General features: G+C 42.3%; 1 pseudogene; it reads right to left on the reverse strand.

Annotated features, from left to right (window-relative positions):
• Positions 1 to 29,218: 29,218 nt before the first annotated feature.
• On the reverse strand, positions 29,219 to 42,630 carry LOC133026422 (histone H3-like; annotated as a pseudogene).
• Between the last annotated feature and the right edge of the window lie 29,459 nt (positions 42,631 to 72,089).

A 72,089-nucleotide genomic window follows, 5' to 3' on the forward strand; every position in this document is an offset into this window, starting at 1 on the left:
TTAATTCCAATTTCGCAATAATTGGGATTTTTGGGCAGAATCACCATATCACCATGAGCATACTTTGAAGAGACAATGAATACGTTTAAATACGGACACCAATATTCCAATATTAATCAGATGAAGTCAAAAGACAGAATTTTTTATTACCTTAGTCGGAATAGGCAATAATTAAATCTGACATGTGACTTATTCTGACTTTATAGTAACATTAGGGAGAAATTATTCATCTTAATCTCATTAAAACATAATGTTGGAGTTTTCGCAGCATTTTGCAACATTCACGTATGGTTGTTACCACTGCTTGACGACACATGACCTTGTAAAGAAGATGGAAAAATGGTGAAGGACATGAGTCATAATCAGACTCTGCTCTATCACATGTATACAGCAATATTAATAGATTCTATTAGCAACCATGTACACACCATAATCAAAATAATGTCTTTAATCTGAATATGCAAGAATATAGCTGTCCATATCAACGTGGCCGCTGCTGTGAATTTCGGCCTTTTCAGAAGAAAATCATTTTGGATGAGGTGATAGATTGTGTGCACCTCGAGCTACAACACAATGACATATGCAAGGACACTGCATCAAATACAGTAGACCATGGTGCCCATGATGTTACGAGGTTGATCCAACCTTTCAATGGTTGTGACTCAGTCTTTCTCCAAAAATTGTTTCTTTCCTTTTACAGTGTTCTCAGTTACACGTGGTATCTATTGCACGTCGGTCCGTCCTGGGAGAGGGATCCCTCTCATGTGTCTCTCTCTGAGGTTTCTACCTTTTTTCCTCTGTGAAAAAGTATTTCCTTACTCTTGTTGAGGGTTAAATTTATGACTCAAAATAAAATCCTACCTGCCTCCTCTATTTTTAACCTACAATGGTCCAAATACTTTATCGTGAAAGCTTATTTAAAAAATGAGTTTCAAGCCCAGGAAGCTGCGTCAGTTTGTGTGTGAGCATTAAGTAAACTAAACATGAAGGCTCAGTCACACCTGCTTTTAAAATGAAGACAATTTCCCTTTCAGTTTTTATTTCAGTGGATTAGTTCACCAGCTAACTTGTAAATCTGCTCATTTCAAACCTCATTACACACATTAAGAATAAGAACCCTCATTTCCTAAGGTGCTGTGGCACAGGCATACAATGAATGTAAACACAACTGAAAGGAAACGGCCATAAAGGAAGAATACTGTACATGGCTAATGAGGTGACAATAACAATTTAAGTAACTGAAAGTGCTGGAAATGACAATAAGACAATCAAAGTAAATAAATGAGACAACACAAACACTACAAATAAACTAGGGCTTCCAATACACTGGTGAGCCGACCAGGGTGTACCCCGACCCTCAAAGGACAAGCGGCAGAGATAATACATGGAAAGATAAAGACAAGTAAAAGAGGCGGCGCTGACAATCAATTTAAGATTCAAGATTTGTCAAAGCACATTCCATTTATTTTGAAGGGGAAATAATGTTTTTTTGTTGAATATAAGTCAAATACCACCATCAGTTATATGTTACCCCATCCGTTAGAGTATACCTGTTGTAGAAGAAGGAAAGAGGAATGGTAACGCTGTAAAGAGAAAACAGAAACAAACAGAGATCTCTAAAAGCTATTGATTATTGCTAGTGTTGGCTGGCTAGAGTATCAGCCCACAAGGAGAGTTGGGTTAAACCAAATGGCCGTGACAGTTGTCCCCATGTGACCAAGCTTCACGGATGAATTTGGCTCTGATGTGAAAAGCCCTTCAGAGAATAAATCAAAGATCAGGGTGGCTGTTTAAAAAACTTGGAGCTAGATTTTTAAAAGGATCAGATTTTATTTAACAAACTTGGCTGGACAAACCATTAACTGTCACAATTAGTTTGATAATAACTCATTTTCTGGCTCGTGTCTGATTTATTTCTGTTGATTATTAGAGTAAGATCACTTCTTTTTGGACTGTGGCTGACAATCATAAAAACGTAAAGTAACTCGGATCAGTGGATACTCACTGTTGGTATACGATTCATTTGTTTAACTGTCTGACCCCATCGCAAACTATTAGAGGTAAAGATGCTGGAAACGGCTCCCTCAGAGACAGGGATTTCAGTGCAATCTTTGTTTTCTAGCCGTTAAATATTCAACACAGACTCGCAGCTTCTCGTCATTTTTCCTCTGTTCACCACTCTCTATTCTCTCTCCTGGCTCATTAGCCCATTTAGCGTCGCTGAAGGGTACCATCCCTTCAGGGAAACTTTTGTGGGTGGTTTCTTTGGTTTCGAGTTCACATTCGGTGGCTGTGAAATATTTCCGCCGGCTTCAGTTTTTCCCGAGTTGTGAAGCTCCTCGCTGCACGAGATTATGAGCAGTGGGGCTCGACGCAGGCAGACGAGCTCCCAGCTGAATCACTCGACATCAAACCCTACAATCACTCACCATTTACTGGGCTAAGCACAGATGAGAGGGCTCCCCGCTGCTCCGCACACACACTTGTGTACACAGAAACCTGCTGCACGGATGCTCATGCACAGGAGAGCTGAAAATTTGGGGTGCAGAACTACACAAAGGCGTGCACGGGCGTGAATGTGCACGTGCGCACACAATTAGATCAAATGCACTTCACACAGAAGCTTGCACACACACACAAACGGCACGCCTTTTAAATATGCATCACAAAAAAAAGAGTCTAATGCAAAAGAGAAATATTTATTAGGTTGATATCAGTGTTTCTGTGTGAAAGTACAGCCGGCATTAGTGAGAGTGTGTGTACGAGTGTGTGTCCCAGTGGTGTCACCATAGGGATGAGGTGATTAGTGATATCTATCCGGCAAATCAGGCGCAAGCACATCATTACCATACCTCCCTCTCTCCCTTCCTCTCCCTCCTCTCCTCTCATCTTCGTCTCTCTCTGGGGCTCCTTCGCTCCCAGCGCTCCTTAAGTGTTTTAACGTGTTAATAATCATTAGTCGCTGTGCAGTCAAGTGGGAGAGGAACGGATGGCGGAGGTGGAGGTGGATTGGGGAGGTGTAATGATCGGACGACCTGTGACCTGTGACCCTCCTCCCAACCCACCCTCTCCCTCTGTGTGGAGGGGCTGGCCTCTCATCTCGGGGGTCCATCAGGGACCTATTAAGGGCTGTCTCACACTCCGCCACCTCACTTAACTCTGCCTTGTCAATATGCTGCAGCATGTGTGTGAGGGACAGTGAGACACAGAGTTTGTGTTTATATTCACCTCCCTGTCTAGGCAGCCAGTTACCCACCGCCCCCCACCCCCCCCTCACTACCCACCACCCCCCCTTTTTTTCCCCCTGTCGATCACACTTTTTTTTTTTTGCGTTCGTTTTTGCCTCTCTCTCTCTCCCTCCGTTTCTCTGTGGCTCTCCCTCTCTTTTTCCATCCCTCCCTCCGTCCCTCTTGCTGCGTCTGTCTTTGGAGATGCTAATTCCTGGTCCGGGGAGACTAGATGAAACAGAGCTGAGTCTCTCTCATTAGCTGACACAGATGCCGAGGCGTGTAGACCTGAATAACAACACTCTGGCAGGCTGCTGCCTCCTCTTCCCTTCCACATGCTGTGTTGACGAACTCACATTCCAGCCATATTCCACACAAAGCTCAGAGTGTGTTTGTGTGTGTTTGTGTGTGTGTGTGCATGTGCGTGTGCGTGTTTGTGCGTGTTTGTGCGTGTTTGTGCTTATCTGTTGCAAGTTTTCCTGAAAAGTTGCGTCTGCTGTAGTGTCATTTTTAAAGGATTCGTGAGACTCCTTTTGGAAGTCGAACAAGTTTTTAAAGCACCTTGTGTCGAAATTCTTGCATCAACAAGTTTTTTTTCCTCTTTTAGTTTTGACACATCAGTATCGTTAAAGTAGATTGACAGTGATTCCGCACAGCTTGCGCCAGGTCAGGTCATATTTGGGAGAATATCTTTTTATTTACATAGGATTAAGCCCAGGTCCTATATTAAAGTTGCTCAAAATATCCATATTCTTCATATACATTATATCACTGTTTTCTGTACCAAATATTGACATTCTTTTCCTCCATAGTGTAATCTAGGTTTACCTTGAAGAGGTATCCTGGCTCTGTTGTTCTGTTGAACAGATGTTTATTAACATTTATGTTGCCTGATTTTCTTTAAAGGTGATATATAAAGACATTTCCAGGCATGAGCTCCGGAAAATGTCCTGAAACTTGGGTACAAACATTCTCCAAACTTTCATATGAGAAGAAGCAGGACATTTAGAGTGTGCAGGAGGCAGGACGTGACATATAAACCCTGTTTTTCTTTATGTTACATCACCAATGTTGTGGACCCTTAACGCTAAAAGCTCTCGGATCTCGTTGTCTTTCCAATCTTCTCCTCTTTTTTATCCTTAGATATTTGTATTCTTACAGTTTTGTGTCCTTCTCGCGTTAGAAACGTCGTCAACCTGCCACTCGCTCGCTGTGAATTCTGCCTACGTTTTCCTGCTGTATTCTCACATCGGCTCACTCAAACATCTACCGGACATTTTACCAGGAAACTGGCAGGAGGCAACTGACTTGGACATTCTCTCATAAGCAGCTTAAGTTTTTTTCTGTCACCAAACATGATGCTCATTGCCAAGAGTTTCAGCCACAAGACAAAAGGTTTTAATGAACCTTTTGAGCAGTATTAGTTCTTAAGTAAGTGTGTTTTTCTTTTAGATGTTAAAGGTCCAGATGACATGAACAGCTATCTTTATATGAATGAAGGTAAATTAAAAAGCAGATGCATTTCGATAAATGTGTTTCTCTTTTTTACCTCTACACCTCCTTCGATTGGTCACTTTGAACACTGACCATGACCTTTCATTGGCTGTGTGGTTTAATCACCTCTGTATTTTCCCTACATTTTTCTGTTGCAATTGTAAACTTCGTGGACAATATCTATCACTGCTGTCGGCCCAAAAACCCTTTGTCACACGTGGTTTATGAACTATTTACTTGTGTTATGTACATTCTGGAAGCGGCTGGCTCTATATTCTTTGTTTGATGATTCTGCCGCAAAGAAGCAGGTTAGAAGATCAAAGCCACCAATCAAAGGTCATGGGTGTGGTTTTCTGTTTGTGAACTTTCAGGCTAGATAAATACCGTATAAGCGCTTTCCAACCTCAAGTCCTCAGTCCAGCATTAAGTCTCCGATGAGATAACTGCTCTTCCAGATTTTTTTTGAAGAGTGAAAAGGCTTGAGTCAAACAAAGAGAGATTAGAATCAAATGTAAAAATGAGACTGATAAAAGTCTGAAATTGGACAACAGCACAAATTCCTGAGAGGGGGATTCAATTTGATTGATATCAGTGTTGGCCTTCCAAAGTTCCTAACCCCAACCCTAATGAAGAACAGAAATATTATTCAAGCTGCAGACGCACAACCAAACAATAAAACACTGAGCGCACAGACGACAGAACAAAGACGACGGAGAAACACAAACAGTGTGTGTAAGAGCTGCGACAGGCAGTAATCCAGCGTTAAACCAGATCCACATGTGAGCCAGATGATGCTTCCTGGTGTCGTTGGGCTTTCCTGAGAGTCAGACATGACCTCACCGGCAGATCCATGTCATCATCGCAGTCGTGTCCTACCTGATCTCCACCTCTGATAGTCACCTCTCCGTGAAGGTGTCCCCTCTCACGCACTCGCCGCTTTACATAATTCAACACTCATTTATCGAGGCCCAGCTCCTACCTCCCTGCATAATGGATCAAAGAGTAATCTGGCTTTAGCTGCGAATTTAACTCTATTTTTCTATTTGCACACGCCACAGACACACACACACACACACAGAGTCACACAGACACACACATTCACTCTTTAACTGAGAGATTGGTCTGAAGTGACAGTAATGTAATATTAATAGCCAGGGGGGATGACAGTCTGTCCCCATTGTGTTGATACCCGCAGGCTTGACAGAGCTTTGGTCACACATCCCACTGCTGTACATCTGCTAACACTGGTACAATAAGTCCTCTCTGTCTCTTTCAATCTCCCTCTCTCTCCTTCTCTCTCTCTTTCTGTCCCTCCTCTCTTTGCTGGCCCTCAGATTTAAAGACTCAGGGCCTTCCCTGCCCGTGAAATAATTTCCTGTACACAAAATGAAAAAAAATGAAAAAAACATTTAAAATGATGTCGATATGGTAAAAATATGTCAAATACAACACCAATATTAACCACTGGTGCACAGTTGGTCATCATTATTTTCATGTACCTACAATTAGCAGGTATACGCAGATAGATTGAGTGTACCTCTCTGTTTTGTTTCCCCAGTGAGTCACGTTCGATCACGAATAGGCCGTAAACTGAGAAGCTCTCTCACCTCGCTGTCTTGCCAGTGTTGCATCTTTCACAATGCGAAAGAAAGAAAACAAAGCCCGGAAGTTACAGTGTTGTGCACAAAAAGTGTAGCGTCAGCATCTAGACTGCTAAAATGAAGAAGAAGAAGAAGAAAAACACCCGGTCATCCCAGGGTGTTATATTTTTACCACAGCCAATCGGAGCTGGAGCCACTTAAACTTGAGTCTGCTGCAGGGTCATTTGATCCGGGAGTGAATGTTGATTGTGTCCATTCCCATTTCAGACAAAAGCCACATGTTAGCAGGTGTTAGTGGGATTTCTTGACCAATGGAAGAGGGGCAATAGATTGACATCGCTGCTTATTTGTCATTGTCAACAAATCTCATGGAAAAGTGTCAGTGAGCCACACTGTTTCACTCAGTGCCAAGTTCTATCATTTCAAGGAATATGGGTAAAGGAACTTATTTTGAGTCAACACCTCTCCACTGTCATTGGTGCATTAATCTACAACTGAAAATAATGCCCAGCAAATACATTGTTTACCACTGACTGAGAAATGGTTGCTGGAAACTACAAGGCCCACAGTTGCTTTTCTTTTTCAAATATCAACGTTTGTATTCGTGACCTGTTTTTAAAGATTTACTATTTCAATAAGGAACAGAGAGTTGAAGGCTCACTGCCGCAGACGCTGAGAGAGAAGCTGAAATGTGTCTGAAGACTAGAACACATTGTTGGTTTTGGTCTTTTCTCTGGATTTGTTGACAATAACATAAATACACAATCACCAGCCTTTAATAAGTGGATTAGGCCACTCAAGCTCGAAATCTCCTGATTAGCGTGGCTTTCCATGAATGACCTGAATGTTGTTTTAATCCTGGTAAGAATACAGTTCTGTAGACAATCCAATGAACGTGGTCCAACACAAAGAAATGGACGTCACTGAATTGCATTTCTGTCTTCAAACTTTTACCACCCTGCCTGAAATTCTTTCAGCTCGGCATCTCGTTTGACACACAGCGCTGATGGAGGACTTACAGTAGCTTATTGGCATCAGCTGGTTCACTGTTTACTGCCACAGCTCATAACCTCATGTGCTCAGTTTATGATATTCTTGATTTATATCTAATAATCACATATGTGTTTGTTCATTTGGGGATTACTTCTTCAGCTGAATCTTCAGCACGGATCTGATTCTCTGAAAGCTCCTGGAAAGAGCTGAGTCTTTCCTGTGTAATCAAACTGTGCAGAGTCCACTTTGCGAGTCCACTCCTGCTCAAAAGCTCCGTATTGAACTTGACCTGCAATGCACAATTATCACCGAGTCAAATCTGGCGACCCGACCTATCACCTGTGATTAAACACACATGCTACACACACAGTTAGAAACATCACATGGGTTATGGCCTCCGTGTCCTCTCGTTGTGCTGGTGGAGTTGGGTTCTTGGGAAAGTATGGAGCAGCACCTGCGCTCCGACAGCCGTCAATGTGTTTCCTCAGCGTCAACATGCTCAGCTCCTGGCTGTCGAAAACATTGATGCTGTTTTTACAAGCAGCAGAGACACTGAGAGCGTATTCACCACTGGCTTCTTTTGTCTTAGTGTGATCGATTTTGATGCTCAATTATATGAGTGGTCGAAGGTGGTGTCATAATAAATCCTGCAAATCACTTCCTACTTCTGATTAACCTCTACCCTGTGCGGTTTATTTACTTTTTACCCATACTTGTGAATTTGTTATTATGTTTCAACTGTTTTGCAGGTTACGCGTTGGGTACCCGCCAGGGCCTGGTGCAAAACCCGGTGCAGGACACTTGTCTTGAGTCAAATAAATACGTTTCTTCATGAAAATGTAAAAAAACAAACTAATGGAGTGAAAGCAAGTTTTTCTGAGGGATGAAAAGATGTGTCCGGTTTTCTTGGCCATCAGCTATTCCCCACACAGCCCACATGTATGCAGCTGCAGCGTCCTGGCCTGAGGGAGGAAGGGTCTTCTCCTTCACAGGAGTGGAGGACTGAGAGAGAGAGAGACAGAGAGAGAAAAACTGAAAGAGAGAGAGGGGGGCAAAGAAGACAGCCGCGCTTTGACTAAGCAGTTCTGTGCCCGGGACCGAGGAGACGCAGAAGTGAGAGAGGGAGAGATGGAGTCTGTTCGGCTTCAATCAGTCGAGTACAAGTCAAAATCCCCATCTGAGTCACAGATGCAGATGAGTGGAGATGGAGCGAGACAAGGGGGCGGGAAAAGAGGGAGGGTGGTGGGGGGGTGAAGAGAGGACGAGGAGAGGAGAAGAGAGGGAGAGCAGCAGGGGAAGTCATTATCACCTCCCAACCTCACTCGCCGTCTAATGTATTCAAGGGGAAACAGTTAGATTTGGTCCCATTGGCAGCCGACCGTAAACAAATTGATTTGAACGGGGGAGATATAAAGAACTGTTTATTGTGTGTGTGTGCCAGTGTGTGTGTGTGTGTGTGTGTGTGTGTGTGTGTGTGTGTGTGTGTGTGTGTGTGCATTGTGAATATGCATCTGTGAGACACAGTATGGAAATGCTATTATGCACGCTCACTGTTCAGCTTTAGCTTCTGCTGCAGCTTTGAACTGATACGTATATTTCAGGAAGAATAACTGATGCAGCACACACGTTCCTGCCTGTGTGTGTGTGTGTGTGTACGTGTGTGTGTGTGTGTGTGTGTGTGTGTGTGTGTTTGTGCAGACTCCCGCATGGCCCCATGTGTTTTTTCTCCTTCTATGTGTTTTTTTTCCTTCTTCAGCGCCAGTGGTGGTCTGCTGCGGGCTCTTGTTTGAGCTGCAGTGAGCCATCGTCTGGTTTAATCGAAAGTTCGAAGAGTCCCTCCTCTGCTCCCAGATCCTGACTGAGGGGGATTATTGTAATGACTTAAAGAGGGCGTCTGGGTGTGTGTGTGTGTGTGTGGGCAGGGGTGGGGTCTCGTCCCTTGTTGAGTGAAAGTTCAACAGCCTCGGACCCGCTCAGGTAGAAGGGGCTTTACCAGCCAAACATCCGCACAGGGCGCCACTTGTCCCGATTTGATTTCGTACATATTTGGGGATCCGTCAGAAAATTGATGAAAGGATAATATAGAGCTAATCCTTGTTTAAATTGAGGCTCTTGCAGAACACACACACCCACAGGCATGCAGGCCTACACACACACATATACATATACAGACACACACCCTGTAGGACATGTGTAACCTAAGTCTGTTGTGATTCCTTTTCTGGTGAGGCCTCGTGGAGTCTAGGAGAGGTTAAAGAAACACTGTGCTGTGTGAAAACACACTCGTGAGGTGTGCGGCCTGAAATCGGACACGCTCATGCACACACACACACACACAAGGCTTTGATTAATTGGGTCTGTCTGTGTTTGCCAGTGAAACAGTATTCATTCAGGTTAGGAAACCTCTTTTAATAAAACGTCAGTGGATAAACAGCTCGGCGAGGGAGCCATTTTGGGGGATTAATCCTCGGGTTGGCCTCAGTTACCTCCGAGACGCGGCAGTTCAGAGGTGAGGGTCGTGAACTGTTGCGAGAGAAAGACAAAATGGCGGCACACACTCACGGACCGACGAACAGGAACGCTTGTGGATTCAATTAGTTCTCTTTAGTTTACAGACGTTTTTTCAAACTGGGATTCAGGGATGAGGAGAGTTGACTGAGGGGAACTCAGGAAGAAGAGGGATAGTTTTACTTTTCACTGGTTGAATTTAAAGCAATCCCAAGAAGAAAGAAATAATTTCTGAATGACTGAACAAAGTTCATGACACAGTAGAGGATCATGTTTTTATTTCCATCAACATATTACAAAGATCACAAATAACAACAAATTGAGTCAGTTCAAATTATTTTATTCCTCTGTGATGAAGAACTCTTTGTCGTGCAGGAACTATTAGACTACACACTGTTAAAAAAAACACATGAATGCGTCCACAATACCCCCCCCTGCTGCTCTCTATACATCCACTTCTACTTAGAGCTATTTCACACATTTACTTTAAAACTCAAACTATATCTTTGTGACTTGTTTTTATTGATTTACATTTTCAATAGGAACTAAAGAGCTGCGGAAGGGAAGACATAAAGTATCGAGACACATCGTTGGCTTATGTCTTTTGAATGGAATAATTAACAACAAGAGCAAATTTGGAATAAATATTATTTTGACAAATGTTTGGTTGGATTTTATGAACCCATCCGGTTTGATTTAATTTGATATAATATCAGTATCTTATTGTCGCTCATTTCCACTTTTTTGGAGTCATGTGTCATTTTTAGTATTGAATGTTCTGTGAATATAAAATTGTAAGTGATACGAGAACCTCATTGCCAGTAATGGCTCTTCAGCTGCAGTCACTCCAGCAGGTGTTTGTATAGAAGTGTCTCTCTCTCTCTGAGGCACACACACACACACTCTCACCACAGGACGGCTGAGGCAAATGTTACTCCTCAATTATTCAGCTGCTTTAAATGGCAATCTGCACGAAGGCAGAGCTGCAGGAGGAAAAAGCCAAAGCCGCTAGAACAGCAGATAAATTCACGTATTGATATCCTGCAAACTGTATTTTTAGTATTTGTAGACACTGACTCTCTCCTGGGTTCAGGAAATCAAACAAACAACATGCAGCAGCACATATTTGAACAGGGACAATAACCCGTGATGTGCGGTGTCATCCGAGTGTCACCCTGTGATTTAAGGGAGCATATTGAACCGATTTCACGAAGACACGGGCATCAGCAGATTTCCTGTGTGGACAGCAGCCATCGCCGGGCGTCTCGACTCTCACATGTTACTGATTCAGAGCAGCAACACCAGAGCATTTCATATGCCTGCCGTATGCATTCTTTTGTTCCACGCCACATGTTTATTTAGCATGATAAACAATCAAACCCAGCGACACCGAGGCATCAACAGATGAATAGTGATGAGGTCAGGGTAAATATTAGTCATGTGCTGATGGCTGAGATGATAAATGGGGAGAGTGCACACACACACACACACTCACACACGCTGACACACACACTTTCGCTCGGCGCTCTGTGGATCACTTTGTGGCTCTGCTTCAGGCCAGCACAGCTTGGAGAGGGTGGTGACAGTGTCAGCAGCGTTGAGGGAGCACAGAGATAATAACAACAGTATAAATGTTTGGCCTCTGAACGTCACCTCGTTCATTTTCTCGTGAACAATTTCACTCTTATTTAAAATGTAATAAAAACAGGTCCCAATCTTTCACATTTCGCAAAGAGTGTTGGCTGCGGCTGGGATGAAAAAACAAAAACATCAATAAAAGCTGCTGACTTCATTAAAATCGAATAAAATGCATCTGTGATTATTTCCGTCTGAACGCGTCACATCAAAGTGTAACCCCCACTATGATTTACTGTGAGTGAGTTTTTGCCAAAAGCTCCTAACTAACGGCAGTTTTTTAAAATATATTTGTATTTAAAGCGGCAAATCTCAGACGTAAAGGCTCATGTACCAATTTCTAATAAAACCTGCTTCATAAATGATTTGATACAAATTTAGATTGTTGCTGAAATAATAGTTAATAAATCACATATTATTTTTATGGCTTGGTAATAAGGAAGAGCAAAGTGGCTTTTAACCTGAAAGCTGTTCACTAAATCACTTATTATCATTGGTTTATTAAAAATTAGAGCTACAATTTTATTCAAGCAATAAAAGATGAATGGCAATATTTAATAGTTTTTTGATCGTCAAAAAATATCACAAAAAAATGCAGCAACAAATTTGACTTTAATCTGTTTCTCATTGCTTTTTGTCTTCCCTCCACTGTTTTACACCCTATGTTCTTCCCGATGATGTAAATCTTCAACTGGAATTTTAAATACGATTCATTTTGATGTACTTTTTTTTATCTGAAAAAGGCACATTAATTTGCTAGGGAAAAAGACACAGTTGTTTCTAGCAAATGTGACTCAAACTGGAGTAAATAGTGTTTTGGCTGCCGGGGATTATTTGGAAACCGTGGATTAATACACATTTGGTCCTCGAGAAAGAATTTATGCTACAGGGTGTAGTGCAAGAGTTTCATAATAAACTAAAGTGTTGTTTTAACTTTTCATGGTAAGTGGTCACATTCTGGAGGAAAAAAAAGATATAACAACACCAGACCTACTCTGTACAAAGACAGCAGATGGAATATGAAAACTAGAAAGAGGTCGAGAAAGATGCAGTGGCAGTCAGTCCAACTATTGAAGGGATTTTAAAGCAGAGTGAGGACCCAGCTCTGGAGTCGTAGAGGGGAGAGGTTGCAGCTAGAGTGGGTGCTGCACCACCTGGTTAACTGGTCTACCATCTTTGTCTTTGTATTTAATACAGTGACGATGGGATAATCCCCCCCACTTCTACAACATGAAGATGTCTCTATCCTCTGGCCCTTATCTGACACACACACACACACACACAAATACACACACACACACACACAGGGACATCTGAAGCGCAGTCTGTGTGTTTGAGGTACCAATCTCCTAGGAACAGCCGTAGCCTACAGCCTATATGGAGATGGAGGGGACCCAGTCACCCTGACCCCGTCGACCCGCACACACCGCTCAGCTCTCGCAGAACAAGAGGGGAAGGCAGGGGGAGGGCTGCAGTTCACTGGAGCTACTTCAAACAGCTCACTATAGAGATTTAGAGAGAATTATCTGATGTAGGTGTCTGCACACAGAGATGGTGGAACAGCTCTGTCCGGTGCTGAGGATGAGCCGAGGATAAAATAGACAGTTATTGACGGCCGTCGAGCTTGTGTCCGCGTGAAATGAGGCGGCTCCTCGGAAATACTTAAAATGCAAACGCTGCGTGCTTTGAAGCATTAAAAAAAATCAATCTTATGTGGAATCCATTCTTAAATAGGATAATCAATGTATCGCAGATGAGTCATAAACCCCTCAAATTTGCTGTAGTGCAGAGGATATATATTCATTTGTGCAATTAGAGATTACGCAGTAGATAATTTTGAGGCAAATGTCTTTTCCTTCCTCCTTCATTTGCACCTGAGACAAACTGACTTTGTGTAATTTGCAGATAAAACACAGCACAACCTTTAACCCTCTAATGTTTGTTTAAAATCCTTTTTCTCTGGTCACAGCTGTGGCTGGCCTGTCAAGCATTTACGTATTTTGATTGTCGTAATTTACCAGAAAGGCCCGATTTCACCCACTTACCTGATTTCAACACAAACCCAATTAAATCCAACACTGTTGCATGCAAGTGGATTCAGAAGCTTCCCAAATTATGCAATTAGAGGTTTCCTGAGTGCTGAGTTTGAGATTTTAGGTGACGGTTGGAGCATCCTGGTGATGTGGTGTGGTGGGGAGGAGCTGATGTTAGCAGCAGGTGCTGGTATCAGGTACCTGCCTGCAGCTCCAGCTAGTGTATATCACAGCAGAGCGGTGACTGTTGATTATAAGGCTCTGCAGTAGGGATGCTCATTAATCACCTCGCTACTGATAATCTCATTTAGTGCCGCCAAATTACCTCAGGCTATTGCATGTTGGCATGGCACATGTGTGTGTGTCTGTGTGGATGTGTTTGTGCACGCATGTGTGTGTGTGTGAGAGAGAGCATTCACCCCTAATTATGGCTATTACATGCAGTCAACCTCCCATATTTGTCTCTCTCCATCCTCATTCTCACTTAAAGCCCATCCACACACACACACACAAACAGACACACATACACACACACACACACACACACATCATTGATGTAAAGATAACAGCCTGCCTCCTCGCTGGAGGAGGATGCTTGAGGTTTAATGACTCTATAATTACCAACATAAACAGCAGAGAGGAAAACAGTCCCAGGGTGACACTCTCAGGCTCTCACTTGGTATCTGCTGCCACCTACCTGTCAGAGGTGAGAGTGGCTGCATTGAGGAGTAGTTTGCTGTCACGGCCTGCAGAGGGCAGCACTCAGGACTGCATGTGACAAAGGATTATTTGTTTAGGAAGTGTAATACAAATCAAAAAGTAAAGTTCTAGCATTTTCAAATTCATACTAACAGCATTTCATGATGGCAATGATGATACAATTTATTTCTAGATACAAGGACACCTTAGAATATATGAGAGTAAAACCAGGCATTAAAATCAGATTGGGAGACACAAATATACAATAGATTAAAGTAAAACAAGAGTAAGATCAGTTAAGAGGTACAAATACACCTAACAGCACATCATATGTGAACACAAAAGTAAAACCAAAGGTTAAAATCTGAAGAGTGAACTGATCCAAACAGATGTGTTATGAGTTGTGATTTGAACAGCCTAATAGAACTGGTAGATGTGAGGTGGCGTATTCCACAGGCTGAGGTTTGAATGTGGGGACAGAGAGAAAAGCTTCTGAGGAAGAAATCAGGGCTCCGAAGCGATGAATGAATAATTCAATGTTATTGTATTTGTTTAGCCTATATTCACATACCATAAATTGCCTCATATGGGTTTAACAACATCCTCCGTCCTTAAGTATAGAAACCCCAGAGAAAGTCGCAAGTGTTTGTGTTATAAAGGGAGAGGTGTATCAATGTTTACAATATTTATATAAGTTAAATGTCTAACAGCAATGAAGGGAGCAGCAATAACAACAATTGTAATGTAGTCAGTAAAAGCACTATACGTGAGTTGGCATATTGTATACCAAATCAATTTAGTAAGTTAACCATAATACATGATCAACTGCCCCCCCTATGAGGAGGTGGGTGTTTGTATAGATAAAACACGTTTGGGGCCATGTCAGGTTACGGAGGGCTTTAAAGGTGAGCAGTATAATTTGGTGGAGTATCCTGTGTAGCCAGTGAAGCTGGATGAAGAGAGGTGTGGTCTGTGGATCTGGTGCAGGTGATTTACTTGTCGCCCCTTTCTGAATGGTTTATCACCCCACAGTAAAAAGACATGTCCATGAGATTTATTTTCCAGGGGCTGCCCTACTTTGCCCAGTGGGGCTGGGGGGGAGTTTGGTTTCTGCGTGACTTCACCCTGTGACTGAAAATGTGCCTTTGTGAAAGTCCTCCTTTTTTATTCATATTTTGTTTTTTGTTTCTTCCCCTCAGTTCAGGGACCTGACCTAAGTTTTAATAATGTACATCCACGTTGTCTTTCTGGACGAACCTGTTTTTTTATTTTAATTTCAGCTCTGAAATCAGGAAATGTCAATCATTAGTTCCCGTGTAAACCTTCTTTGGACTTAATGTTGGTGTTAGTTTACTTCCCTTAAATCCTGCCAACCACAACACATCCAAGTGCCACTTTATTCTTTACTGACTCGGATGTTATTTCAATTCTCTGTCCAACTGACTTATGGTTCACTGAAAAACTTGAAATGTTCCCTTTTTCTCTTCCTGGTAAGATATCTGTGATTACTGAACACAGATTTTATATTCCTTCTATTTCTACCTCCACCGAGGAGGTTAGGATTTCATCCCTTTGAGTTTGTTTATTTGTTGTTGATTTCCATAAAACTTGGAGGAAGGATGGGACATGGACCCAGAGAGAACCCTTTGGATTTTGCACAGATTCGGCCAAAGAAATTGATCTGTTTTCTCTTTGTTTCACTTTGATTGATAGGGTGTTTTTTTGTTGTTGTTGTTTTGACATTTACCCATCTTCCTGATTCCTGGATCTAGATTTATTTTTAAATTGTCATGTTTTGGGAACTGATATCCATAAATGCGTGAAATTTGATTCAGCCTGACTGTTGGGTCTCTGCGATATGAACTCTACTGAGTGCTATTCTACTTCATTCTTATATTTAGTATGTGGAACCATACTGTACATACAATATATCTCCACGACAGTGAAATTCCCCCGACCCATCTCATGTCTCACCTTCATTATAATTCTCTTTCAGTCGGTGTCATCCAGGTCGGCTGAATAGCATTACTGACTTCAAAGCAGGAGACAGAGGAGGGCTTTAATCAGAAAGTGCCACTGATAGCGAGGCTCTGTAACCCCGGGGTAGTCTACTGCAGCTGATTCCATGGCCGAATGAATGTGGAGATGAAGCCCTATGGATGTGGGGACGACTCCTGATGAAGTGGAGGCTGCAGGTGTAACGGAGCAGAAAGAAGTGGGTCGAGCGCTGCCGAGCCAGAGTTTGTGTTGCACTTCATCTGTCTGTAGTTCAGAGGGAGACTCAGTTCAAGGGGAATATTTAAAGCAACAGTAAATACTGCTCATCAAAAGCATCCCCTGTGCCTGCAAGCTGCGACGAGTGACCACTAGGAGGCAGTCATGCTACATCCACAGAGTTTTTACATCCATGGTTCAGGGCCAGAGAAGGAGTGAAGACACCACAGGACTTCTTGCTTTTTCAGGGAGATTTAAATGGCTGGTTAGGCTCCTTAATTAAGACCATTCAAGTCTGAACTGCAAACCAAATTCTTCAGGGTGCGAGTGTAGAAACAAAGCCAACACAGGAGTTTTCAACAGAGCTGGAAAGGGCAGCATTGTCAAATTCAAGGCTCTCTTAGATTTAATAAAAAGCATTGTTGTATGAGCAGAGAAAATACATGAACAAAGATGTTTGTGAATCTTCTCTTAATCTGCAGAATTCTGATGCAAGGCCTTCGTTTTTGTTGTAGTTCTGTATTACAGCTGCAGAGAGGAAGGGGCGAAGGGGGGATGAAGGAATAAAGGGAAAGAGTGAAAAGAGAATAAAGAGACATGTGAGCCAGAGGGAAAGAGGACGAGACAGAGTGATGAGGTGACAAGTTGTCCTTGCATGGTGACCCATGTCTGCACCGTGCTCCCACTCCCATGGCGACTGGAACACAGACCTGATGGAAATGCAACAGGGCCATGTCGTCCCTCCCCCCCTTCTTATCTATTTGCACGCTTTACTCCCCAAACACGTACCCGCCCTCCTTCCGCCCCCATCAGCTAGATAAAGAAGGAAAAACCCTACAACTCTCTCAGAGTGTGACAATGCTGCAGCTCTTCTGTCAGCTTCCTCTTGAGGAAACGTGACCTCGGGGTGCTTCGTGGATGATCTCATTCCTGCTATGCAAACAACACCATGTACATTGAGACACAGTGGCAGCTTTAAAAGAGACGAGTGTGTGTGTGTGTGTGTGTGTGTGTGTGTGTGTGTATGTGTGTGTGTTTGTGTTTGTGTGTTTGTGTGTGAGGCATAATGAAGTGAATAATTGGATTTATTGTTCTAATAATAACATATCGCAATGATTCTTCACACCCATCTGATTGATTGCGCTGCCAACATTGGCCATGCAGGTTTCACACTACGTCCCTCAACCGGCTGAGAAGCACATGCGACTTGATTGTATTCCACTTTTTTAAACCAACTACAATTGTGGGAAAAGGGGATATTTAAAATAAATCTCAGAGTAAGAGAGGTCCCAGCGGGTTCTTTCCATCAGCACACAAAGACAAAACACCCGCTGTGACCTCTCTGATTGGAGCGAGGCCAGGAGCAACATGCTCAAAGATTTGAAAACATTGAAAGTGGGGCAGCAGCAGTTTTACACAGTGCTTTACTGTCGAAGCTGCACTAGACAAAATTTATGACAAATGATCACAGAGTAATGTGCAATGTAAAAGGTATGGAGGACAACCTGGACCAATAAATACATACAGAGTGTCATAATTCATTACATAAATAAATGAAAACATGAATAGTTTGCGGTAAAAGGGTCAATTTCTGTATTTTTAGATAAATTCATTGATTCATTTCTACATTTATGTATTCCGTCCATATGTTAATTAGGCAGGTGGGGTTTACGCAGTCTAACTGAGCATCAGCAACTTTTGTTTGGCTAAGCTGATGATACTGAGCTGAAAGCAAAGCTCCTGTGTGCTGGCCAACTCAAGACAGAGGCAGTAGACCCGATGATCACAACACGATAATCAGGCTTTAGACTGTCACCTGTCTTATTAGCATATGGACACAGAAATACAGAAATAAATGTAGAAATAAAAAAAATTATGTATACCCATGACTAAATACTTAAATGTACAAATGTAAAAATAAATGTAGAACTGAATCTAAGAAGAAATTTACAAATAAATGAATGAATGAATATATGAATACATGCATAATTAAGTAAATGTAGGAATGCATAAATATATAAATAAATGTAAAAATGAGCAAATGAATATATAAAAGTACAGAAATACAAAAATAAATGTATGTAGAAATAAATAAATGAATATATGCAAGAATAAATAAATGTAAAAAAAATACATAAATATATAAATAAATGTTTAAATAGATAAATAATACATGAATAAATATATGTAGAAATATAGAAATAAATAAATGTAGAAATACAGAAAAGGCCTGTTTTAATCACAAGCTGTATTTATCTTTTAACTCATTAAAGTGTTTAACTATTCATATATTTCCGCCTTTATTTATACTTGTGTTGTTTTTTTGTCACCTGTCACAAAACTGCCCTTTACTGCCCAACTCCGCAGTTTCCTTCCTCCCGCCTATGAGCTCAGTGTTCTGGTTCAGTCTCTCATTGACCTGTTCTCCAGCAGCAGGCAGCTGTTCTCAGTAAAACCGACACCTCATGGCTGACAGACAACATTTAGCATCAGGTGATTCATGGGAAGCTCCATTGGGTATGGCACAAACCAAGTGAATGTGTTTGAGTGATGTCACTGAGGAGGTGTTATTTTTAGCCCGCCTGTCTGCTTCGTAGCATGAATATAAAATGCTTGTGCTCTAATTGCCTCCCTGGACATCGACCCTAACTGTGGAAATCACTGTAATATCCTTTGCAGGCGTTGCTAATATGGCTAATCTGTTATGATACGGGGATGGCAGGGGGAGAACTGGAGGGCGATATAGTGTGTGAGTGCGGGTGTGAATTAGCCCCTTATTTTCGTCAGCTACACTCACTTGTGCTAATGTGCAGTAAGTGGGGAGGGTGCACACCTAATGGGACACCGAGACCCCCGGTTCATCATCCGCTTTACTGCATGTTGGTTGCTAGACCCCGGCGCCCCTGTGCTCACCAGGAATAAATTGCCCTGAAATGCATTGTGGTCCTAGGAGACTAGGGTATCATTCATTATGTTCCCGCCACAGGGGTAAGGCATGGCGGCTGGAGGGAGGGAACCAGGCCCAGGTAGAAGAAGAGTTTAAAATTTCTAACCCTTTCCCAGCGCGGGTGCAGCGCCACCCATCTGCAGCTGTGGGCCATTTCTCAAGTCTGGTGTTTATCTTCACATTTTCCAAACTGCCTTTTAATTTTGTCCTCCGTACCACCTCCTCCTCTTCTCCCTTCCCTGCCACCCCCTCTCTCCGTCTTTGCTTTCGTTTCACAGACGAACCAGACAGTGAGAGATAGATCCCCCCCACCCACCCACACACACATACACACGCACACTAGATCAATGGCGTTGATAGGTTGAGCCTCTGAGAGGAAATTACACCGCCGTGCTCCTCGCCTGCACATTTCTTGCGTCCCAAAGCCTCTCATCTTGATTTCCTGAGCGCTGATAAGTTCCACTGATGCCGACTTAAAAGAAGAGCCTGGTTGGTGTCGTGATGGTCTCTCTTTTTCTCTATCTCTCTCTCTCTCTCATTCTCTCCTCTGCTTTGTGTGAACAGTATCCACTTAATAAAACCGCTCCTCCTGCCCTCAGCTTTTATGAAGCATGAATGTGAGTCATTGTGCTGTGAAAGCAGTCATGCTAATGTTTGGGTTAAATGGAACAGCGTCTCAACAGGGGTGTCTTCACTGTGCCGTCTTCACTGTGCCCTTGTGTGACCTCTGAACATATCCAGGATGTGTCTGTGTGTGTGTGCGTGTGTGTGTGAATGCGTGTGTGTGTGTGTGTGTGTGATTGGGGGTGGGTAGGCGTCGGAGAGCTGGATAAGTGACAGAAGAGAGCATCTGTCAGAGAAACACACCAGCAGACAACTCATACATTATTCACTAAATGTGAGCATAATACAGGCAGGAGACACGAGCATGCACGCTCCTTTCGAGTGTGCATACGTGTGCTAGTGTTGTGTGTTTTTCATGACTCATGTTAAAGTGAAATGTGACCTAGAGACCAATAAATGAGGCGACATGAAAACAAAAGGAGAACAGTCGCCACTTCTAACAATCACATTTCTGATGAGACTATGCATGGTCTATGATGTTACTTTATTTTGGATGAAATGTCAAATTTAAACTTTACACTAAATAACACCATAAGAGCAATTTTGCAAACTTCGGAATTGCTCAATCATCAGTCAGAGTCCGCTGATGATTGTTTTTGCCGTATTTATTTTCCATTCTCATTCAGACTTTCTCTGCTTTTCCAAAAACAAATTAAATTCTTCTTATCAGTTGAAGCAGACAAGTCAAGTCAAGACAACATCAAAGCAAAGGATGTGGAAAAACAACTTAACATCCCTCAGCAGAAAAGAACTGTGTGGATATAAAAGGAGCTCTCACTTCACCACCACTCAGCCAGCCGAGTGTCTGCGTACACCACCTTCCAGCCGCAATTCAGTCTGTTTCTACCCTCAATATTAAAAATATTTATGCTTTATAGATCAAATTAGAGGTTAACATTTAATCATCTTTTTGGCTCCAATAAACACAAATGCCTCGTCAAGTCAATGTCATCTCGTGCTCATGTTGCAGGAGAAAATAGCGAGTCGTGCTGAACAGATGCAGCAGTCAATCTGATGAGTGGACTGTGAAGCATTTTTGCTGAGGAAATTATGGATAAGTCCAAAGGTTTTCTTACTTTTTATAATGATCACAAACATCATTTTTACGATGTTATTAGACGGGGACATCGTGTTCCCTTGTAAAACCAGATTTGAATCATCTGGAACCTGAATGATTTGTAATTGGATCTACACCAAATTGGACACACTCATAACTATCATAACTAAACATGCCAGATCTTTTTTGTTCTCATCAAGATCCATGGGTTATTCTCAGAGAAACAAATGAAAATGGTGAGAAATTTCGCACTGTTGAAGAAAGTCATCTAGAAATTAACGGATCCGCCCCCATATCCAAATTCACTGTCCTGTCTCTGATGTCCCATGTTCAGACTTTCCCAATTAAAGCTTTTGTGTCAAATGTATAATTTATCCATGCACCAACTTTAAAAAGCCGTTCGTGGCAACAAGTAAAACAAAAAAAAAATCATTCTGGCTAAATCGTTAAGTGGAGCATCGTCCTTTTCCTTTCCAACAGCGCCCTGTAGTCCTACACTTGTGGTAAAACACTCCAAAATGAGTATAAATAATTTTGACCTGGTGAAATGTTTTTCCACCAGATCTCCAGTTGGATTCAAAATGGATTTTTCTTTCTCTCCTCCCCACTCCCTGGAGGCGGGACACTCATACAGAAAAAGAAAAAAGGACATGCCCTCCTGGTGGTAGGATTTCTCCAAGGGAGGGATCAGACTGCTGACATCTCTTCCCCAGACAGACAGAAAACCACCGTCAGTCGCTGCTGCTTTTATCCCCCAGCCCTCCTTCATCTGAGCTGCTTACAGACGGAGAAGCCCCTCTGATCTTTGCCGCTGTTTTTCGCCTTTAATCTATTAACTGTAGACTGTATCAGGCCCCATTTATAGATTGTGGATGGATGTCTCCATGTGGCACGATATAAATAATAAATCCGCTGATCTGTTGCTTCCTGTATTTGCACACAAACACCTGTTATTGATTTCCATTGATAGAAACAAGAGAGAGGAATATATTTCCCATCACTTAAAGTCTCATTGTGCAGAATGTTTGAAAAGTAAGATAATCTCCTTCAGAGTTTGACAAATTAGAAAAAAAGAATAAAACGCACATCTAGTAAAAAAATATTTTGATGGTTGCTGGATCAACAAAACATGACAATAAAAAGAAAATCTGCACACCTAAAGCTCCCAGTGACGTTTCGAGCGCGAGGTTCTTCCTCAAACGTCTGATTAAGAACAGCGTTGGCATCTTAAAAACCCTCAATTCATTTTGAACAAATCACAATACAGAAAACATACATCTTATAATAGAAAAAACAGTAGTATAAACTCTAGATTATATAGAATTCATGTCACATCCATAATTGCTATTCCAGCAGGTTCAGGCTAAAGAGCCATCGAAGATACAGCGAGGGACGCTGTGTCATGTGAAAACAGGGAGAGACAGAGTGACATCATTGATCAGCATTCAGGCAGATGTAGTACACAGTTCTAGAGGAAACACGTTATCAAGAGAGAACATGTGAGACCCATGACCTATGACGACCATTGAGATGTAACATTGATTTCAGATTTGTTGATGGAACTCAAATTAGATTCATCAGCCTAAATACATTTCCTCAGATGCTGATTATTAACTGATTATCTTCCATTAGGTTAGCAGGTTTTGGGGGGGGGGGCTCCTTGGTGTCTAAGATGTCTCAGATGAATGAAAACATTATGGAGATTTCCATAAAAAAAATAAAAAAAAATCCTTACTGTACATATTCCCTGATGTCATTTTGTCCTGGCTAAGCCCGTGTCATTTGGCGAGGGATAAGCTGTTAATTGAATTTGATGGTGCATCTGCAGCTTTATGAGATGACATAAGACCTCATGGCCTATTGCCTCGTGCCCTCATGCTTTATCTGCGCTCTGTCTCATTTGCCGTCACTCCTTTTCTCTATATATCTATAATTCTGTCGGGACATGCAAACATATGCTGTGATAGATGACTGTGCAGACAATAACACAAATCACTTTGACCCAGGTATCCACTGTGTGTCATCTAGAGCTGCTAAATAAATAGATATGATGGCAAACCCCCCTGCAGCCGCTGGTTGTATTTATGTAATTTTCTTTAATACTTTCATTTTCATAAATATATGGTCTGTGTCTGAAATCATTCACTCAGTCCGGAATTACATAGAGCTCCAGTGTGTCAGATGAAAAATCAACACAATTGTAAGAGGTTATTTCCCCCGCGTTGCCATAGAAATGTGGCTGTTGTCTCTTTTCTGCACATTTATTGATGTTGCTTGAAAATTGGAGACCGGGATCAGTTGTGTACCATCATGTTCCAGCTCTGAAAGACTAGTTGTTTTAATGAAAACATTAAGAGTGCTAACTATGGATTTAAAACTGTTATTGATGATAGCAGCAAACGTTCATATAATTATAAAAATAATAACAATAAAAATAATAATAACAATAATAATTAGAGTTAGAGATACCTGCAGAGAGAGAGAGAGAGAGAGGGAGAGAGAGAGAGAGAGAGAGAGACAGAGAGAGAGAGAGACAGAGAGAGACAGAGAGAGAGAGAGAGAGAGAGAGAGAGAGAGAGAGAGAGAGAGAGAGAGATTGATAAGTTATCTCTCACACTACACTAGCTTATAACCTTATTATATGCATTCACACAACACTATAAAAGCCAAGTGGGCTTAAGACAGAGCCATGAGTCCTTTCAGAACTGCTTGAATAAAAAAATATTAAACACTTGAGATGCAGGTTTTGTGTTTATTTAATGTGCCGGGGCTTTGAAAAGATTAGGCCAAGCAAGCAATTACCTTCGGCCCCCTGAGCTGAGAGGGGGCCCCAGAGAACACCTGATTGGTTTAGTCCACAGTAACAACCATTATGTAAGAGCCATTTTAAATTCTATGAGTGGCTGCATCCGTTCAATGTGGCTTGTTAGCGAGCCTGCTAACAGTAACATTGGCTGCAGTGAAAAACAAAATTGCAAGATACACTTAAAACAGTTTTCCATGGATTTCTCATTAATTCCAGTTTATAATAAGCTGTTGTTTGCACATAGCCACCTCTTGGTGAACTGTTAGCAGCAGCCATGACTACCAAGAGGAATTAGTGCACAGGCTTCACAACATCTTTATTTCAGGAATCACATATGGGTTGGAAATGGAGTTTTGTTTATTAGTGTTTTTCAGCAGTTGTCAACAGAGACTGTACTTTAGCAATCGTTTAGCCTGAGCTGGAAATATGTCAGGGGAAGTGAAGAGCTCTGGCTTTTAGGATTTACATGAAGCTGCTTTTACTTCTTTCGTAAAAATCATTTCACAAAGTACTGATGCGTGTAATGAAAGTGGAAAGCTCAGACAACAAAAGTGTGGTTGTGAATTGTATCCGGTACTGTTCCCGAACCTCTTTCATTCACAGTAAAAATACAAACTCTGAGTCTGAAACATAAACATTTTCCAATTTGAGGATATTTTAACAAAAGAACCAGAGTAGCACATCTTCAGTGCAAATACTGACACAGGTATCAGCCTTCAAAAACCCCTGTAAGATGAGGGATAGCAGCCTGCCTGTCTGTTTTGGGAGGAACAATGTGATGGAGGTCACAGGTACAGACACAAGGGAAGAGATGAAGATAGCGGTGGGGAGATGAATGTGTCTGCGATATCGAGCTTGAGAGCGAGCAGGAAAGAGCGAGAGATGCAGAGAGATGTGGGCGCTTTGCCGTGGTTCAGCGACTATCGATCTGGTGTCAGGTGCTGGAAGATGGATCGTGAACCCTCCTTCTTTCTTTTCCTCCTCCACCTCCCCCCACGTCTAGTCCTTCTCCTTCCTCCCTGCCTCTTTCTTCATTCACCCATTCGTTGTCATTGGAGCTTGAGGAGGACAAGAAATGTTTCCCTCCTCCCTCCACTCCTCAGTTCCCTTCACGTCTCTCCATCTTTGTTCATTTTTAACATGCCACATCTCTCCAGCTCTCCCGTCTCTCCAGGAGCGCCTGTTCCACCCGGCTGGTTTACATCCCAGAATCCTCTCTGCCTTTTGTCACGTCACTTCTTCCCATGACAAATGCAAAACCCTGTACATACACACTGCCTGTCTCAGTTCCACATGAAACAAAGCGGCCAAGAATCATCACTCCCTTTATTGTCTGAGCTTATCTGCTTTTACAGAGGACAGCAGTATGTCAGTATTTGGTTGCCATGGTAACCATAAGCATTTCTTATTCTCAGCACTGCTTCATCATCCCCGTCTAACCTCTTTGTGTTTCTCTCTCACTGATTCATTATTTATGTCTCTCTCCCTGCCTCGTGTTCATCATGCTCAGTCAGACTAATGACTCAATTATGTCCTCACTTCTTTTCCCCGTCCCTCTCTCCCCTCTCTCCCCTGTCTCATTTCCTCGGACACATGAAGCAGCACATGACCTCGGTCCTGCAGACTGGGCTGGTCCCAATTTACGACTGGCCGCCGGACAACTGGGACTCTCCTCAGAGGAAGCCGACTGGCTGCAGACCTGCCGATCGCAGCACCTCCCCAGCTGCGCTCACATGTTAAAGATCACAACCGGACTCTGAGACACACAGATGGACCTGCGATAACAGAGAGGGTGAGATGTGGGCGTCACAAGCAGAGACACACGGTCAGATTGCAAATGAGAGATGCATTTGTGTGAGTTTGTACTTACTACAGATATTTGGCATTTCCGATCGGAAAACAGAGATTTCCATAATCAATATGAGACCAATTACCGAAGGTCAGATATTAAATGCACACATTGGCAAATCCCTAAGCCTCCTTTTGTTACTGTTCCCATCAAGCTTTCCATCCACTCTGCCTTCACTGGCTAGAAATAACAACTGTCACATTTTATTCCCTGGCTGGCTGGTTAAGCTAACATTAGACCCAAGGCATCAATGGAAATCTCTGTTAATGTGACTAGTTTAATATGGGATTAGAATTCAGAATGCTCAGTTACTGTCATATTTGGGGGTTGGATGGTTTGTTGTCTAACGTCTCAGATGTTCTGTGTCCAGAAATGGTTGAGGTGGTATCCTCTACAAAATTAGGAGCAATGCAAACTGATTCCAAAGGTGTTTCTTTGCCATTTAGGGTTTTTGGCTGGCGGATGTTAAAAATGTTATAAAAGACTCACCTCTTGTAGATGGATGATGGCTGTACGATCACATTTCTGAGGTCAGGACATCTGGAGGGCTGAGAGCAATCCATAAAGCTGAGAGATTGTCGAACGGTCATTAAATCCCCTGCTGGTTAAACTACAGAGCCTTACTTTCAGTTGTTTAACCTTTTAAAGCTTTTAAATCTTTGTCACCTTCGATGGAGCTGACAGCTGGGTAAAAATGAAGTACTGTATTATTCTTGCTACTCAGTACTCGGAAGCAATTTAAATTTTCAACTAATGGAGAGTCCTTTGAGTTTTCAACTAACTTGTTCAACACACATAACAGAAACAATTATAGGATATTTACCAGTTGATTGTCAGTACAGAAGATGTAAAAGTAAAGTCCATGGAACTTGAGTCTGGAAAGTGAGGCTAATGGGGAGGAGCCTAAACCCGGTATTCTTTCAAATGACCAGCAGAGGGCAACTCTTTTGAAGTCTATGAGAAAAGGATCCTTCTTCTCACTTGATTTATCGCATCATTAAACATTTTCCTAAGAAGTTTATGGGGCCTTGATACTGTGTGATTCGTAGTCAGTCCCATATCGTCCAATGGGTGCAGGCCACAGGTGTCGGTGTGTTTCCTCAGGCTTTCAGTTAGGCTCCACCCTTGCTCATCCAAATATGGTTACTACTGGTCTAAAATGATTGTATGGTTGAGCTAGTTTACTGGTCAGCTTATTGAACAAACAATACGCAAGTTAGAGTTGTGCTTTATTGTTTGTATTTTCAAACCCTGAGAACTGACCTTTTGGTTTGTTTAACGTACAGTATCTATGATAACAATTCTGGCTGTTGTTGCCTCCTCCAGTCCAATAGAGTAGTAGAGTAACACAGCCAATGCAAAAATGTACCTAAAACATACAAAAGTTAACTGATGATGTGCTTCTTTGCCTTGGATGGAACGATGGGTTCTGTAGATATTATGCAAATAGGCAGAAATGTTTAGCTCTAACTTTTGCAGTCATTTGGGGGAAAAACCACCAACTCTTTGCACACTGTTACTCCAGCCCCACACACACCAGTTCTGCATGTGAAGAGAGATCCAGTGATTGACAGGCCCGACGTGTTTTTCACAGTTGAAATGCTCTGATTGTAAAATAACTGTCTGAGGGAAGCGAGCAGTCGATTCTTATGCACACCCATGAGCATGCACACACTCACAATATGACACAAAATCCAGTTATTATGAGATATTTTGATTTGGTATGTGTGATTGCTGGAGTCGCATAATCCTGTGCAAGTGTTGATATGAAAACAAAGTGTTCACAAAGTACAGTACCTGTAACCTTCAAGATATCTGCAAAGTCAGACCCACAGAGAAAGACCGGGGCGGAGGGTGGTGTGGCGACGAGGCGTACGACACACACATGCACGCTCACACACACACACACACACACACACAAAAATACACAAAATCATATATGCACAGACAAACAGGAAAGTCAAAGCACTGAGCAAATCCTGTGTCCTGCAGCAGGCTGAGAGCAAAGAGGAGGCCTGCTCAGCCCCACATGACATGGAGAGATGGATGGTGAGGACTAAAAAAGGAAAGGGAAGATGTGAGTCTCTGCAGTTCTGCCTACACAACAGACCAGCTCCACATGACTGTGTGTAAAAGGACAAACAGAAGGAGAGAGTAGAGGTAGAGGAAAAGGAGGGACGAAGAGCAAAGAGGTAGAAGTGTGTCCTCTGGAGGGCAGTGTCTGTATTTTGTGTGGTTATTTTTTGTCATATTCAGTTTGGCAATCAAGCAGTATTTCATCAAATTTTGCGTTTTATTTTCAGTTAGTAAAAGTGTCATCATCTGCTCTTCCTTTCCCGATCTAGAAATGAAGCAAAAATATCCCAGATACGACGCTTCCATTTTGCGCAGTCTGCGCAGTAGTGATTGTGGGATGAGCTTCTATTTATATCCTATACTACAGACGGCCACCAGGGGGCGATCAAGATCCTTTCACTGTTGACATGTCATCAGTCTTTATTTACAGTCTATGAGATAAACAGGCTCCCTGGGGCTGAAAAATCAATCACTTTCATACACAGTGGAGTTAAGACGTATACGTCTGAGTCGATTTTCGCATCTTCATCCTCAGCACGTTTTAATAAAATGTATAATATCAAGTCAGGTGTGAGCACGAGTCAGCTCATCCACTGAACTCGAACTTAAACCTGCATAGCTGAATGGAGCCTTGGCCCTCTAGAGGCGCATCCCTTCACTGCATGCTGTGATACATCATACCTGTGGGGTTTTACTGGTTGAAATTGTTTAAAACTTGACATACAATATATCTAATCATATGTAAGAAGCAGGCATTGAACAGTTTTCAAAATAGGCATTAGCAATTCATGCTAGCTTTTTTTTGTTTACAGATGAGCTGAACTCTCCGTGGTTTGTTACTATTCATGCTAGGTCTATTTTCATAGGCCAGATCCTTCTAGTCCCTGGGGTTTAAGCAGATCGCTATGCGGTGGCAGACTTTCTGACTAAGGCGGTTATGGATTACTCACACAGCCGAACCTTGTAACTTCTTCGACTAGCAGGCCAGTGAACCAAGACACAGTCTGATGGCCTCACCTCCAGCCAGCTCACACGCTGTGGTATGGTGTCAGTTCAGAATTGATTGGAAAGTGTCCCCTTGCATAGTGAAGTTATGTAGTGAAAATAATCCATGCACTGGGTTTACAGAGTCCTGTCTTGACCGGTCGTCTGTCGGGTAGCCGCCTGCCATCAACTGCCATGTCTCAGGTATGTGTCTGTGCCAGGTTTGTCGAGGTGTCCAATGAGAAAGTCCAACTCGATCTACAGCCTATCCCCAGTGTTGGGAAGGATACTTTCAAAACGTATTCAGTTACAGAATACAGAATACATGCCCAAAAATGTAATCTGTAACGTATTCCGTTACATTAACTAATCTGAGTAACGTATTCTGAATACTTGGATTACTTCCACATTGAATTGCATTTTTTTAGTGTAGGAATGCGGCGTTGTTATAGTCAGTGAAGCAGCAGCAGTTTAAACTCTCTCTCCGCGGATGCAGCGGGCCAGCTGGATGTCCTTGGGCATAATGGTAACCCTCTTGGCGTGGATGGCGCACAGGTTGGTGTCCTCAAACAGGCCGACCAGGTGAGCCTCACTTGCCTACTGCAGAGCTATAACAGCCGAGCTCTGGAAGCGCAGGTCGGTCTTGAAATCGTGAGCGATTTCTCTCACCAGCCGCTGGAAGTGCAGCTTGCAGATCAGCAGCTCCGTAGATTTCTGGTAGTGACGGATCTCTCTCAGAGCCACGGTACCGTGCCTGTAGCGGTGAGGCTTCTTCACGCCACCGGTGGCCGGGGCGCTCTCACGGGCAGCCTTGGTGGCCAGCTGCTTCCTGGGGGCTTTGCCTCCGGCGGATTTACGAGCCGCATTTGCTGCATTTCCATTGATTTATTTAGAGAGTGAATAAACTCGTGAAACAGAGAACTACCGTCATGGAATCCACTGATTTCAACAATGTAACTGTATTCCGAATACCATCTCTTTAATTTGTAACTGTAACGGAACACACTTACTCATAATTTGTATTCTAAATATGTAACGCCGGTACATGTATTCCGTTACTCTCCAACACTGCCTATCCCTACACCTTTTTGTTTTTGTGCCCATATTAGTGTCTGTGTGTATATGTTAGCATCTCAGGATCTGAACAGAAATACCTTATTTGTTTAAATTCTCTGGGTTAACAAGTCTTATTAATAAGTCTACCCCTGTTGTGTTGGGGTTAATGTTCAGTGTACACACATGAGATTTACATGTAGTCAATATGATGCACACGTCGTACAGAGTCATCTGTACTGTGTGAACAGGAGATGTCACAATGTTCATATGGTCACATGTGTCACATGTTACGCAGTAGTTCAGTTCGAGGCTTCAGATGATTGATCTATGAGATCCATCATCCCGACGTCACACATAGAAAATAAGTATGATTTTAGCATTTGCATGGTTTCAACATACTGAGCATGTGCGCGTTATCTTCTCTTCTTATTAATGTGTTTATATAGAAAATGACTTTTTGTTTGTCAGTTGAAATAACTCCATTGATTCAATCTCTGAAGGTAATTTCACGATAGAAAAAAACCCACATCTGCAATCTGCCTTCTTGCATTTGCCCCTGTTACACCAAATCGTCCTTATCCATCTTCCTGACGTTTAGACAGGAAATTAATTATAAGAACAACTTCCTGTTTAATGAAACCGCAGACACACAAATAGACATTGCATTATAGCAAGAGACTCGGGTCCACGTGCTCGGCACATTAATGCACTGAGAGCTGAATTCGATGCACACGGATTAAAGGCCCACGTCGTGGTGCGGCTTTTATGTGCAACAGGAAGGTATGAGGAGGCGGATCTGGTGGGACCCAGCGGCCGACAAATGGAGACGTAACACAACATGTGCACACAAAAAGGATGGAGAGGAAGACGAATAGAATGCCTTACATAACAACACATCAAACTATGAATAATGTAATGATCTCTGTTTACAGTTGTCTATGAATTATGCACCATGTGTTCGTCTTTGTAAGCCTATATGTGTGTGCGTTTCGTGAGTGGAGTGTGTACTGGTCGAGTCCCTTTGAGTGGGTGGATATTTGGGCATGTGGTAAGTGTGTGTGTGTGTGTGTGTGTGTGTGTGTGTGTGTGTGTGTGTGTGTGTGTGTGTGTGTGTGTGTGTGTGTGTGTATGTGTGTGTGTGTGTGTGTGTGTGTGTGTGTATGTGTGTGTGTGTGTGTGTGTGTGTGTGTGTATGTGTGTGTGTGTGTGTGCGTGCGCAAGCGAGATCAAACAAACCCAGACAGACACGGGTGAGGGAGGGTTCTTCGGATCTGCTTTGAACTGGCAAAGTAAAAGAGACCGAGGGAATACAAGCAAGAAAAGGAGGCAGTGGATGAGAGAGAGATAAAGAGAGGGAGGTGAATCAAAGAGCTGCCCTTCACTTTCACTGTTTCATTTTCTCACCCTGTGATCTCTCTCTTCTCTTGTTCAAGCTCCTCCGCATCACGAACAGAGGACTGAATAAAGACTTTGTAATTTCAGGGTCATTCACCTCCAGGACATTTTCCACGGATCCTTCTTTGTAGTTATAGCTGCCTCACTTAAAAATATGTATAAAAAATATTTGGAAGAGCATCTCACATAGTGAAAAATAACAAACTAATCCGATCCGTGCTCAAGTTTAATTAATGTCGTTAACAGCCCTGTTTAGCGATGGGGCCTCAGAGGTGACCTGTGGGGGTGTGATCGAGTGTTGTGGGAAGCCGATCTCCCTCGAGTGTGTAGGTGAAGAGTACCTGCCACAGTAATGTACATGCTTCAAGTTCATCGCTTGATAAACGCCACCACAACATCACACAAATGTTAACTACAACTGCAAAAATCCTGTTGGTCGACCGGATCATTCAGCCTTGCTACACTAGGTTATTATACTATACACAATATACATCTATAATACTATACACATACATACAAGACACAAACTACAATATACTAGCAACAAGGTTACATTTAAGAAGAAGCGCTCTGCCAGTCATTTGACAGGGATAATTCGTAATGGTTTATGGGATGTATAGTTCATTCACTCTTAGGTATATACACAATTTTGTTCTTTTGCCTTTTTTTTCATTTTAATGATATAATGATTTGCTCCAATTTAAATCTTTCATGGTAGTGATTCATCTTGTTGCTGGTCGGACTGGTTCCATGCTTAAAACTTAGAATTTTCTGAATCGTAAATGGAGAAAACGAATGAGACACAGTCAAAATAACTGTACTATGGTTCATGAAAACGGTACCAATGTTCTCACATGTCTATATTTAAACTTTATGCTTCAAAGTTATTATTTCCTTAACTTGACATCAACGCAGTTTATCTCAACATCGAGTTTATCATCTTCCGCTTCACTAAAGTTCATTATAGTCCCTCAGTTTTTTCTACTCTGTCATATTTTACAGCAGTGATATTAGATATTGTTATTGCAGGGCTGATTGACATGCAGCAGCTCTTTTTTACAGTAGATGTTATATTGGATTCTTTGATTGACATGGCAGCAGTGGATGTGATGCATATGGATGAGTGTGAATTAATTGTCCAGTCGACAGTGTTGTGCGTTTAGTATTTTTGTGTTGTTGATTCTTTATTAAGCTCCTTTTGATGCACTGCTGTGCAAATCTTTTCCCCCTGCTGTAATTATGTCCTCTGACCTAATACAAGTCCTCATTATGTTGCCTAAAAATCTAATATTGAAAACCATTTAAAAACTATATTTCTTTTCATCTGAACCCTCACACCCCCACCGCTTTTTAACACACAGTGATGGCCTTGGCTGTCTGTGCACAGAATTCCCATCAGTAATTTTCAGACTTCGGCTTATCTGCATAAAGACACCAACAGTGAAATAGAAAGACTGCCAGCCTACATGAACATAAGCCTGTCAGCACAGGACGAATATCTCTTTTTAAAATTCATTTAACATAGTTTTCCTTGCAGGTCCAGAAGCAGCATCACAGTGGTGGTCTCTGGTCTATAGCTGTAAAAGCTCTGCACCTCTGCAAAATAGAGCAAACCCAAATGTCAGTGTCACGGCTCCGGTCTGTTCAATAAAGCAGCCATTTCTATCTGGACTCATTCGGCTGTGAAACTGGAACCAGGTCACCATTCACTCATTGATACATGAATTTGGATGAAGAGAATCAATCATTCAGTGGACAGAGTAATGTCGCTAAAGTCTTTTGGTTGAAATAATGAACTAACTGTGACGCAGGCGGCTGCAATAACTCATTATCTAATTTGAAGTGAAATACTATACACACACATGCATCAGTATCACAAGTTCTGATCCCAACCACCACAAATACTCACACACATGCACATTCACACACACACACACACACACACACAGAGATCACTCACACATACGCACATAGATATGTAAGAGCGCAAATGCTCCACCACCCACACAAATGGCAGCAGGCTTACACACACACACACACACACAAACACACACACACACACACACACACACACACACACACACACACACGCTCACATTAGAGATGAGCAATGCTCGTCCATCTGGACCACAGACCACTGTGTGTCATAATAACCACCCGAGGATGAGACGGACACAGAGACAAAGCTGCAGTGGAGCAGGAGGACACAAAAGGAAAGAGGCTAATGGAGATCAAGGTGAGAGTGGAGAGATCAGCAATCGTCCTGCTCCATCCGAGGGGATATTGGAATCTCTCTCTCTGCCTGTTCCACACGGCAGGTTCACAAACATGCTCCCAGTTTCCCCCTTTTTGTTCCCTTTGCTTCGTTTGTCCTTGTTCTATCATTTTTCTTTTTCTGCTGACCTCTCTCATTTTTTGCTGTGCCGAAAGCGGATAAATCAGACATTTCTAGAGCTCTGTATTTGCTGTCTCTCTCGCTCCACTGTGCTGAAAAATAGAAAGACTTGAGAATTGCCCAGCGCTGTCATTGTTCAGCTTTTTGCTCAGTCTGAAGGCTACTTCTGAAGGTCTTGCAGATTGGGACGATTTTAAAGAGGCTGCAATGATGAGCAAGTGAGTGCTTCAGCTCCGCTACCTGCTCTGACAAAAAGAGGACAAAGGAAGAAAGAACACACACACACATTGAACGTAAAGGCAACAGAACCAATGTGACCTTTATTTGCCCCGACAATAGAAGTGTGGATTGCAGAAGGGGACATGTTTCACGCTGTATGAGCACGAAAATCAAACTCACACACGGACACACACACCCACACACACTGGGTTAGCTCACACTGGGAGTGCTGGTGGTCAAATACATCCAGCTGAGGTAGTCACCCCACCACCATATGTCACACACACCCCCTCCCACCACTACGCAACCCCCAGTCACCATTAGTCAACCAACCTGTCCCTCGCTCTCCGGCCAGCAGCATCAAAACCGAGCCATCCCTCATTCGCCAGCCCCCCCCCCCCAAACGACCCACTGAGGCAGTGACATCATCTGTGTGCAACCTGATCCTGCGCCGCAGCACGACCACTCCGTGCATCAGGATCTGAAACCAGAGACGCTGGCCGTCTACGACACCGTCCGATGACTCAGGTGGCCGTTCCCTCACAGAACCGGACTCAAGCTCTCTGCTCATCAAATGTAGTAAAAGGCCATTAGCTGACTATAAGTAATGATAGGAAGCAAACTCATTGCCAATAAACGGTGGCTCAGGGTTTATATGTATATAAACTATATTTGTTTATTCATTTATAAAGCATCTATCAAAACAGCCGTTAAAAAGTGCTTCACAAAGTGGACAAATAAAAACAAGAAAACAAGACATTAAAGGCAACTATCAAAATAATCTAATGTAATTTAAATCAAAGATTTATTACAAAATACATATAATACAAATCTAAAATTAAGACAACAAATTACATAATACGTAATCTAAAATCAAAAAAATCAAGCATAGAAAATCAAAGAAACATATGTAATAGTCAAAGAAGGTTGACACTGTTTGCATTGTTATGGCATTTTAGGATGCATATGTCGATTTAGATCTAAGCTCATCCTTGCACAGCCCACTCTTGTTTAGTGTAATAATTCAACTGATTGATTGCAATAATTTATTTGATGATTATAAACCATTTCAATCAACACTTGTGTCCCCTCACAGAAGATGTCATGAAACAAAGTGAACAGAGCCGGAGATGCTACTTCAGAGTAATATATAGGAACACTGGTTGATAATCATGAACCGGATCCATTCAGACCTCCACTGTAAATATGGAAAAGGTTTATCGGTCTAATTCACTGAAGGGTGGTGGAGTGAGCATTTAAAATTACAGGGCAGAGTGGGACTGAGAGCCCTACTTTATTTCTTTCTCTCTTTTCTTTGTCCCATTTATGACCATAATTCATTGCAGCATCACTATGGAAACTGAGCGACCATAATCCGAGAGTGGTGTCCTAAGTGTTGCCTGAATAAAAACATATTCATGAAAGTAAAGGCTAACAAAATCACTGAAGACTTTGGTGCAATTCTGTAGCGATGAGGGGGGGGGGGGGGGGGGGGGGGCGGTCAAGCAATGATTTTGTATTGTTCGCAGTCACAGACTTGAAGAGCTGAGTGTTGTATTTAAGTGCAATTTAGGATCCTCGATCATTTAAGGGTTATTGTCCTGGAGATAAAAGAAAAGAGGCAATCAGTCCTCCCTAATGAGGGCGTGGTTTAGAGCAATGTCTTTTGTATATGCTGTGGCTGTGTGTCTCTTTGTGTACAGCTTTAACAGTGAACTGTGTATTGTGAAGACCAAACGTGTCAGTAATGAGAGAAACACACACACACTAACACTGCCTTCACAGCGACGCTCATGCTGGGAGCAGAGCGCCTGCACATTGTGTTAAGATAAACTCACATTGAATAGATACACTCTATGGGTTTTAGGGAAGATAAATGTGGCTAGAGATGTAAATGGAGACAAATACATTATCAACATAGGAACAGATATTTTGCTGTGACTTGATGGAGACAACAAATCACACATTAATCACACACACATGTTTTTGCAATCAGCTGATCTAACTGGTGATAGTAATCTAGTGTGTGTCACCTGCACAAAGAAACCAGCAAGTGTAGCAGCCAACGATTTCCCATAATGCAGATTAACAAAAGTCAAACAAGAGGACTTGTGGTTAAGAACACTGGTTTTGTTTTGCTATTAGGATTCCGATATTTGACGAATGGACAGCAGGGTGGGGTTCCCAGTTTAACCTGGTTTAACCATGTCTGTGGGGTTCTTCTCTGGGTACTCCAGCTTCCTACAACAGTTCAAAGACATGCAGGTTTGTGTTCTGTTCATTGCAGACTCTAAACCGTCCATAGGTGTGAACCTGAGAGGAAACGGTTGTTGTCTCTTCAGTATAGGCCCTTATGAAACACTGGTGATCAGTCATAGGGTGTACCAATAGACTGTATGGGTACACCCCACTTCTTGGCCAATGTCAGCTGCTGGCTCCAAGTTATAGATATTGGATAGATGGAGATATTCTGCTAAGTTTTCCCCAATGATTCTTTTTTAAGAGACACTTTATCTGCACCTCCTCCATTTGCAGGCTCTTCAAAATAATGTAATAAGGCCCATTGAGCTAAGATGGCCTCTTTTCAGCCATGGCCATATTTTTTCAATCGTGGTTCCAAGAGGACTCATTCAAACAGCATCATTCACATTACAGCGGATCATGTGTTCTGTGCTCCATGTCAGTTGGTGCCATATTTGCTTCAATAGTAAAGTCACTAGCAACAGATTGCTATTTTAACAAATCTGTTCATGACATCTCTGTTTTGAAAAGCAAGACGAAAAGTAATTTGTGTTTTTGTTCACCCTGTACCTCAAGCAGTGGTTTCAACCTACTTTAATTAGAACTGGGACTTGGCACATTCTCTTAGACGCCATTATTCTATTTCAAATCAAATGTGTTGAAACACCAAAAATGTGTTACAATCCAAATAAGTACAGTGTTTACTACATGTTATTTAGCTTTGATTGGTAGAATAACAGACACAACAACCTCTCACCTCCAACAAACCTCTGGTATACATCCCAATACTTATATTTATGTGAAATAAATAGATACAGGTATAAATGTCAAATTTTGGTTAAGCTCCAACATTACATCTTTAACATTTGTTTTAATGTTCTGTTCATTTTTGCGTTACAAAACGTCAACCTCATCTTTTGACCACACCCAAACTGGCGACCCCGGTCCGCAGTGGGCGACCATATAACCATAACTTCACCCTCTCAGATGACTGGGCAGAGTGATGAGACACGTACAGACGCCCCCTCACCTTGGTGAGCAGATCGTTACCACAGCAGGACAGACTGATGCCCAACGACCCCCAGGGAGATACGTGTGTGTGTGTGTGTGTGTGTGTGTGTGTGTGTGTGTGTGTGTGTGTGTGTGTGTGTGTGTGTGTGTGTGTGTGTGTGTGCGTTCACAGACTCGCAGCCTTCCGCCCCCCTTAGAGAAAGGAGAAGGAAGAAAGAGACAGTGGGTGAGGGGCTGAAACGTGTGAGGCACGGAGAGGAAAACAGACGGGGGTGGAGGGATAATGTGGGCATCAGACCCAGCAATGAGCAGAGGCTGAGGTGGAAGAGAAGCAGAGGATGACAGAATTAAGGCAGGGGCTGAACGAAAGAAAGAGGAAGATGAAAGAGGAGCTGTACTGTAGGGAAAAGAGAATAAAGAAATGGGGGGGTTGTGAGAGGGAAGAGTAGTAGTGTGGTTGGGGGGGGTGAGGGGATGATGGAGTTTAGTTATAAGAACGACTCTGGAGAATATGATGTCTTCCCCTCTTCTATGGTTTTGCCGAGGGTTAGAGCATCACCACTAAAAAACTCTTTGTTAAATTATGAATCAGGACACAAGCACAGAACACAAGTCAGTGTGCCGACCTTTTAGGGCTAAATCAATCACTGATGATATCAATTATATAAATCGCACAACAGTCCAGCAGAAGGCAAGGAACAACCATATATTAATTTAGTTGTTGTGCTTAAATATCTACACACACAAGGCTACACACTCGTCCATCCCTGACCTTGAGTTGTGACAGATGGACAATGACCTGACGTTAATATCACACACCCCTGAGCTCCAGAAAGCCTTTGTGTCCAAATGTCTTTATCAAGTTATAATATTACAAGAGTAAAGTTGTAATATGATCACAATGAAATAAAATATTATGAGAAGAAACATCATGGTATTTTGTATGTCTACATGGCCCACGTTACATGTTGTGGAAATGCAGTTGTGCACGCAGAGCAGAAATGCTTGCTTGTCAGTATGGTGTTGTGCCAAAATGATTAAAGAATTCTGAGATTAAAATTGTAGTTTCTCAAAAGAAGAGTGGAAGTTGTTCAAGATTTTTGATCCAGAATGAGAGAGGAACTCCGGTGAGCACAGGTTCTCCTTGTTGGTTATTTCCTCAATATTAAGTTTTTACTTCCTCATTAAATTATGACTTTATTGTTGTTATACTACGACTTTGTTTCAAAATCTTGGACAAAAATGTTATTGATGCTGCTTCTCTTGGTTCACTCTTTTTTGTTCTTTTTCTAAATAATGGTGTCTTGAAGGTCTTTTTTAGAACGGGCATATAATGTACATGACACAATGATGAAAAATGTATCAATCAATCAAAACTGTGGTGAAAGGTAAGTAATATTACTCTGATAATGCACCTGTCACAGTAATCTTACTAACCTGTCACCACAGCTCCACTCTTAGGGTTTTGCTATGGCTGCCATGATGTGTTCATGACTACACAACATTGTTTCAACACATATTTGAACCATGCTGAGGTTAATGGAGCATTTGATAATGAAACTGAGTCACAACAAAGTCAAACTGAACAAGTTGAATAAACGTTGGGCATAAAACATTTAATTGAATCGTGATGCTGAAAAATGTCATTAAAATCGTGATGCATTGTTATATGTGTAACCGTGACTGAGTGCTTTTGTGTGTCGTGATTACATTGTTCAACACAGACACACACATACACAAACACTCACACACTGATGGTGCCTTTACAATTTGAGCAGCTTGGTTAATCCATTACTGACCAATTATAGACTGTATGAAAGGCTGTAACTGCATCAATCTGGAGGTTTGTTGCTGCATTGGTAAAATGTAGGATAAGTAAATATGTAAAGCTTTTATTTCACCCACATTAAAAAAGACTATGAGCCTCATGCAAGAACATTTTCTAATCCGAAATGTCTCCAACATTTGATCGTAAGGTAAGTTTGTACGAATAAGACACGTCAAATTTCAGTCATGAAAATAACCTCGAAGAGTAAAGAGAACTGTACGAGCCAAGACGCTGCAGGAACACAAGTTGCTATAGCGATACGTGTTTTGTCCTGAGCTGCTTGTTGATACTGTCGGGAACTCAGTAGCTTCACGCTGACAGGCTAAGGCTAGTGAAGGATATACGTGAACCTTTTAAACTTGTTTTGTAATCGGACCTGACTGTTTCCACATGTTAAAGGGGATCTCATTATACACCACTCTATTTTGGTATAAGAAATCTTAATTTGGAAAGAATTTAGAATTATTGTCACTAAAATGTATTTGCAGAAATTTTGTAAAATAAGGGTTAAACAAAAAAGAAACCATAATTGTCGAGAAAAGTATGTGAATCTCCAAATTCTTGGACTGAACTAAAATAAACGAGTTGTAGCTTCTTTGCACAGCTGGCTCAGAAAAGGTGCTTAAAGTTGCCAGTTTAGTCCCATGTGTCAATGCACTGGGGTCAACAAACTAGAATTGCTCACCATCATCTGAGAAATCAGAACAGTGGTTGATCTAAGATTTTTCTAAATCAGGGACTATAAAGGGGGCCAATTATAACATCCATAAATATGTCCTGATTCAGTGAGGTGCACATTTTAGTCATTTCTTGTTTACTGTTACCTCAAAGCTATACTTTGATTCAAAGCCACACATCATTGAATTCTTAATTCAAGTTAGGTATTTTATGCAAGGGTTAGTCAGGGGTTTGTACAAAAAAGACCACTGACAGGACAGGGGCACTCAGATTACAGCTGGGCCGAGTGACCTCGGGCCCTGCCCCTGAAGCTGTTTGAAGCAGAACTGAATGTAATCTTCTGTTGAATTATAAACATCAGCCAAGTGTAGTTCCCTCTCAAAGCTTCACAAAATTCAGACACACATACACACACACACACACACACACACACACACTCTCCCACACAAGAAATTGTGGGATGGTGTTATGCAGTACACAGACACAACCTTTTACACTTTTCCCCTTTCTTGGCTCAGTTAATGGCTTTACCCAACAGAAATCAAGAGTGGCAAGAGGAGAGGTGATTCAGTGTGTGTGTGTGTGTGTGCGTGTGTGTGTGTGTGTGCGTGTGTGTGTGTGTGTGTGTGTGTGTGTGTGTGTGTGTGTATGTGTGTGTGTGTGTGTGTGTTCCTGTCACAAGGTTGAGTCCGCGTAGATTGCTCCTATCAATTATGCAGTGAAGAGGATTGGAAGCTTCATCTCTGCCTCAGATGAATCAAGACGATGAGCTGGAACAAAAGAGTGACGAAGATAGATAGAGAGAGAGAGAGAGAGAGAGAGAGAGAGAGAGAGAGAGAGAGAGAGAGAGAGAGAGAGAGAGAGAGAGAGAGAGAGAGAGAGAGAGAGAGAGAGAGAGAGAGAGAGAGAGAGAGAGAGAGAGAGAGAGAGGACAGGTGATGAGGGCAGGTCGGAGGTGAGGACACAAAGCAGACAGGAATTATTATTATTATTATTATTCAGTCAGTCCAGTATCAGTTGAATATTGATGACAATACACTTGAATGCTGCTAAATGACAATTGTGTCTCTGGGCCCATGTCTAATTTATTGTTCTCAATTGGAGGGACACGCACACACACACACTCACACACACACACACACACACACACACACACACACACACACGTCATGATGAAGGATACTGTCTGGTATTGCCAGATTGGGACACATAAAAATGGACAACAAATGTATCCAACACAACATTAAATCACAACCGGAATATTGCTACAGATGCCCTGAGGGAATCATATATCAAATTAAAACTCACTCCCCTGTTATTTTGTCGCTCTCCATTAACGTTTCCATTTCAGTTAACAGTTATTTACTTTTCCATTCACACGTCATCACAGGTTTGTTTGAATTCTTACCGTGGTGAAGGTTCCCAGGTTGGTTATTCAGTTACATATACTCATAAATGAGACAATACACTCAAGGCAGCAACTGACAGTGTTACCATCTTATGAAATTGTCTTTGTCTTTATCCTTTCACTCAGGTAATTTTCAGAAAGTACACATGTTAGAGTCCAACGACTGTTGGTCTTTTTTCTTAAAAACCATAACTGATATCTGCTACAACAGCACAGTTCTATGTTGATGGTGTTGATGGTGAACACTGCAGGCCACTGGATTATTATAATTATAATAATATTGCCATTTGTGTAGCAACTTGTCACAAAGAGGACAAATAAAAAGGAGAAAACAAACGTCAAAGACAACAAGCAAAGTGTTACAGTTTTTTAAATTATTATAAGTGTTCAAAATGATATAAGTCAACAAACTACTATCGACTTATGATAATGCTTCAACGAGCATGAAGACCACCAAACTAATTTTCGGACTTGCCAGAATGTCGGGAGCATCTGATCCCCTGTGTACGCTGCACAACAAACGACAAAGCTGAAAGTCAGTCAGTGTGTCTCAGAAATCTCGCCAAACAATTTATCCGGAAACAACAGGGTTTGTCAGATATTCTGTGGATACACAGAGGATCAAGACAGTCTGCATCCAAAATCCTGTTGGATTTCTACAGACGTGCATCACACCCTGAGAGGATGGAGACTCAGAGGAACCTAGTTTTCTACTCGATGTGTCACCGGAGCTCTGTCCAGTCTGCCAGGCCAGTGAACGATTACCATAGACACACACACGCACACACACACACACGCACACACACACGCACAGACAGAGAAATACAAAGTCTTAATATTAAAAACACTTGTGAGTCACCCTGCTCCTTCTTCCTCTGTCTCTCACCCTGACCCAGATACAGTACAGTAGCTACAGGAAAGAGGGGGGGGGGGCGGTGATCCACACAAAAATCACCCTGGGATGTGTAGCTACATAATCAGGGGTCAGAATTTCAATTCAGTCACAGACTGCGTTGACACATCTTTTTGTTGAAGCTGCTTCTCTTTAAGAAACGATAAGATAAGATGATCCTTGCTTTGTCCCAGAACAGGGACATTTTTAGATGGATTGCAAATAAGCCACTGAATTGCACAAACAGAATGAATATTGCTCTCTTAAGAGAGTCAAACCAGAATTAAAGAGCAGTCCATGATTGTGGTATACTGTCCATCACTGACCAGTTAACATGTGTCAGAGCCGGACACCTTTTCTAATCACAGATTGTAAAGCAGCACATCATTTCGTCGGTGCTGCAGTTGTCGGCACTGCGACCACCTCGGCCGATCCATCTTTTCAAACAAGAAACCAAGGTCAAAGCACAGAAGTGTGAACCTTTGCCTCGCTAAATCCCTTCCCATCCACTCCTTTCCTCTGTGTCTGGCCCGTCTCCCACCCCGCTGGCTCCTGTGTTGTTCCTAAACACAGTGAGAGGGGATTCAACAGCCGGACGTGAGATCAGGTTCGGAGGGATGATTACTGTGCCCCCTGGTTTTGCTTAGTCCCCGTGTTCTCACTGGCCCCAGAGGTCAGGAGTCATTGGCAGCCTGCGGCGGTATCGTGACACCTCGTTACTCTTCCCCACCGCTGCCTGGTCGCCACGTTGCGTGGTCATGGCAACAGCAACGAGACACAGAGCTTATCTCGGTGCTGAGAAAATTACACGTGAGCACCTTACCCCAGGGTGTAGCCTGTGCATATTTGTGGGTCTGGGTGTTCATGTGTGAGTGTGTCTGTGCGTAGCATATGGTGTCGGCCGCATGGGGAGTTTGAGGGAAAGGAGAGTTCCTCTCATGCTGTGTAATGTTCATACTCCCCCACAGTGATGGAGGTTTCCCAGATAATGGGGATGAGGCCAAGGGGCAGAAGGTGATGTGCCAGCTTCAGACAACTGTACTGTGTGTTCATTGCTAGAAGACTTTACCTTTATATTCAGGTTTTAAAACAGTAAAATCGTACAATATTCACTTCAGGATTTAACAGCTATTTTACCATCATCAATGCCATAGGAACTCATTTGTGTATAGGCCTTATGATGCACGAACATTTTCAGTTGGTAATTAAATTATCTGCACTTATTGAGATGCCATAGACCTGAAATATATTTGGGCCAGTCTATTTATATCCAGTTTGAAATAACTGTATTCAGTTTCCCACACACAAATAACAGATTAGTGTGAGAAATACAAATACAGATGTGTCTTAGAATTAATCATCAGTGAGCTTCTTCACTGCACATTATAAAACTGAGTTTCAGAAAGGCAGCTCCTCTCAAAATTATTTCAGTGTCTTTTGTTGAAAGTGAAAACCTATATAAAGACATATAGAGACATACGTTGACAAGTGTGTATAATGCTACTGATAAAAAAATAGTTTTTTCTTTCTTCTCACTTTATAAAATCCTCAAGGTGCCCTTGAACACAACAGGCTTCACATTCTCCTCCTCTTCCCAGTGGCCAACCGAGGACTTTCTACATCAGGGGTCATAAAGGGGGGGTGTAATGTACACAGGAAGGGACGATTATATGTCCAACATGCATGTACATGTTTACTGTCACTGTTTACTGATTCAAAGCCACACATCATTAAACCTATTTTTTAAATAACACTAAATTGTTCCTTTTCTCAGCACATTGAGTGCTTCAAAAAAAAACTGATTGTGATTGACATTATTTTAAAAGACTACTGACAGGCCAGGGGCCCCTTCAGGGACCAATCAGTCAGCTCTTTGACCCGTTGGATCTATGAGATCAAGGCATTCAAAGACCTTAACAGTTACGTTCATGAAAAATATATTTAGAGCTGGAATAATTAGGATAACAAAGATTAGTTGATCGATCAGTTCTTTTTTTGACCAAAACGTTCACACGGGTTAATTTTATGAATAATTTTTCTTATAAATAGTATATACATATATCATATATGTATGATATATTTAGTATATAAAGTGGAAAGTGCTTTAAGTGATCATGTTTGTCCCGGGTCAAAATTATCATTATAAGCGGTTGATTACTACAAAATGAATTGCATAGATTCTGTATTATAGATCCAGAACTTGAGGCTAAGGTAACATAGCGTGTGTGAGCGTGTGTTGGTATATGTGTGCATGTGTGTGAATTTTGTCTTTCTGCACCAGCTCCTCTCTCAAAGGGCTGCAAGATTCTTTTTGCAGGCAGCTACACCTCTCTGATCCCACATCCCCACATCTCTTACCCTCCGTCTTGCAGAAACCATTCTACATTTTCTCACATTCTATCCCAGCTGCAAATTGGGGACGGGATACAACAGATAAAAAGCTTTGCCTGTATGCCTCCTTATCACAATCGGTCAAGATGGGGAAAAGATTCTCTGCTCAGAGGGCCTTAGAAATTATTTTTGAAGAGAAAAGAGAAGCCATGAAGGGATATAATGAAGAGGAAGAGTTTTTAGAATATGAGGAACACATTTCTGTCAATTCAGAGTCTGACAGTGAGTTTGAAGAGGAGGATAAGATTGACATCAGACAGTTTTCTCATATGCAGGAAATCAAGTCTTCTTTTGAACTTTCATCCCAGATGCTAATTCAGAGGGACAGCCTTTTTTTGGAGAGGTTAGTGGAGATGGACAAATCTGTTTACGTCCATACTTTGAGGTTCTTATCCATGCTGCAGTTTTAAGATCCAAATTGGAATCAAGATACTTCCTGTGGGATGCAAAAACTGGCAGAGAACTTTTCTATGCTACAATATTTCTGGAAATGTCCAGAATATTTCCAGGATTATCTGATTTGATAACAGTGCAAGAAATACATATGCAACACAAACACAGTAATAGTCTACCCCAAATGTGTTGCTAAGCTGGCATGAATAGGCTCTGTGTTCAATATAACTGATGTGTTGTGTAGACTAACGTGCGTGCGTTCAATTTCGAACTAAGTTCAAAGAAATAAACATCAACAGTGATGAAATACCTTGTTTCTTATTTGTTCTTTACAGCCATACCTTGATTTGTATTGCATTTTATCACAACAAACAAATAGCACTTATATTGATAAATGTGATCAAGATATTAACCATATATGCCGTCTATATTGCTTGTGGCTGTGATTAACTTGTATGCCTGTATTGATTTAAAAAACCCAATTATGTAGTGGGTCCACCTGCCTGCGAACGTTGGCTGAGTAACAAAAACATGAAAGCTGCACAAGGGTTAAATGAGTAAAATCCTTCATCATAGCTGCCCACATTTATTCATTAAATAAGCCTGTCTCTCTCACACACTCACACACACACAAACCGTGTCAGGACTCTCAATGATCACTGTAAGTGGATTACCTGATAACTCTAACCAAATTATTTAAAGAGCATTTTTATAGGAATGATTCTGTCTGATCCATGGTTGATTGATGACTATAAGCAGTTTCGAATGAATTTGGATTTCAGACAAATCAAGCAATGTGAATCTGGTACTACTTTTTTGGACACTACCATTGACCAATTCATGAAGAAAAGAGTAGCATTCTCTGGCCTGGCACACACATACACGACATTAACAGCTGATAATAATGGTAGTAGTCTCTATGCAGCGGCCACTGGGAAAGGTCCCCTCCCCTTGCTACATTAGTTAGAAGTTAAAAATGGAAACAAACACTTTAAGATGGTCAATCACAGATAAGTTGAAAGGGAAGCAGAAATGGACAGACCTTTAATTCGATGCCTTTATACGATCCTTCTCTGTCTCTGACCCTGTCTCTTCCTCTCTCTTGCAGAGGTAACTGAATGTTGGGGTAGACACTTTAAAGAATCAATGTTCATTTACAAGACAGTAAACACCCATCACACACAGACACACACACACACAGTCTGATGAGATCTAGATGTGAGTCAGACAGAAAGGATAGGTATTCCTGTAAAGGCTATTGACTGTGCTCCATTTCCTCAGTGCTGAGATAAGACCCTGGTCACCCACAATAGTTTGGCCTGTAGATAAAATCAGCTGATAGCACCACTAACCTGTTCATCAAACTGATGCACCAGTCAGGCTTCAATTCAACCAGAATACGACAGATTGAAACATAACAGGCATAATGAAAAAGACTGAGTCACTCTCCAGAAACCCCTTTATATATTGTATTCTTCTTCCTCCTCCTCTGCTTGCTTGTTTTCTTGCATCTTTCGTTACTTCCTCATCGAAATTCCTCTCTCACAAGTAACACGATTCAAGATTCAAGATTCAAGATTTTTTATTATCAAATGCACAACAATAACATTGAGCAGTTGCTGGCAATGAAAAGCTTGAGTCACAGGCTCTTTTCTAGCAATGCTCAATAATTACAACCAAAAAAATAAAATAGAAATAGTATAAAATAGAATTAAATAGAATATATAAAAATTTAAAATAGAAAATAAAATGTATATATCTAAAAAACATTACGCTTACATTACAGAGAATTCAAATGAGCAAAATAAAGCAGTGAACTACCAGACAGGGATTCCATATGTGATAAACAAATCTCAGAGAAAATGCAAGATGAATGAATTTTAAGTAATTTCGTTTATAACATGGATAGGACAAGACTTTCTGTGGTGAGAATTTCAGTGTGACGCATTTGAATCTGACTCATAGAGGGATCTGCATGAATAATGGATTTTTGGAGCAACAGAGTAGTTTGAAAACTCAGGCCTGGTGGATTTTCTGAATCTGATGCAATTGATTTCCCTACTGGAAAAGCAAAAACTTTCTGAAATAAATCTCCATGGTGACTGTGAAATGTATTGGCTCTGTTAAAGTACAAGGTAGTGGAGAAAGCTTTGCCATGTGTTTTAAGATCAGAAGGCAGCACGTTCAAATAAAACAGTTTCAATAATCTTATTCAGGGGTGGTGCATTCAGCTAAACATCAAATCCATCATTTATAAATTTGTATAAATTCTCATTCTCGCTTTTTTTGCCCTGTTACATAAGAAGATCTATAGCCCTTTCAACTCTCTCCATTCTCTCCAGTATTCCTAGTCTTTATGTAAAGCTAAGCTAACAGTTTGCTGGCTTCATATTTATGGTAAAGACATCCAAGAGTAGAAAAACTTATTCTGTAATTCTGATTCCTATTTCTCTTACAAGAACAAGATTATATTCAGTTTCATCCTCGGGTCAAGTTTGGCTCCCTGCCGCACCTCCTCACCTCATCGCTCTTTCCCTGCAAAATCCTAACTTGCGTTTCTTCCTTCTCCAGAAAACAGAGGGTTAACCTTTAAGTTGCTTTCTTACTGTCCTTCTCTGCTGGTCGTAATGTTCATGAGCCTCTCCTAAAGCAGGCTGGCCATAGTTGCCATGGAAGCCAGATGGAGCGAGGGAGTCATGCATACAGAAGCTACAGGTACAGCATGCTGAGATGTAATTGCATTATGTTGGTGCCAGTGGATAGTCCAGCAGCAGTGTGTGCTGCAGTCCTGATTTCACTGTAAGACGGGTTTCATGTTGAATTTACATCACACTAATAAAGTGTTGATTTGCCTGCTTTTAAGTCCGAGCCCACACAGGTGAATAAATGTTGTATCATCTCCACTCCTGTCACATTATTTTGACTCAGCCAAAACACATTACAGCGCTGCACTGTCAGCCACGGTCAATTTATTTTACTGCTAAATTGAATATTTTCACTTTCTTTTGCATGAATCACTGCAGGCTTAATCTCAAAGGTCATCAGGGATGTCAATAGCCTCTGTAGATAGAAATCTTTCATTAACCTTTCATTCCGTCGCAACCTCCAAGAATATTCAGCTGAATGCAAAACTGTGGCATTCAATTTGTGCTTCAGCAGGAGGAGAAAATGAGAACAAATAACCTGCTGGAACAGCGTTGTGTCCTTTTCGTTGTCTTGCTGTTCAATTCTGCTGTGATTCTGAAAAAAATAATTGAGACTGCACTATTGGTCTATATTAAAGCAGCACAGGGTGTTCCATAAGACTTGGAGGCTCCTGGAGGTGGGCAAACACAAACTATGAATCATGCTGCTACACAGAGTGAAACATATTGGTGCATTGCATCTCTCTCCAGTGACGCCTCTACTACTGATGCTCTATGTCATGTTTCACCAAGGCCAGAGTGAGAAAAGCAACTGAAGGACTCCGGATGCTCCAACAACAAAATCCCCACAACATCATAAATTGCAAGGAATAGGAGCTTCAGTTTCCCTGACGAAAGCAGGAGTTCGCTGTTCCCCAAACTGTCTGGATGAGATTTACTGTACAATAACGCAGAAATCCCACATAGCAGATGTGATTTGCTGTTTCAGACTGGGCTGATTTCCACTGAGTTCTGACCCAGACTCTGAAATAATCTTGGGGCAGTTTCCAGTCACAGGTCATAAAATATTCACCTCATAGCAAATGAATAATATATCCACTATAACTCACTTTTGACTCAAGTGCTGCTCCACTGCTTTGTCTCTGTCTCAGTCTGTTGTCACAACAGCACATGGAATGAAATGTATCTAATAATATACTCTGCTATTCTATAAACAATAATGCTGTTCAGGGACGGATGGGATATTTTCTTATACAGAGTTTAGTCAAACAAAAGTGATGATGACATATTTTGACATGGCTGCATTTAGTCTTGAAATGTTGTAAGTGCCTACAAGTGTCCCACGTATTGTACATCCCTAACCACAAGTGTGGGACAGTTCAAGGCATTTTGCTATAATGATAAGTGCCAAGAAGTGAACGGCTCATTCTGATTGGTCGGGACATTTCTAGGCATTTTGCTACAATGTTAAATGAAAAGTGGCGTCGAAGCGAAGCCACAGCCCAGATGAGTTTATCAGTTTATCAGTGAGATATTGATTTACCAGCCATGACATCGTGGATGGTTTTATTTTCACCTTGTGAGTCTATGGGTGTGTGTCTTGACCTGGAATAACCACTGAGTGATTATGTAATAATATAGCAATTGATAATGGTAAATGGACTGTATTTATGAAGCGCTGTTCCACTCTCATAGAACACCAAAAGCGCTTTATGGCCCAAATTTGGGGTTCATTATCTTGACTCTTTCTCCAGCTTTTTGGCTGGGCCATGTCTCGAGGCTATCCAATGATGAGCTCTCTCAAGCTGCCCTGAGACGGTCTCCAGCTGGAAAGAGAAAGACGAGCAGCCCAAAAGCAAGCTGGTGGAGAAGGCTGATGAGGAGATGGATCCGTCATGGGGTGAAGCACCATATGTAGCACAAGACCCTGATGCGTGGAAGAAGCCTATTGCTGCCATATGTTCAACAGGGATAAATGTGGATAAGTAAGTTATACTTTCCAAAATTGGGAAGAAAACTGGAGGAAGTGGATGACTCTCATTACCCCTCCCTATGCCCCACAATGTGTTCTTGTGGGTTATAATTAAAGCGTGGTGCATTGCGGCTAATGTGATATTGTTTCAATAGATTTTATCTACTTTTAGACATTGACATTTTTAGTCACCTAAATTGTGTCTGCTTCAGACCCCTGATGCAAACCACATTATACAACAGGTTTGAAGCCCGAAGATCCTTGTCGACTCCTTTCCTCACTCCTTCCAGTCTCATTTCTCTAATGAGGACTTGTCTCTCGTCTGTCAGTCACTACAGCAAGCTCCATTTCCCCCTCCCTTCCTTCCTTCACTTGTATGTCAATGACAAAGCATTTCAACAGGCAGGGAAGAGCCCGTTACAGTTGGTGCCTTATGTACACCTGCTTTGCCGTTTCAGATGCAGTTTGTTTTACTGTCCTAGAGAACCACAGGTACCAGGCAGTCTATTTAACTGGTCCCATCCTGTGATGTTTCGTTCCTCTCTGCCTGTTCAATGTCCTGTCCTGTCTCCTTCCGTTTTCTCTTTGTCAACTCCTTCTCCCCCTCTCTCTCTCTCTCTCTGTCTTTCCACAACCCAGTACATTTCTTGCATCATTTAGTGTAATCGTGGATGAGGACTGGTTGGGGGATGGCATCACTACAGTTGGCCTACTAAGAGTTAAAAGACCCGACAGGTATTTGCCAGAATGTTCTCTCTCCTAATTAACTCACTCCTCCTCACTCCTCCCTCAGGTCCTTCTCCACCCTCCCCCATTTCTCCATCTTCTTTGTTACTCTGTCCATCTCCTTTTTTTCCCCTTCATTCCTAAACAATCAAACACTTTTAGTGTTGAGCGATGCAGGAGTTAACTACTGTATGTGACAGCCAATCACGTGTTAATCGCTGTCTCTAAGGAACGCTGCTCTCCCTGGCCCGTGATTTTCTCCCTCTCTCCGTCCTTTTATTCTCTGCCGGTGCACATTCAGACTCTCTGTATACACTTATATTAACGCTGCACAATGGGTGCTGGTAACCGCGGCCCTCGTCTGACAGGTTGAGTGGTTTTTGACAGTCAGGGATGGTGTGAGCACCTCATTGTGCCGGTTTCATTTTGAAATAATCCACAACCATGTCACAGAAGTGTTTCTACCTCACCAGGATACGGTGAAATTGAATTGTAAGGTTTTGTTCCTTGATGCTCAATCACATCACTTTTGGTTTAATAAAGATGAGAAGATACTCGTTGAGACTTTTAGCAGCAGCATCATCATGGCAGGAAAGTCATACTCTGCTGACATCAGCATGACGTGGCTGTCTTTATTATCTATATTTATCACTGTAGTCTTTCTACAGCAGTAGATAATGTAGACTTACTATTTAGATGTTGTACCTACTATGAATGGATAGATGGATGGATGGATGGATGGATGGATGGATGGATGGATGGATGGATGGATGGATGGATGGATGGATGGATGGTTGGTTCAGACAGTCTGTCTGACTACAGCATATCTACCACTCCCCTGAGTACTGTGTAGACTAAATTGACGACACAGCGGCCGAGCAGCAGTGCTATGATAATGATATGATAATTGGGAATAAAATAGGGTTGAGACTGAACATGCGCCTGGATGCATAATCACTGAGGAGTCCTGGGCCGTTTGATCTGATGTATGCTAATAGGACACATGTGAAGCATGGTAATTTGATAGCATTTCATATTCGGCACGGTTACCTTCCCCACCCCTCCCCCACCCCAGAAGAAAGAAAAAACACAAACCCATCCCCAATATATTAACCTTGCATTTCTGCATACCTCAGCACTGTCAACGTGTCAGGACTATCGGGAGGGTTGCACATGAAAACAAAGGCAATGATTTCATCATCAACTTCATCAGCTAAAGAATGGAAATGTGAGAGGAAAAAATCTTCTGCAGGCTCGTGGGCTCACTTCACACTCTGTGGTGTTGATTTTAGGTCGCTCCATGGTGACAAGCTGAGATTGGTCTCCGAGGTTTTGATTGCATCCAAATACACAAGTCCACATCCACAAAGATCCGGAACAAACGGCGGAATCATGTTGGAGTTTTTGCTTGATTTTTTGGGGGGTTGGGTTGTTTAAAATAACCAACAAGCTTACTGTCAGTCCAACCATAAACACATTCATTATTTATTATTCAAGTTATCTATAGAGGGGGCTTTTTGTCACTGCAAGAGCTGGAAAATGTTATCAGGAGGGTCTTCCGAGACAATCTTTCTCTGGCTCGTAGTGGCAGCTACAGCTAGAGCAGTGTTATGAACACAAGTGTCTGAGTGAGAGCCTGCAGAGTTTCTCCCCTGGCCTCAAATAAAGTCATCAGAAACCGATGTGTGAACACAGCAGGGGATCCCTCTCTGGATTCACCGAGAGCAAGTTGGGGGGTTTATGAAGCTTCTAACATGCAACAGATGCAAAAGAACACAAAAACAAATACTTTCTGGTGAAAAAGTAGTAGAAGACACAGGTCAACAGGCAGAAAACACAGACAAAGATGTGAAGAGAGTTTGTGGATAAGAGCTGACACCGATGTGTGTTGTCCAGGCTCCAAACTGCTCATCTATTCCTGTGCAACCTGCCTGGACACAGTGCTGCATTTAAAAAGGCCTCTGTTCATATCTGTATATTAACTCTCCTTCACCCCATATTGGATAAACAACACAAAGCCCCTGTGAGTACTGCATATTATGCACACTAGTGTACAGTCTTGTATTACTCTCTGGTCCAGTTTTGAGCCTGTTACTCTCCTGAGCCTGCAGAGAAAAACAGATTGACAGGCTATAAACAGATGAGAAGACAGACTCTGAAACCCTCGCTGTTAAAACCACACAGATACCTCTTGAGGAGCCAAGTGAGGATGTAATCTTAAAATAGCCAAGCGATGACATTACATGGCGACCATGTATTTGCTGTGTCATCCTGACTCCTTCGCCAAATAAGGGTTGAATCATCAGCCAGCGACTCATGAGGCGGCATAAAGACCATTACGTAAGAGCAGCCGTGAGCAGGACTGCACCAGAGCAGAGACGGATATTTTACTAGCCAGCCACAAGCAGCTGTTTTATGGAATCATCCATCTGATTGAATTTTGTGTCGTCTGTAACGTGAGGATGGGCATTAAGGGGTGTTAATGCTTCCATTTAGGAGAATAAAGTACAGCTCTGTCTGGATCACTCAGAGAAAACAAGATCCTGAAAACACTTCATTGATGAAGTTGTCATGAGAAAAAAAAAGATTCGTCCCATTCAATGATGTGGAACTGTGTGTGAGTTGTGTGTCTGTGTTTAATCGCCTTATTCGGGCTATTCCTGTCTGTGCAAACACAAAGGTACATACGCCTAAGGAGCTCAAGTGTGTGTGTGTGTGTGTGTGTGTGTGTGTGTGTGTGTGTGTGTGTGTGTGTGTGTGTGTGTGTGTGTGTGTGTGTGTGTGTGTGTTTAAGTATTTGTGTAAGTGTAAGGGTTAGGGTTAGACAAGTAGTAGGCTAAGTCTCCTGGAAATTAATGTAAGCCAATTAATGTCCTCTGAAGTCATGGAGAAAGGACCGTGTGTGTGTGTGTGTGTGTGTGTGTGTGTGTGTGTGTGTGTGTGTGTGTGTGTGTGTGTGTTTGTGTGTGTGTGTGGTTACCGACTTCATACTGACACATATAAACGGAGCAGCAGGCCGCGTGACGCTCACATTATGACCTGTCCCGCGTCATTTATACACTTCACACTCTGACTGCAGCTCGCTCAATCTGCTACACACACCCCACACGTACATACATGCTCACGTTGCTCATTAGGTAGATTTGACAGGGAAGGCTGTGTACATGTGTTGATATAGGCCCACTCTGCAGATGGAGTGTGACCGGCAAACTTGGATTCATTAACACGTACAGCGGGCGTGTGCACACAAGCCCATCAATCAGCATGCAAATGATCCCACCAGCACAGTGGCAAAGGTGAAATGACAACCACACACACACAGACACAAAACCAATCATGCGGAAATTATAGTCTATGAGTGTGGGTACCATTATGATGAACAGAGGATTGCAATTTTGTGTGTGTGTGTGTGTGTGAGTCTAACGGATGTATCGCAGTATTTATCATGCCACATATCTAACCCAGCGGCATCTTTAAGGCCGAACCATAACCTCCATTACAGAGCAAAATCCCAGTGGGGCTTTCTTGGAAAAGGCCCATTTGAAATGTGATTTGGAGACATACACACACACACACACACACACAGTAACATGGTCCACCAACTCAGTGTGTGCGGTCACTGGCTGCCGGAGTGAAACGCAGCACGTGGTCCATTATTTTTAAGGTGGCTGAGTTCAGCAGCACCGAGGGAGAGTGAGGTTCACAGCAGAGCGGCAGTGGAGCTGTGGCCCCTCACGTCTCTCGAATGTTGCCACATTAGATGCAACCAGCTGTGAGTATGTGATGATCTGTTTGGGGTCAGTTGGTTCTGTGTGTCTGTTTTTGTGGCCGTCTATCCACCTCCTTGTTCTGCCTGTGTCTGTGGAAATATCTGAATTTTGTTTACCGTGTACATGTTAGGGCCGAGGGTCAAAGTGCATCAGCATTTCACAGGATGCAATATTTTACAAAACAGGACAAATGAGAGAATATATGAACAAATTGCCAGACTCTGCATTTTACCACAACAATATCAAAGAAAACAATATTTTTGATTAGAGAAAGGAAGGGACAACACTTACTGGTTGATATATTGTCATTTTCTTTTTCCATTATGGAGCTGATCATTCTTTGGGTTTCACACAGGGGCAGAGCAACATCAGTGGCTGTGACAGTTAAACACGCGGCTGTGTTCTTTATTTCCGAAAGGAAAAGTCACTTTCTCCTGAGTCAATATTTGAAAACAGTTCCACTGACTGTAGGAGTGTTTCTTTTATTACTCTCTTCAAATTAAGACTTATGTGGTAGCCTTTTAGAAATGTGGACAAATGTTTCTCGGGGCATAGGGTCGTCCATTAATCTGAAGGTCAGTGGTTCGATCCCCAGTACTTCCAAGTGTCCTTGGCCAAGATACTAAAGCCCAAATTGTCCCTGAAGGTTGTGCCAACAATGTATGAATGGTGTGTAATATAAAGCGCTGTGTGTATATAACACTGTATGAATGTGTGTGTGAATTGGCCAACGCGACTGTAAAGCACTTTCGACTGGAAAGTGAAAAGTGTTATACATAAATACAGTCCAGGTGTGCTGATGTCAGGTGGAAGGAAAGTTATATTAGCTGAAGCCTGAGGGTAAAAGAAGGCGGCTTGTGACCAGGTTGTCACTGGATCAACTCCACAGGTGACAAATGTGTTCTCTCCCTCTTTTAACAGCGACATTCAAGGTGCCCTTAGTGTAAAACACTAAACCTCTATCATTCTCTGGAGCAGTATAAGACTGCAATAAAACGACAGAGCTGCTAATGGAAGAGTAGCTGTGAGTTAGAAGTAGTCTGCAGGAAAGAAGTGTGCGTGGCAATTATTCCTCTTTAGCTCTGGACAGTCGCCTCTTTTAATTTTCACCCAGTGTTATACTACCTCCGAAGTACGCATAGGTCCGCATTGCAAACATTTCGTCATCTGGACGGAGCACGGGAGGATCTGTGCAGGCGTACCCTCCAATCTGCTGTGGCATAACAAATGGCTCCAACTGCTCATGAGCTGCAAAACAAAAATGGCCTCTGACTTTGAAGATATTCTTTGATTGGGTCCAGCAACAGATCTATAAAAGATGAGAAAGGCTACAACCATAATACATTTTTGTATTTAAGCTTAATGATCACTGTCAAGAAAAGTGGTATAGCTCCGAATCAGTAATAATCCCCATCCATACTAACACACCTAAAAACACGTTTACATACACAGAGGATGTGCATGCCAGTGTCAACAGGAAGCAGATTGTATTCTCTTCTTGTCGCCTGCTTGGTTACAGAAAATTCTCCGAACGAGAAACGACAACAGTAAGAATTTTTTTTCTAGGACTAACGATGAGGTGGAAAGTTACTGACATTAAGTGTTAGCAACAAGGAACATTTTGCCTTGATCGCTGGTTGCCAAGTCTGTTGGCAGTCCAATAACTGTGGAATCCTTTCAAAATGTCTCAGTTTTTCTCATCTAGATGAAAACTCAGCCTTGCGGGTTTCAAACTAAAACAGGGCAAACAGTGTTTCAAAACAGAGAAGTTCTAAGTGAAGCTGTTTTCAGACGGAGAATTGGGTACGGACTTTACCAGCAGTTTGCTTTTCACACATGCACAATGTAGCGGGAGGTTTTCTGCACAGACACGTTCACAACAGCAACAAATTCTCAGCATTATTCAGGCAAGAGGTGGAGCAGCCGGGTGATCATGTGATTTTGTTTACAGCATATCAACACTTTGGTCGGCTCTTATCGCCACAAACTGTCTTGACACCTTTGTCATCTTTTTTCAAGTGGAGATATTGTTATATTTTTGTTTCTCACTCCACTGACGTTCCCACGTGCACGTCCTCTTGAGAAAGTGCAGAGCTTCTCCAGAGTTTGTTTCGTGTCTGAAAGCTGCTTTAGTGTGGAGAGCAGGTTCAAACGTGGCACCAATCGTGATGCCTTTTAAAGCTAAATAATAGAAGTGAGGATATAGCCAAAGACAACCACAGATAAAGCAGGATGGATGGCATGTCACCATTTTGATTGATTCATAGTGTTTGTACTCAGAATCTATAAACAGAACACGTCCTCCAAGTTGAGTATGAAGCTCCTTTTGCACTGGTCAAAAAACCCACTATCATTTGGCTTTTTGTCTGCAATGGGAATGGATACAATCAGAATCACTCATTCAAATGACTCTGCTGAAGACACAGGTTTTGATGAGCTCTGATTTGCAGTGATGGAAATAACAGACCTTGGTGAATGCACTGATTTCTTCTGCTTTATTTTTTGCAGTCTAGACACTGATGCTGCTCCTTTCCTGTGTGATGTCACGACGCACATTTGACTGGCGGGAATTGGTGCATAAATAGCCATTAGCTAACAATGCTAATGAGACTAAAATGACTTAAAGAGGGTTTGGTTTAATTAATAAAGATTAACCTACTTCTCCACACACACCAACGTCCAGCTAGTTTCACTACAGGTTTGTTATTCCAGTAAACCGTCCATCACACTCTCCAAGTACAGGAGGCCATTTTCCCGGAGAATGAGTTCATGACATCACCATCTCATCTATCTTCACCCCATCCTGTTCCTGGCAGGAGAACAGTATGGAGTAAAGGAGTGAGGGTCACATCAGTTAATAAATAAAGATGCGTCTTCACCCAGGCATAGACAGAACAATTTACTCTCAGGTCCTCACACGCTGTCATGATGTCATTTGAAGATGCTTTGATGAGAAACAGAGGTCGATGGATCAGCGCTGTATCAGAACAAGAACCTGACTTTGAATAAATGTTTTTACTGTAGCCTTTGTAACAAATATGGATGAAAAGATGGATATGTGCATGACATTGGTGCCGATGTGTTTGTGTGTGTGTGTGATGTGAGAGAAGATTTTAGTATTCCTGACTCTGAAGTAGACAGACAGTCGGATATATAATATGCAACAAAAACAAAAGGAACATCCCTCGAAAATCACCAGCATTTACTGTAACACAATCTCTGCCCTCTGTATTCTATCAGGGGGCGTTAAAACCTACAAACCCAGACAGATTAATTGTCTTAAATGAGCTTATGGACATGGATAAGAAAAGCCAAAGAACATTTTCACCATAGCGCTGCTCTTTGTGTTCATTGTGTGGAGGCATGAGGAGCGAGAAAGTGGGTTCAGGGGAAGGGAAGATTAAGGCAGAGGGGCTGCAAAATTAAATGCAAAGCTGCTCGGTCTTTGAGACGGGATTAGTCCATCGTCCCTGCACACTGACAAATGAGCCGAGACACAGTTTTAGTCCGACCTATCACACGGGAATTATAATATGGATGAACAGACCCATGCACAAAGGTCTCGGATACATTTTTTGCTGGTGACTCTGGGTAACGGGAAGGATCAGTGCCTTGACATGTCCGACCTTGACCTCGTGAATGGATAATGATGTATTTTTTTGTGGAATATGAATCCTGCACACAGTCTTTTAAGTGAATATACAGCAAAAACATCCTCACTCGTCCCTCCTATGAATTCTTAATGGAGGGCTTGAAAGATTTAGTATTACACCTTCCTAAAGTTGGCGTGCTGACAAGAGACATATTAAAACGAGAGTAAACTTAGGAACAATAATACTCTGACTTAATAACCACTAAACACAGTTAATGGGAGTGTCATTAGTTGTGCAGCTACACATTGAAGTTTCGACCCTGTGGTGGTGCTGTATGAAAAACTCTGGGGTTCACCGGAGTGATCACAGCGTTATTAACTTATTACCGTTCTTTCATTCTCTCCAGTGAAGAGAAGTGAGAGTGCTGCATCCTTGCTCAACGGGGTCACTCTTTAAGACTTCCCTCACTCCCCCGTAACTCCTCTCTTAATTTGGTGTCCGCCCCTAGCAGACAAAGCGCTGACATAGTAGGAAAATCAGCAGTTTGCTGCCAATCTAAATTTGGCCACTTCACAACTGTGCACTTTAAGAAGCACCCCCTCCTCTCCTCTTCCCTCGCCTCCTCCTCCTCCCGCTATCTAGAGACCAAAGCCCAAGAAACAAGGTAATTATAAATTTCCTCCCCTGCAACTTCATCACACAGGTAGAGCCAGGAGTCACACGAGCATGTCGACAGATGCAGAAACACACAAACACACACACACACAAATTGCGTGATTTAAAATGAATTGTGGTGCCTAAAGTGCAGCAGGCATGTAACGCAGCAGCCTTGTCTGGAACGACTGTTTCGAGCATGCATCATTACAGGGAGCAGGTGTTGCCGCTTCTCTCTGCTGCTTTTCACCGTCATCACTTTCTCGGGGGCCTCTAGGAGAAGCTTTCACGGCCACAGCCACAGCTTTACATATCGGGAACAGGAAAAATTGATGTCCTTTCAACCATTTTCAACCTACAAACCAGCACAAATGTAAGTTATTCATGAGGCCGACTGAGTGCATTCTCTAAAGAAGTGTTTGGTTTGGAGCTTGAAAGGTGAAAACAGCCCAAATTACATGAAACAGCAGTTAATATTTCATGATCCCGTCTTTGTAGGTTCTCTGGGGTCTCACGAGTTCAGCAGTGGATTCACTACGATGCTCCGAGAGGCTCCGGGAGGACAGCACAAGTTTTGATCCCGGATTAACTTGACCGAAGACCGGCCACTGTCATAACAGCAGAATTATGTCTGAAAATGTTGTGTATCCAAGAACGGAGCTCTCCCAGCTGTGAGCCAGAGCTAAAGGCCACATCCAGCTCCATGACGCAGTGTTATGTAACTCGCAGCCCGTGTTGCCACTGATGCTCTGCCAGTCAGGACAAGCCATTAAGCTGCTTGCCCTTTGAGCACAAGTTAACTGGGTCTAAATTCGAAAGCTTAGGCTTAGCCAGGCGGCGATACACTGGCTGACCGAATTCTGTGTGTGAGGGATGATCAGAGATTCTGTGTTTCACTCGGGGCACAAGCTCCAGCCACAGTGTGACAGTGTGAGTTTGGCGAACAGCGGGTGTGGAGGGCAAAGCGCAGAAGCCGTGAAGGTAACACACAACAGGATCTAGGTGTTGGGCGCTGAGGTCTGTTGGACGCCGCAAGTGAAACTGTCATGTGACACGTTGGTACCAGCAGCGCTTCCTCCCTAAGCTGCTACATTTCTAACTGCCTTGGTGTGATTTCAGACTCAGCTCTCCTTGGTTGTGTCCCACCAGTCTACAGCAGACTGAAGTCAATACACCTGCTATAAACAACTCAGACACGTCTGACCGGCACTTAAATAACAATTAATGCCTCCTCACCTTTAAGTCTCTTAATGGGATTACTATTTGTATTTTGAATCAAGCGTTTTCATCAGATAAATCAATTTGTTTTATTTTGCACTTAAACTTAACATTAATACTGAAATCAGTCACACATTATGATGCGTGTGTGCAGGCATTTTAAATTCTGTTTGACTGACATTCCTCACCTCATGATGACCTCAGGTAATTCACTCTAGTGAGGGCAGATGTGCCTAGGGGCGAGAGCGTGTGCGGTGTTCCATGTGCCCGAGGGTACGTGAACACGCCTCTGAGGAGGCTATCAGTGGACATTAAAGGGGACATATTATGAAAATTCCACTTTTGTAGTGCTTCTACACGTTAATTTTGGTATCTGGCATGTCTACCGAACCAAAAACTCTGGAAAACTCAAAACAGGTCAAGGGTGCTGATTTAAATTATCCCTGTGTTGTTTTTACCAAAATATGTAACAGACATTTCATTAAGACCCCAAGCAACCATATCATCTTGTGGTAAATGGGCATAAAATGTCACCTTTAAGGCTAAAAACATGGAGTCAATGACGCCGTTATGAGTCGATTGTGAATGTCGGGGCTTGCAGACACTTGGATGACAACACAGGAGCAGTATGGAGGCATGTTGTGTTTTTTCTGTTGTTTTATTACGTCTGAGGAAGAGGTCACAATTGACTTGAATTGTATTAGATTCAGCTGCAACGCTGTTTCCCCCTGAAACTCCAGAAGCGTTGTTTGGCCTCGAACCCTCCATCGGCCTATAGTGGTGAGTAGATAATAAGTGAATTTAAATTGTTTGGTGAACTATTCCTTTAAGTCACTAAAACAGAGAAATTTAACGACGTGTTCCAAAACGCAAATTTCCAAAAATAATTTTTTTAAAAATCAGTGTGTGAACTAAGCGTTTCGGAAACAATGACGTCACAGTTCACTTCGCCAGAACGAGCATGTACTGATCGACAGGAGAATAAGTTTTCTGTGCATCATTAGAATTTTCTCTGGAATTAGACTGATAGTTGACTTTATTGCCACCAACTGGACAGGCATGCTTGTTTGAGAACTAGTAGTTGTTTTTCTGTTCTCGTCTGGATGCAGATACTCAAAGGTTGAGTGGAAAGAGATTTTCATTTTAATGAAAGGGTAAACATTCATTTCGAAGATATCAACATAAGATATTAGTTTAAATCCTTTTGACCTTTAACATTAGGCTGACTCTGGCTCTTGTGACCATGTGAACTATGACTAACAGATATAGCTTGACATTGTTATAGCAACAGCAAACCGCCTGACTTTTGACAGGGGATCATTGCTCATAGAGACAGTCAGTTGTGCTTTTTTAAAACCATGATATAACCCCCCCCGATATTAACCATGCCTAACCCTAACCTGAACTTTAACTAGTCATATGAGTATTCACATGCATTTTGGAAGTACTAACAAATTATGTAACTGCAAAGAAAGAAAAAAAAAAATCCTATTTTTCTCCATTGGGCTTGAGGACATTTATGGTTCTGGGAACTTCCCACCACTGTTATGCTTGTTGTGAATGTACAGTATTTAATTTAGACAAACAACCAACGCTGTTTTTTTCTTTCTTTCTCAGAATGTTTTTCACATTATCACAAGAAGTCAGATGTCTGAAAAATATGACATTGGTTTTTCATTTGAACAAACAACCTCATCTGCTATTTTATTGCCGTGAGGACATTACACTAAGTGAATTACATGTTATGTCTGATATTTTTTTACACTAAAAACTTTTAGACAGCATTTTGTTGTCTTCTAGTTGAATATATTATTGACCCTATCACTTGAAAACAAAAGTCTTTGCCAAACCTATTCTCTAACTTGGTTCTATAATGTTCTACCATCCATCCATCCATCAACTTCCACTTATCCAGGCTTGAGTAATGGAAGTAGCCCGCCCAAGTTGGGTATAACAGAGGTTTCTCACACATGCCACAATCTCAAGCTCTCCCAGTCCAGATGTATGTAGTCCCTCCAAGTTCTGAGTTTACCCCGGGGTCTCCTCCCAGTCGGGTGTGCTGACTAGATGCCAAAACCACCTCAACTGTCAAGATTCAAGATTCAAGATTTTTTATTGTCAAATGCACAGAGATAACATGAAGCAGTCGCTGGTAATGAAATACTTGGGTCACAGGCTCTCTTTAAGCAATGCTCAGTAATTTCAACCAAAAAAAATAAAATAAAAATAGAAATAGTATAAAATAGAATAAAAAAGAATAAAATAGAATATCAATAAAATAGAAAAAATAGAAAACAAAATGTATATATCTAAATATATATCTTTACAGATGAAGAGAAAAATAAAACAACAATAGTTCAATTTGTGCAGTAGTGCAAATATTCAAATATGCTTACATGAATGCAACATGAAGATTCAGTGGTTCGTTCTACTCTGACTTCCCTCCAGATGTGTGAACTCCTCACCCTCAGCCCAGCAACCCAACAAAAAAAAACACATTACGGCCACTTGTTTGCAATCTCGTTTTTGGTCTCTACACAGAACTCACATAGGAACATAGGTTAGGGTAGAAACCTAGATCGACGTGTACATTTCCTCACCAGAAAAGGGTGGTACTCTGATATTACATGTTTCGAGTGACTTTAGAGTTCAAAGCTACAAAGTTTTGTAATTTGAGATGTCAAAACTTTAAAGCTTAACATCTCAAATCCAGAATTCAGGTCAAACCAAACCTGTTTCCTCGCCTGTGAAGTTTACAGATGAATAAGTCTGGAAAATCATGGCCTCGGGCAACAATTACCATCAAATTTGAACAAAATTATTCAATAGAATACCTTTCCCACAGTGGGAAAGTGAACACACCTTTCCACATCCAAAAATGGAAATGAAACCCATCAATCTTTTCTCTGCCTGTGAGCTGAACCTCATCCAGAATCATTAAGACTTTTAATTAATTCTGCTCGAGCATCTTGATCAAAAGTCATTAAGCAAACCTCATCAGATCCTCCCACCTCCAGTGAGGACGCAAACTGTCGGTACCGACGAAGACACATGTCAGAGCAGAGATAATGAGTGGGAGAGGGAGAGGCAGAGAGAGGAGGGATGACTGTGCTTGCTTTGTCCATTTACTACTTTGTGATACGTCAGATGTAGGCAGCAGGTGGTTTCATGCAGTGTGGTTCTGAGTCACCAGGAGGAGGTGTGTGTGGGAAAACACAAACTGCCCCTGACCTGATGAAATAACTCATGTAATTGTGAGGAGGATCCAGAGAAAGAAGATGAAGTGAATTGTGTCAATGTGTGTGTGTGTGTGTGTGTGTGTGTGTGTGTGTGTGTGTGTGTGTGTGTGTGTGTGTGTGTGTGTGTGTGTGTGTGTGTGTGTGTGTGTGTGTGTGTGTGTGTGTGTGTGTGCGCGCGCGCACCCAGGAAGCAGAATACAAAATAAAAGTAAGAGAAGCTGCTACTGGTGCTAATGTCACATAATAGCCCCCCAGCTACACTATGAATATTAGACTACTGTGAAGACACCACCTTGTCCAAACACACACACACACGCACACACACACACACACACTCACACACACACACAGTAGGGCACATAAATTCTTCACCCTGCTGTGGGATCGAAATTAACACACAAGTGGCTGCGTTTGCAAATTTGCACACACGAGAAAAACAAAAAAATCACAAAATAGAGCCCCCACCCGCACACATACACCACACTTAAAAGGCCAACCGACAAAAATATGCATACATGGAAAGCAACTTAGCAGAACAAGAACACACACACACACACACACACCCAAGACAGTGATTAATGAGCTTTTGTATTTGTTGTCTACCACCACATCTGCTGCCATAGGGACTTCAGCACGAGCCGGAAACAATATGGCCTACAAGGTCCATTATACATGGCCAGTCCCATACAACACACACACACACACACACACACACACACACACACACACACACACACACACACACACACACACACACACAGATGGGAGACAGAGAGAGAGAGAGTGTGAGGGAGACACTTCTGCCTTCATTATGCTGGTGGCAGCCTAATTTCGTCCCCACCCACCCCCTTCCCACACACACAAACACATGACCCCTGCAGACACACACATATGTCCATGATACATTAAAGATCCATCATCCGTTCCTGTTTCATTCAGGTTGTCCTGTGATTGTAACCTGCAGACAGTCAGCATACGGTCAACTTGGACCATAATGCCAATTATCATTCTTACCTTTTTGGGGGGAAAGCAACAAAATGCTTATTCCAAAAGCTATAAACCGGTAAAACTAACACAGACAGCAATACAGGCGAGAAAGTGAATTGTTATTTTAAACGCACAGACTGAATTAAGCCTTGAGCTGGTATTTTAATCTGGAGTTCTTAATGAGCAAGTTGTGGTTGAACCAGGAGTTTGTTTCAAATGATTTCCAACACTTTGCTCATTAAAATAAACCCAACTAATAGTTACTTAAAGTGAAAACTGATCCTGGTCTTGAATTGCTCTCTTCTGAATCCTCTGCAGACACAATAATGTTTGGTACCAGTCAGTCTTACATTCACCTCCTCTTGACTTCTGTGTTTCTTGCTTCCCTGCAGCCCTCTAATCTATATATATGGTTGGCACGTAGACAGATGTGCGTGGGCGGAAGATTGTGTGATGTGCATGTGGCCAGGTCAAGTCGTGCACGGCGAAGTGTGTTGTGCTGCGTGTTTGTTGTGGAGAGTGAGGAGCGAGCGGGGGGGTGGGGTCGACCGGCGTGGCATATATGCAATGACCTCTGCGAGGGTCACATCAGAAAACAGAAGTTGATGCCAAATGGCCAAACAAAGGAAGGGCGTGGTTGCGAGTTTTATGGAGCTTGGCGTGTGTGTGTGTGTGGGTGCGTGTGTGTGTCCATAGGGATAAAAGGGAAACCCTGAGGACAATAGAGGTTGAGTGTAGCAGCTGACTATGGGGGAAATTATTCAAGAAACAAATTAACATTTCCCTCGACCAGTTGGGACACCACCTATTAATCTCACAGAGCCATCTTAAAACGATCAGCAGCATTTCCCTCCAACGTCCTCTGGTTCTCTTACATACTCAGAGACTGCTTTAATACAGCAGTTCATATTTCCACTTTACAACAATCAGTGTCTGGGGATACGTTGTCTTTTCATGCAGTAGAGGAAGGTCTGATCCTTTACTTAGGTAAAAGCGCCAACAAATCCCATTTCCTGATTACTGCAACTAAAAATTATTTTTGTTACTGATTAATCCACCAACTCTTTTCTTGATTTATCAGTAAATCATGAGGTCAGTAAAATGTAAAACTGCATTCAGAACTGAACTCTGAACTGAAATATCTGGAAATGCATAAGTAAGCCCATGTGAGAAAACAAGATGAAAAATTCACCTGGAGCGAGTGTGTTGATGACGTTTCTAACATGCGACAGACACAAAACTGAAAATAGCAGAAAGAAAACGAATATCTCAGGATGAAAACAGGAGCCAGATGATGACAAAGATGTTAAATTGCTTTTGGTGATGGCCGAAGCCGGCGTTAATGTGCTCCTCATGTCTGAAAATTACTTCAGAAAACACTGAAAAATGACCATCAAAACTTGAAACATGACATCTTCTAGTTGTGTGGTTTTGTCCGACCGGCAGTCCAAAACACACAGACTCAGTTTAATCTAACACATGAGACAAATAAGCAGTAAATCCTTTGTGTTGCAGGTAGTAACTCCAACTAGATAACTGTAGTGCAGTAAAAAGAACAATATTTCCCTTTGACATTAAGGGAGTTTTCCAGACCATGGTCCAAACAAAGGTTTATGTTATAATGTTTACAAAATGTTCCAGTTAATTTTGGTCTCATATTGCAATATAGGGAGCATTTTGTCATCACCACTTGTGTGGGCTCCATCTACCTATACTTGTCATTATCTGGTTTGTAGACGGGCATCAGACGTTGACTTGTTGTGTCATCAAAACATTATATTGTCAGAGGCCAAGACGGCAAGGAAATCCTTATTTTATGGTAAATGGTAAATGTTCTGTATTTATATAGAGCTTTTCCAGTAGTGATAATCTTAAAGCGCTTTACAGTACAGTTTGACATTCGCCCATTCATACACACAATCATACAGTGCATCTATGGGCAGCACTTTTTTCTATGAGGGGCCATTCAGCATCTTGTCCAAGGACTCTTCGGCATACAGATGGGGAAGACTGGGATGAACCGCCGACCTTCTGCCTACTTCCTGTTATTGGTACAAAAGTCCAAAGATATTCCAAAAGAATGTTTGCACACTGCAAACGAATAGAACCATGGTTCAGTTGAATCAGGACCAGGACCACTTCTTCGCATCATGAACTATGTTCCGAGGAGTCTTCATGTTTGGCCCTAACAAGGTAGGTTGAAAACCCCGAAGAGGAGCAGAAACAAAGGAAGGTGGGGAGGTTTAGCCGGTAAATATCTCCCAGCAGGAAGATATTATCCACAAGACAAAGAGAACCACTACAGCTAATTCTGTATATAACAAAGGAGAAGCCCCAGCTTGTGTTGATAGCCTGGAAACACACAGCCTCGGGCCAAAACAGCCTCTGGCAAACCCCAACAGTACAGTGGCTGTTAGGATGTGAGAATCTCCACTGGTTGTTTTCTCATGCACTGGTGAGAGAGGAAGGATAACATACGCTCTTATCATACTCGGTATGTCTGAGGCAGCACCACACACACACACCGGTTTACAGTAAATCATAACTGTGAATATGACGGCTCATTGACTTGTGTAACCGCGCACCGACAGCCAGTAATGAAAATGATCGATTTCCTCTTTTCACCGTGTAATGAGCAAGGTTTAAACATTTCAGCGGGATCATCTAGTCCCTGTTCAGCACTGACGCCGCACCTCCTGCTTTGTTGTGCACGTCATTAACACACGGGGAAGAGAGTATCTCATACACACACGCACACACAGACACACACAGACACACACACATAGATACTGAATGCACACCGACCACATTTTCACCTCTAACATTTGCCGACATGAGAGAACAAGTAGGGGCCGTCTATACAGTCAGATAATTAAACCAGAGGGAAATTAAATTTTAACAACTCTCTCCTCCCTCCTTCTATCTCTTGTCTTTCTTTTTCCTTTTCTTTTGTCTCTCTCTTTCCTTTCTGTCTGGTTCCCTCCCACTCTGAGCAAAGCAGCCCAGCTGCAGATGAATCCACGAGGAGCAAAGTACACTCGCTTGCACTCAGGCCGCAAAACAGACACGAGAATAGTATTTTTCATGCATCGACTTGTATCTGTGGTGTTTCTATATTTCGGCTCAATGATTCAATTGCTGCTGTTGAAGGGTGCTTTGCTGGGGCAGGTGTGAGGAGCATCGTGAAGCAGCCATCGTTGGGCTAATTTAGAGTTTTCATTTAGTGTCTTTATCGTTCCATTAATGGCCATCACACACACACACAAACACGCACACACACACTTTCAAGTAGACAGCGGCAACCCTGAGTAGGTCCAGATGGTATGATAGTCGTGTTCATCACTAGCCTTTGTGTAGTGTGCGGCATTACTGTTTGCAACACAATAGGGCCCTGCTCACCTCCACAGCAGCACTACTATATGACTTGACTCACACTGTGTGCCTCCACATTTGTGTACGTGTGCGTGGATGTTTGTGGAGTTAATAGATGCTCAGGCAGCAGTATGTGGGAGTGTTGATCCTGCTGTGATGTGTTTTACAATTCAAGTGCGAGCCCTGGAGTGCTGTAGATTCTCGAGCACAAATCAGAAGAGAAAGGGTCAATTAGTATTACAATAATATAATGTTATAATATATTGACACACACAGACACTCACACACTGCTCTAACATTTACTATGCAGCACTTGGTCACAGACGCACACACAAACACACACACACACACATCAATGGCCATTGTCCAAAGAGGAGAGAGAAAGGGTGGATGCCGGTGAATGGGTGGGGTGTTTCCATGGTGACCAGGGAGACAGAAGGAAAGGGGGGGGGGGGAATCCGCCCCCTGACCCTCATTGAGAAGTTGACTGACTGTCGCTGAGTTGAGGCGAGACAGCCGGCCGCCGCGATGCCGGAGACAAGAGTGCGGCAGAGAACGATCAGCAGCCATGTGAGCACGTCATGGTCGTGGGCCACGAGAGCTCCAGCGGTCAGTCGGAGGCACTTAGCATTAGCATCAGAAAGACATTATGCTAATAGCATCAAAGGCAGCCGCCCCCACCTTTGTGTTTTCTGCACCAACCCAAGGGCGCGGGAGGATTTATACATATCAGCCATCGTTCCAGGCCCCAGACTCCCAAAGCATCTGTATGAAGATAAAGTCAAAAAACTTTAAAGCCAAGCTGCTAAAGGTTCACAGGCACTGAGAACAAAGGCTTATACAGCAGCATTCATTCGTCTAAAAAATCATTATTTAGTTTTATACTAAAACACTCATGGACTTGCTTCCTATATCCAGCTGTGATGCAGCCAACAAGACATCTTGGGCTTATGGGAAAGGTTAACGTCAAAATATTATTTAATGAACAATAATATCACATTGTTTATCAAGAAAAAAAACACCCTCATTGAAACATACAGTATATTAAAACATAAGTGTATACCAAGACTAGCCACTAGGCATGCATAACACAAAAGTGGGCCATGATAACATCGATCCTGAGAGAGCCAATCACAGGTGGCCGGTGTTAATTGTGTTCTCATCTTGCATTAAAATGCATAGTTAATGCATCTCCTGTGACCCCTTTGCGATCACATCTCACTTCCCCGCTCTCCAAATTAACACGTATGTCGTTTTTTGTTTACCTAAGATAAAATTGTGTTGTTTTGACCAAGTTTACAGAAGTGTCCGAAGTCCCTGTTTGTGTGTGTCTGTGTGTCGGCATGAGAGAGAGAGAGGAGTCAGGAGGAGGCGCTGCAGAGAAGAACGTTTCACCAATTTAAGAGAAGTATCAGTCACAACGTCATGGTCAGTGTAGATATTTTGCCGATGGCCACAAACAGATAAGACTAAAAATAGATTCAGTTCATAGTGAAACAGTAACAGTGTCAGAGGATGTAAGCTGCGTAGGAGGTCCTTTATATGTGGCCCAGGATGAATTCACGTTCACACGGGTAAAAGAATATGTTCACATGTGGCCCAGGTCACCTCCACTATGCAATCTGAGTGAGATCACACCTGTACTTAGCACTGTCCACTTGTAATCGGATCATAAGCGCTGATGTGTAGGTGTTGCTTTGGGATTACACTACCATAGCACTTCTTGGCGATGTTCTCCAGCAATGGGGACTGAAGCTAAGTGGATGACATCAGTGTTGGAGGTAATAAATATTGTACAACAGATGAAGCATTGCGTTAGTTAATGCAGGACACGGAGTCATGTGCTCGGCTGTCATAGGCTGTCAGCTTCTGCTAGAGTTATGGGTGCTCGTAAATCACCTACCAATCACAGCCCATCCTCTCAACAAGCAGCCCAGTCAAATACAACCTCCTCCTCCTCACTGCTCCCTGCTCAGCTACTCTGCCACCAATGCTATGCTGCTAGAAAATTGCCTCCACCACCCCAGACCTCCAGCTTTTAGCACTGAGTCCAAACATGGTCTTGGTAAGCAGCATCATCTTGAACAAAAATGTATCTCGCCTGCTCACGCCCACTGGCGGGTTTGCACGCATTCCCTGTTTTACGTCAGCATGCTGCGTGGCTAATCCAGGGAACATCCAAAGAATGGAGTCATCCGTGCCAAGCATAACTGTATTTCTATTGTGCAATAAATGGTTAAATCACGACAAATGTTTCTGACTGAATTACCTTTACTGAAATTACAACCACACAGAGAAGAAGGGAAGACATCAGAGAATATGATGTTTCCGACTATTGAAGATACTGAGGAAGAAGGAAGGTTTTGTACTTCTCTGGCAACGGAGAGATACACATCAGAGATGCTGACAAGTCGACCAAATCACAGTTGAGGTGGTGTAGTTACATTTATTTGGTACATGTCTGTACCAAATAAATGAAAAGGTATATCACAAATACACCCTTATACAAACTGTACTTTCAAGATATCTAATTGAAGCCCAAATACAGATTAAGCTGGAAATAAGAATGATATCTGGCTCATTTTGGAGGTTGTTTTGTCTGCATGTTGTAATTTGATACTTTCCTTTGTCCTGAATTAATGTTTTCAGGGAATCAAATTAACTATTTAAAGAGTGCGAAGGCAACAGATCACCTGATACATGCACCAAACACTCCTTCACAATGTGATACCTCGTAGAGTCAGAGGTGCACTGCACTCATGCCTTTGTTTTTGAAAAGCATTTTGTTGGGCGTCCCATTTACACCATGAAATTGAAGAGTGGACTCCTCCAGCAAACAAAATGAAATATCACAGGATCTGACAATTACAGCATTTATCCCAACCAGTGTATTACATGAACTCTGCCCTCCTGTGCTTAAGCACCCATCAAGCCAATGAGGGTCCACCTCCACATGAATCATTACATTATCAACAGAGCCGACGTTGTGCCAACACACCACGCAGCTCATCCTGAGGGGGAACGCAGAGAAAGACACCACAGAAGAGGAGGAAAAAAGTGCCATTGAAAAAGAGAGAGTTTGTTCAGGCCTGACAAAAAGCAGAAGAGGAGGTGAATCGAGGAAAGAAAGAGAGGAGAGAGAAAGACTCAGTCACCTTGGATGAGTCATCCAGCACACCTAAGCACTTCATACAGAGGCGTATTAACAGTACTGAAGTCTCTTCCTCTCCATCGTCCCCTTTTTCTGGTTAGTCAAGCGTCACGACACACGCATGCACACACAGTCAGTGTCACCGCGTGAAAGAAATGTCACAGGGCCCAGGCGCAAACACAAACTGAATAGAAACAGTATTTAATTTCAGTTCTCCCCACTCCAAATGGGCTTGTTATTGGATTGAAAGGGTGTCCTTGACTAACGCTGCTGTGACTTGCTGCAGTGAGGCTGTTGGTCATGTGCACACAGAGGAGCAGGGTCAGAGGGTACAAATAAACGAGAAATAAAAAGCAGAGAAAGAGAAGCTATTGACGGCACTGGTTTAAAGAAGCTCAAGGTGAAACACAGGACTGTTTGTATCCGCACAGGTTTCTATACTCTTTGGGGACACGTGATACTTTAGACGTAGGCAGATCCACTTGTCATTGAAGCCATGTCCAGGGTAGAGCAGGCAGGAGGCAGGACGTGACGTGTGAAGCCGCTTCAGAAATCTTGTTTACAGCACATCCACATCTGCCCTGGTCATCAAAAGCGGTTAAATCTCATCTTTCCAAGTTGACAACTTCATCCGTGTCTTCTACGTTTATGACACCTCTCTTTCATCCTGAGATATGTTTATTTTTATTTTCAATTATGTGTCTGCGTGTTAGTTATGTCATCAACATGCCTAGGCTGACCCAGACATTTTCTGAACATATTACTCGGAAGGCTGGCAGGAAAAGTTCTGGCAACTGGGTTGGACATTTGCATTTTCACATGTAGCGATACAGGAAATTTCAGGGAAATCTCCGGAGTTTAGTGAACGTCTGACAGCAACTTTAGTTTCCAATTAACCACCCGCTGGACCGTGTATGAACCCGTCTTGACTCGGTCATAATTGGAGAATTTTTTTTTTTAATGATGGACAATACGAACTGAAGAACAGAAAAAGAACATGTTTTTCGCTTAGTTGGCTTCGTCTATGATTGGCGGTGTTGGTTTTCTCTCTCTCTCCCTGTTTGGGTTTGTCGCTTTTTGGATTGGACCAAGTCTGATTGTCCTTGGGACTGTTTTTGGATTAGATTTGTTTTGTGCAATTTATTTAAAATGTGAAAAACTCTGGACTCATTAAAACCCCCAATGACGCCTTCTATCTGCATCTTCCTCCTCATTAGACACCACTCCCCATTCCCTCAACCACTCCAACACATTTGACTATGTATTTTTATTCACAGTGGATATAATTAAAATTTCAGCACACTAAACAAAAGAAATCTTAACTATACTGACCCAACAGTCCTCTTTTGAAACCACGTTTAAATCCACTAGATCCGGATTTCTATTTTGATCTGCAAATTGTACACGAATATTCATTATTATCCTTCTGCTTAATCAGCCCTAGATTGTGATAGTTTCTTCTTTGCTAACGGATGGACAGCGATGAAAACACAACCTCCATGGTGGATGTGAGAAGCCACAGACATATGTGGAGGTTGTGTTTAGGGTTAATTCTGAATCTATACATTATATTAACTAAATTATAACGGTCACAGAGAAAACCTAAATGTTAAAATAAGAAGCAGACCCCTCTATTCCTCCCCCACTAAAATGAGACAAGCATTCAGAAATCCTGAGGGAGGAGTGACAGCGAGGGAAGAGGGCTGCCTGTATTACCCTGCAGCACAGATCACAAACCAATAACAGGGCTCATTTCCTTCCTTTTGTCCCAGAGGACGGGCCTCCACAGTCAGAGGGCGTGTCGCCATGGTTAAGCCCCAGCAGGAGCAGGCTTGTTGGGCCACGACCTGCCTGATGACGTAGTCCCTTCTCTTTCTCAAGCCACCTTTCCTATATTATAGACACACACACGCAAAGATCACTGACACCTTTGTGTCCACTGACACATTTACTCACGTTTCGATCCCTCAGGTTAACGCCCTTGATTATTGGGATTTTTTAAACTAATGCTACAGATAAAACAAAATATTTGGGGTTCTAGTGACTACCAGAGCTAGGTAAGGTAAAATGTAATTATTTTCATATACTTTGATGTTTCATTACAGTAT

Source organism: Limanda limanda, chromosome 19 (assembly GCF_963576545.1).
Source record: "Limanda limanda chromosome 19, fLimLim1.1, whole genome shotgun sequence".
Classification (NCBI taxonomy): Eukaryota; Metazoa; Chordata; class Actinopteri; order Pleuronectiformes; family Pleuronectidae; genus Limanda; species Limanda limanda.